Here is a 66560-nt window from a genome sequence, read left to right on the forward strand (position 1 = left end):
ATAAGGGTCGTCCTAACCATCCTAGGGGCGGGATGTGATCCAATGGTAAAGCGTTCGTTTGATGCGCGGTCGGTCTGGGATCGATCTCCGTCGGTTGACCCATTGGGCTATTTCTCGTTCCAGCCATTGCACCACGACTGGTATATCAAAGGTCATGGGATGTGCCATCCTGTATGTGGCATGGTGCATATAAAAGCTCCTTGCTGCTAATGGAAAAATGTAGCGGGTTTCCTCTATGACTGTGTCAAAATGACCACATGTTTGACATCAAATAGCTGATGATCAATAAATCAATGTGCTCTAGTGGTGTTGTTAAACAAAACAAACTTTAAACTCTAAATGTATTTAGTTACATGAGTGTAAATTCAGCCCAACTGTTTTCAGGAACCCGACCCTACCTTCAAAAATAAGCTGGCCCTAATTAAAAAATAATAATAATTAAAGGTCTAAATACAATATAACAATATCTGATATCACACTATGAAAAACATAATGCTATGTCACATATTATATTCTATGACAATATCACCTCGTTCCAGACAGTGCACATTGACTGGTATTTCAAAGTTCGTGGCATGTGTAAGCCTGTCTGTGGAATGATGCATAAAAAATCCCTTGCTACTGATGGAAAATGTAGCGGGTTTCTTTTCTAAGACTATATGTCAAACTTATCAAATGTGTAACATCCGATAGCCGATGATTAATACATCAATGTGCTCTAGTGGTGTCGTTAAACACAACAAAGTTTTACATTTTAATCATTATATACTCTTCAAAAGAAGAAACGCAAAACCACATTGTCATAACATTTGGAGAATTGATTTAATTATTGAATGGTGAGTCCCGATAATTACCAAATGTTGCAGGATTGTTCACAATTCACTCTAGTCCATTGTGAGTAAGTGATAGGACACACCACCAAGGTCAAGGTCATCTGGAGTCAATACCGGGTGTGGCCTCCGCGTGTGTTGACAACTGCCTGGCACCGCCTGCCCATTGAAGCAACCAGAGTACGGATGACGTCCCGGGGGATGGTGTCCCACTCGGCCTGCGAGGCTGCTGCCAGCTCGGGCAGGGTCTGGGGCTGTGGCTGTCGCTGTCGGAGGCGTCGGTCCAACTCGTCCCATAGATGCTCAATTGGGTTCAAATCCGGTGATATCGATGGCCAAGGAAGGACATTAATGTTGTTGTTCTGTAGGAAAGCCGTTGTGAGACGTGCTGTGTGAGGCCTGGCGTTGTCATGTTGGAACACTGCATTGGCGTTGGCCATAACTGGAACGATGTGTGGCCGGAGGATCTGGTCAATGTAGCCCTGTGCATTCAGGTTGCCCTGCACGTGGACCAGGTCAGTTCTGCCAGTGTGTGAGATGGCTGCCCACACCATGACACTACCCCCGCCGAATCTGTCCACTTCCTGCACGCAGTTTGCCGCATAACGTTCACCACGACGCCTATACACGCGACATCTTCCATCATGACGTCGGAGCAGAAATCGGGACTCGTCACTGAACCACACCTGTCTCCATCGCAGTTGAGGCCATTGTCGATGAATCTGGCACCACTGCAGTCGGAGTCGACGGTGTTGTGGTGTTAAGATGACACCTCGAACTGGACGTCTGGCACGAATTCCTACCTCACATAGGCGGTTCCGTACGGTCTGGTCGGATATCTTGCGCAAACCTGGTATTGCTGCGGCTGTGGAGGTGGCAGTAGTCAATCGTTCCCGAAGGTGGCGTACCCGGATGTAGCGGTCCTGCCCGGGGGTAGTGACCCGTGGTCGACCGGATCTAGGGAGGTCACGTGTTGATCCATGTTGCTGGTAACGGTCCCACAGTCTGGAGATGGTGCTTGGGGATACATGGAATGCCCTGGCAACGGCTGTTCTGGATTCGCCTGCGTCTAGTCGGCCGATGGCATTTTCTCTGCGGTTCACTGAGACGTGGCATGTCCTGGATTGTCAACTGTCGGCCAGATACAGAGGCCAGGCAAGCGAACACCCTGCACTTTTATACTGTCGGTGTTCATGTTGCACGTGCAGACAACGCACGTGCAGTGGTGACATGGTTTGCACGTGGCTGCGTTTTTGCGAATATTCACATTTTGGAACTTTATTGTACAGTAGCTGCGTTTTATCGAATGTAACCGTGGGAATGTGTTTGGGACATGCAATGACCTTATATTCACAAAGCATGAACCGGTAGGAAACATAAAATCGGAGTTATAACCCATTTGTACCCTTTTGCGTTTCTTTTTTTGAAGAGTATATATGACAATAAACATTATCGACATACTTATCACCTGATATGACACTGCATACAATTAACGGGAGAACCATCAGACGAAGCACGCGCAGAAACAGTTCTCCTGGCATACCTATAACAAAAAACAAAACCTACAAAAACAAAAACAACAACAACAAAAACAACAACAACAACAACAAATAACAACATTGTATATACATTTGTGTGTTTGTGTGTCCGTATGTGTTTGTGTCCGTGTGTGTGTGTCCGTGTGTGTGTGTGTGTGTGTATTTGTATGTGTGTATGTGTATGTGTGTGTGATTTTCCTGTATGTGTGTGTGTGTGTATTTGTGTGTATGCCCGTGTATGTGCGTGTGTGTCTTTGTGTGTGTGTGTGCGTGCGTGTGTGTGTGTGTTGTGTGTGTTTATGTGTGTTGTGTGTGTGTCCGTGTGTTTGGCTGTGTGTATACATGTGTGTGCGTGTGTGGGTGCGCGTGTGTGTGCGCGCGTGTACATATGTGTTTGTGCGTGCGTGTGCATGTGTGTGTGTGTGTGTGTGTGTGACAAGTGAGTCTAATCTAGACTCTAAAACTTATATAAGCACCAGACCTGGTCTGATAAACCTTACCAAGACATACACCCGTGGTGTATTTCACATGTGTGTGTTTTACCCGTGTTTACAAAACCACGCTTTTTACATGGGTTACCCGCAAATTTGGAAAGGGACATAAGCGAGGAATAGCTTACACTTCATCACTTCGTTAAAGTACATGACGTCAGTTTGTATGTTTGCCAAATCGCGTGATGTTATATCTAGTACCGACAAAGTCATTGGTTTGTAAGCGTCAAATCATCCAGTAATATTGTACGTCACAACACTGCATAATATTTCTCATTGAGAAAATACGGAAAATATTTTCCCTGTTATGAGTGGTCACTGGGGGTAATAAATATAGTTATTTATTAAATTAGTAAAAATAAACATTTTCTTCATGGTGTATGAACTGCACGAAAACAGGAAGTACTAGTGTGGAAGTATGTGGTATTTGTTTTAGTTAGGATTTGTATTTAATGTTTTATTTGTAGATATTGCCTGCTATCAGCTTTTGTAATTAATGTATGTTTTTATTTACAGCTTGCCTGCTGTCAGCTTATTGTGTAACTAATGTTTTATTTTATCCTTAGCCAGGTTATGTCAAACAATAGGCTGGTAACTTGTAATTGTGGTAATCGTTTCTTTCAGCTTACACTGTACTAACGCACGTTACTTGCCTTGCATGTTAACTATTGTTCTCAAACTCCTCTCCCAAGCCCATCAGGGAATAAAACAACTTGTCTCTAGTGTTCAGGTTTATTTCTCCTGCTAAGATTATATTGTCAGGCCAGATTTCATTTTTAAAGGTGGAACTGCAAGTATTATTTGAAAGTGGATATTATCTGAAAGGTTAGTCTGTATTTTGTTTTATTTAATATATGTATGTTTTGTATACATGCATTGTTAGTTAACACCCTTAGAAAGTACTGTGGCTAGTTATTGTTTAATTACTTTATGAATGTATAAAGTAATGAGTATTTATATTGGGTATATTGATTAAATTACATTGAATTAATATTTGTTCAAGATAGCTGGCTTAAAGAAAAACTACAATCTGAATGTCATGTTAATTGTGTATGTGTATTTGTATGTGTATGTGTTTTAGTTCATCGTGTTTAACGATATGTGATTGTCAATAGTTTCTTTTATATGTCTTGTATTTGAATTGTAGATTGTCCTGTTCTCTTTCTGTGTGCTGGAGAATCCAGTTTATCTTACACCCAGGTGTCATCTACCTGGTATGAGTTTTTATGTATTATGTTTACCAAATATCAGTTTTTCATGTATAATTGTGATATATGACCAGTTGTATTTGTCATGTTAATCAAGTGTACTTATTATATGTATTTGCTTTATGTTATCAAATGTTTTTATAGTTTGGCATTAAATACTTAGGATTTAAAGCAGGATAATTCAATTTACATTATTTTTACTTGGTGACATATACATGAATTCTATATGTATTCTATGATGTGATATGTATTGTTGTTTTATTGTTCTTGTAGGGTGTTTTTTCCTTGTCTTCAATTTGTGTGACATCGAATAAATTGTCTGGACCCACCCGTAGCTGTTTTCCTTTCTGTGTTTGAGAAATGTGAAACATCTGATACTGCTACACTAGTAATGAAAGTTGATCGGTTACCACCGGTATCAAAGCAATACACGTCTATCATAGACTGTGCACAGTCTTATAATGACATACTTTCGTGTTTGTCTCGTCTTAATAAAGGGGGAACAAGGCGGTACAGGCCCACAGTTTTGAAAATTTGACCATACGTTATCTCGGTGCCCTCAGGCGTACGCGACCCATCTTTTGTTTGTTTTAATATTATGTTAAAATTAAAGGGAAATGCCAATAACAAAACGTTTATTCATATTTGCATTATTACCAACAGCTCTATGTAGGGTTCTGTAAGCATTTTTGCATTATTACCATCAGCTATGTAGGGTTCTGTAAGCATTTGACATGGATTATAACTACTATTGTGAGTAAAATGATGGAAATACATGGTGAAATGTTTTCAGGCCAGCTCACTTTCCCAAATATGTCCATAATTTTTGACAGAATGTGAAGGTTTGCTCCACATTTGGGCGGGGGGGGGGGGGGGGGGGGGAATAGATAACTAATCCTCCATCTCGAACGCGAATGCTAATAATATACCGGTAACGAGTTTCAACTACAAAGTGATGAAGTGTAAGCAATTCCTCGCTTATGTCCCTTTCCAAATCTGAAGGTAACCCATGTAAAAAGCGTGGTTTTGTAAACACGGGTAAAACACACACATGTGTGTATGTCTTGGTCCGGTTTTTCAGCGTTTTACGTAAACCCAGTCATAAACCTAGGTTTTGATATAACCCGGTGTTTCGAAACCCAGACATATGAAATCGGCCCTAAAAGTGTTATAAGCACGAGCCTAGGCCTAGGACTTGGACTTGGAACTATTTTCTCGTGCCCCTATCCAGAAAGGTTCAGGCACGCCCACCATGGATCCGTGTTCTGGCATCGCCAGTCCAAGGTTCCATGGCGGGGGCCTAGGCCTAGGTTCCTCCCTAGTGTCACCCTATCCAAATATCGGGCATGGATATCGGGCATGGGCACGATTTAAAGCTGCAGTCCTTCGAATATTTTTATTATTTAAGCTTAGAATGGATGATCCAGTTCTGTTTGGTACATATAAGGTCCACCATATCGCTATAGTTTCGTAATGCTCGCTTATCTACATTATCTAGGTCAACTACAAACGACATGGTCAGCTTTGTTTTTTTATAATTTAGCGGGACGCCAGTAGAACTGGGATTTTACGTGATTTGCGCAGGCGCTGAGCTTCTCACGTGATTTTGAACAAATTTAACTGTCTTGATTGAGGGGTCGTCTCATATCTCCAAAACATATTTACATCCATAAAGGTATGGTATAACACCTTTCCAGGGGTCGGTGGGGGATTTGCTTGAAATTTTAACAGTGGCCATCGGTTGGCATACGTGTTACATGTAAGGGTGTGTCAATAATTATGTAAAGCTATAGGGGAAGAGGAAGAGAGTGGTGTATTCGATTTACGTAACATTTATCAAGACTATATGTTACTTCTATTTATTACTTAGACCTAAAAAAGTGGGGTTTTTTTTTTAATTGCGCGGTTGGTCTAGGATCGATCTCCATCGGCGGGCTCGTTCCAGCCAATGCGCCATGACTGGTATATAAAAGGCCATAGTCTGTGATATCCTGTCTGTGGGATGTGCATACAAACGATGCCTTGCTAAAATAATGTAGCGGGTTTCCAAGGCGCGAGTGCAGGGATTTTAGCGAGGTTGGGGGTTATAGACTGTGTTGAGCGAAGTTTATATGGGGTCATGCTCCTCAAGAAAATATATTTCAATTTTTAGGCAGGTAAGTGTTTCGACCCCCAATACCCCCCCCCCCCCTCACATATACACGTTTCCTGTCTAAGATTGTATGTCTAAATTGCCAAATGTTTGACATCCAATAGCCGATGATTAATAAATCAATATGCTCTAACATGGATAATATTTACGAAATAATATTTATTTGAATTTGTCGATTTTAACACTCGTAAAATTAAGAAGTGAAAACGTGCAATGTCTACTTTGGTATATTTTATGTAAAAAAATATACATGATCAATGTGTTATACAAACTATACTGTACTAGCACTTTATAAAATATTAATTCTGAGATAGGAAGGTTCGATTGTCGATAATACGTTGTCAAGATCAAACCGGTTTTATCGAAAGACTAGTACCCTATTCTCAACCGAACGTTCTTCGTACAGCACAAGATTTCTCATTTAATTTTTTGAGACGACCCCTACAATTTCAAATCCGCAAACGCACGTGTTAACTGAAAGTGACAACAGGCTGTCGCTTGTGCTTTGCCGAGCAATGGCGGCAAAAGCGACGAATCGAGCGTATACTTTTGACGATCTCCGTTCATAGCGAACACACACGAGTTTTTTTTTAAAGTGCATTTGAGCTTGTATTTTATATTTGTACATGATGTTATAATATGGTAACCAGAGACTAACTTTAAATAATGATGTTTTCTAATGCCCTTGTCACACTCTAATGCGATCACGCTGGCGCTCCTACTGCGATATGAAAAGTATAAAAGCGTGAGGCAAAGTGTAGTAAGGTCTGTGAGAACGATTTGGTGACGCAGTGCAAAGTGTCAAGGACGGGAGAGGGTTCCTATGAGCTACTTTGAATGCCAAACCTATGCGCTTGCACAAAACAAGAGCAGGTGGTCAGCGCTCTGATGATGCAGTACAGTCGCCATGGCAGCGCAAAGCGAACTACATAAGCGTATCGTAGGCGTAGCAATAACGCATAGAAGCGTCTTGAGGTCGCACAAATCGTCCACTGCAACTGGTGTGCGATTGCTGTACGCTTATTGGGCTCTCAATACGTGTCTCTCCCGTTCTTATTGCGCTGTTAGTGCGTTTGACTATGACGCTCGTTATACGTTCACGGCGTTGTTCTGACGTTTGCAATAGGTTCACAGTGCAATCCCACTTCCACTGAGCCCCCCCACCCCCCCCCCCCCCCCCATTTTGGTATCAATACAGCTTCATCATCTATACACAATCAGTGTTCATCTGTTCTTCACCATTGGCCGCAGACAGGCAGAATGTGTTAATTGTACAGTTGTTAGCACATAGGCAGGCACAACAGGCACAGGATGACCAGGCCCTTGTCAACATCTTGAGAAAGAGGAGGTGGGGAAGAAGGGAGAGGAGATGCTGGGTCCGATCCTGGTTAGACGTGGGGAGAAGAGTTCAGATCGGCCACTATCACCGCCTAATACCTGAGCTACAACACGAAGATCCTGCATCCTTCTTCAACTTCCTGAGAGTACCACAAGATATGTTTGATTAGCACCGAACTTTTGATAGAGAAGTTAACACCACAAGTCCTGTGATTGGTTATAAATGTGAGTGTGTTGGTTGTAAAATCAATTAGTTTCATCTGGGCTAAAAAAAAGTATACAATTTTAATTCATCTAGTACCACTGTGTCAAGTAGCCTTGTGCTTGGAACATGTATGGGGTACATGTAAAAAAAGTACTGAAATTTTGTGCGAAACTAGGGGTGTTGTAAAAACATCTGGTTATACCGAAAATGAGCCATGAAAGGTACCATTTTCTGCAGTTAATATTTTGAGGTAGGTGTTGTAGTACTGATATTTATGGGTCATAGTTTGGTTGATATAGTGCATATAGTGTTTTTAAACACAAACGTTAACATGGTCGCCTATGGGATTTTAATTGGTATAGTCCAACCTATACACGCGAGTTGCAAACATAGTGAGAGCGCAGCGAGAGCGACCTGGACGCATTGAGAGCGCACGGATCCAGTGGGAGCGCATTGAGAGCGCACAGAGCACAGTGGGAGCGCATTGAGAGCGCACAGAGCACAGTGGGAGCGCATTGAGAGCGCACAGAGCACAGTGGGAGCGCATTGAGAGCGCACAGAGCACAGTGGGAGCGCACTGAGAGCGCACAGAGCACAGTGGGAGCGCAGTGAGAGCGCACAGAGCACAGTGGGAGCGCATTGAGAGCGCACAGAGCACAGTGGGAGCGCATTGAGAGCGCCTTGAGCACAGTGGGAGCGCATTGAGAGCGCACAGAGCACAGTGGGAGCGCATTGAGAGCGCACAGAGCACAGTGGGAGCGCATTGAGAGCGCACAGAGCACAGTGGGAGCACACTGATGATCAAACTGGGAACGCATAGGGCCGCAGTGAGATGGTAATAATCGAATCAAGAGTGTACTTTAAGCTACTGTAAGCTGTCATGTCATGGGCGTACATGGGGGGGGGGGGTCGATTGGTTCGACCGAACCCCCCCTGAAATCGCTTTTTTTTATAATTTAATATATCTGACATTGATATCTGACATTATTATATTTACTCAACATAGAAATATATGCCCAATATCTCTGCAATCTATTTTGGAACCCCCCTTTTCAAAATCCTATGTATTGGAACCCCCCTTTTCAAAATCCTATGTACGCCCATGCATGTGTCATGGATTTCACAAGTTCAGCGATGTCACTGCGCTTTGTTGAAAACTTTCAAAGTCCGGGAGTGCAGTAGAGTGTGACAGGGACATTATATTTATAAGATGCGCTGGTCATTAACGTTCCCGTGCATGTGTACTAGGAAATTAAAATTAAATAAGGGTCGTCCTACCCATCCTAGAGGCGGGAGTGCAGTAGAGTGTAACAGGGACATTATATTTATAAGATGCGCTGGGCATTAACGTTCCCGTGCATGTGTACTAGGAAATTAAAATTAGATACGGGTCGTCCTACCCATCCTAGAGGCGGGAGGTGACCCAGTGGTAAATCACTCGTTTGATGCGCGGTCGGTTTGTGATCGATCCCCGTCGGTGGGCCCATTGGACTATTTCTCGTTCCAGCCAGTGGATCACGACTGGTATATTAAAGGCCGTGGTGTGTGCTATCCTGTCTGTGGGATGGTACATATAAATTAAAAAATGTAAGCGGGTTTCCTCTCCAAGATTAAATAATCAATGTGCTCAAGTGGTGTAGTTAAACAAAAAACAAAAAAAATCCTACCCATCCACATTATGGCATCCTTGGACGGGTGCAGCTCCCTGATCCCGAATCCCAGAGCAAATCCCAAAATGATCCCAGTCAATGTCAAAATCATCAGTACATCTTTTCGGAAGTAACCTTTGACCTTGACCCAAAATAGATGTCGCACGCTCATTTGTTCAATGATTATCTCTGGATCTTGTGAAAAATAAGTCCTTTCCATGGCTGGTAGATTATCTGAAAACAACAACAACTACAACATTAACAACACCCCTCCAAACAAACCCAACCAACCCCCCCCCCCCTAAAAAAAAAATCTCACACATACATACATACACACACACGTACGCACGCACACGCACACACACACATACACACAACACACACGCATAACACACACACGCACGCATAACATACACAACACACACAAACCACACACACACTCTCTCTCTCTCTCTCTCTCTCTCTCTCTCTCTCTTTCTCTCATACAAACACTCTCTCTCACACAGACACACACGCAGAAACACACACACACACACACACACACACACACACACACACAACACACATACGCGCACAACACACACAGACACACAACACACACATAAACACAACAGACACACACTTTCTCTCTCACACGCAGACACACTCACACACAAACATACACACACATACACAGACACACACGAACGCATAACACACAAAACACAACACATACCACACACGCGTGCGCGCAGCACACACACACACACACACACACACACACACACTCACACAGGTCAATGCGCCGTAGTTAAAGGACATACCCTAGTTTTTAAACACTAAGGTATATTTTTGACTATTATAGCCGTTTTTGATAACTGAAATCATACTCAACTTAGATTTTATTTTTTAGATTATCAATGTTCGTACATTCGAAGTGTCTTTGGTTATCCTGGTGTTTTTAATATCACAAAATGCATTTTTCATATTTGTAAAAACGCACGTGCGTCTTAGAAGTAACAGTTATGGAGTCGAGTTTTAGTCTATTTTTAAAGGGTATTTCACCATTTCAAAATCACAGACTCATGTTTCACTCAATTGTAACTTTATTCAAATGTGTTTCAGGTTTGTAGATTAACTAAACATAGTGTTAATTTTCACGGGTTGAAACTAGGGTATGTCCCTTTAATATTCAGATTTTTTTAAGGCCACGAGAGTTTGTTTAATCTAGATACTTGACATGATTCTTGTGCTTTCCTCACCGACTTCCCCCGAAGGCTACATATCAAAATTACGAAATGTTTGACACCCAAGCCAATGATTAATACATGAATGTACTCATAAAACTCAAGTGGAGTGTTTGACAACAGTTTGAGAATGTCGGTAGCCATCACAGAAGCTTTAACAAGTGCTCTGTGTATTATAGTAAAACAACTGATTATTTTACACTAGCCCAGACCAAAAATTCACTATTGGGACAGATATAGGCGTACGGGCTCCTATTTTTGCAGGAGGGCAGGCTGGGTTTTGCCCGAATTAAAATTAAAATGCCCGAAAGTGCATGACAAAATTTATTAATATTAGCATTACTGCCAAATAGCTAGGGGAGGGACATAGCCCAGTGGTACAGCGCTCGGTGTGGGATCAATTCCTGTCGGTGGACCCATTGGGCTATTTCTCGTTCCAGCAAGTACACCACGACTGGTATATCAAAGGCCGTGGTATGTACTACCCTGTCTGTGGTATGGTGCATATAAAATATCCCTTGCTGCTAATAAAAAAGAGTAGCCCATGAATTGGCGAGAACGGGTTTCCTCCCTCAATATATGTGTGGTCCTTAACCATATGTCTGACGCCATATAACCGTACATAAAATGTGTTGAGTGCGTCGTTAAAACCACCCATTTCCTTCCTTCCTTTGCCAAATAGCTATATAGGGATACAAACGCATTTTTACATGGGTAGACTGATGGAAATACATGCTAAAACGTTCTCAGGTTAGCACATTTTGCCCGAATATCTCTATCATAGTTGTTCGAATTTGAGGTTTGGCTCCAGCACTAAGGGGGAAGTTGGCCCCCTGTCACCCCCACCCCCCCTGTCTCGTACACTTATGTGGACCAAGGGCGAAAATATGTGTCAGATCTTGTGTATACAAAGCAAAACTTTGACCTTGAATCTCTCTGAACTGATAAACAACACATCGTTCGTACCTCGCCTTAACCTTGAATCTCTGTAGACTATATAATGTTTATTTACCAAAAACATACTGTTTCTAGGTATACTCCTTGCTCACGATATCGCGGGTTCCACGATATCACGGCATTTACATTTATACGGTTTAGCACGCGCAACGCCCCCTGATGGCACGTTTATTATTAGAGGGCTGCCTGTAGGAAATACACTCGTGGAATACAGAAATATAGTGTTTTGGCCAGTCTCTCTCTCTCTCTCTCTCTCTCTCTCTCTCTCTCTCTCTCTCTCTCTCTCTCTCTCTCTCTCTCTCTCTCTCTATCTATATATACTATATATATATATATATATATATATATATATATATATATATATATATATATATATATATATATATATATATATATATATATATATATATATAATGTTACTTACGAATCTTGTGACTCTGAGCTGCGATACTCTTCGAACTGAGCGTCTCACCTCTGTGATGGTTCACTGCATAAGACCCCGCACTTGGGTTCTTCTGTCCCAGCTCAAAGCCCTCAGCCAATAACCGGGCTTCACATCTTCCCAGGCCAATGTCACGATTCAGTGGTAAACATCGTGTGTATTGATGCATGCGGTCGCTGTCAACTCTGACACTTCCAGCCATAGAACTTTGCATTATGTAATCTACTGGGAAGACATTTTACAAGTCGGAGTCGTTATTGGGACTAAATAGTTTTTAATATGACAACACTGAATGTCTATACACGGCCACAGTAGCTTGAATTTTTCAGATACCGGGAGTCTCCCGCGGAATACGGGAGAGTTGACATGTCTGAGATCACCTTCAGAATTGACCTCTCCGTACAGCGTGATTGACAACCGCGCTGGACCAATCATATTTCGCCATTCAAAGACCACGGGGCCCAACGTTTGCTTGGACGCCATTAAGTTATACAACATAATTTGTTCGATGTGTAACATTTTAGTATAGTTAGCATTAAAATTACTTTAAAATAATTGTCTCCTCCAACCGAATCATAATCATAGTAAACATATACTTCTGCTGACATGTGTTAACAGCGATGCCAGCTATGCGGAGCGCACGATTGACGTAAACTCAGTGTTTGCCTGCGAAACACGTCACATGGTATTGAAAGTGAATTTTTTCCGAAATTCATCAAAATTCAACTGATATAAATTCTACGATGTGTATATTGTCGTTAAAATGCACACAGACGAATGGCCAAAATAAAAGTACATTCACACACGTGAACGATGATGAAACCCAAACTTAAAACAAGTCGAATAAAATGTGAAAGGACCTCTATATGTCCCCTCTTTTTTATAACTAAACTATTTTTAACCATGGTGCCTAGTATAACAAAAACATTTAAAACATTTTTTTTTGCATTATTTTCTATTTTCTTTGGGTGTGTGTAGGCGTGGGTGTTGGGGGTGATGGGGGATATATATATACACGCTTGTCAAAAATAAGCAAGGAAACTTACCGACAACAGAGAAGAATCAGGAAATGCGATGGACCGAACATTTCCAGGAAATACTAAACAGACCACCACCTGACGAAGAGTCCTTGAAGAACGGTAAAGCCCCTGTCCAAGATAACCTGAATGCCGAATTGTTTAAAGCAGAGCCAGAAACAGCCGCCTCCATCTTGACACATGTCCTCATAGCAGTATGGGAAGGAGGTAGAATACCAGAGGAGTGGAAGAAAGGTGTGATAATCAGGATCCCCAAGAAAGGAGCATTGAGTGATTGCAATAACTGGCGTGGAATTACCCTTCTCTTTGTACCAAGTAAGATCCTATGCAAAATAATTGTCCGATGAATTACAGATGCTATTGATGATGCTTTCAGGAAAGAACAAAGTGGATTCCGTAGAGTATACAGATGCACAGATCAAATGTTTGCGCTTCGCAAGATCATTGAACAGTGTTCAGAATGGCAAAGACAGCTATATATCTTTATTGACTTTGAAAAGGCATTTGATAGCATACACGGAAAGTCTATGGCGAATATTGAGGGCATACGGAATTCCGATTGAGAGTGTTAATATCATTCGAAACTTCTATTCAAATTTAACATGCAGCATTGACCAAAGTGACAGGTTTTTTTGTGTGAAAACTGGAGTCAGACAGGGGTATGTAATGTCGGCCATCCTCTTCAACATTGTCATTGAATGGGTACTACGACGTACAACAGAAGACAAACCAAAAGGTATCAGATGGACGCTGTTCTTCACTCTAGAGGACCTTGATTTTGCAGATGACCTTGCTCTCTTGTCGCACCCTCATTGTCATATACAAAAAAGACAACAATTAGGCTCAACACTTTCAGCCAACAAGTTTGAGTAAAAATTAGCCAAAAGAAAACAAAAGTGATGACTGTGAGCATCCCAAGTCCATCAGCAGTGAAGGTCGGGCAGTCTGAACTAACAAGTACTACCACCTAAGTGACCTTCATATACTTGGGTAGCGTCATTAGCCAGGATGGAGGTGCAAGCATGGACATTCACAGCAGATTAAATAAGGCCAGAGGTGTTTTCATGAGCATGAAGGCAGTATGGAAATCAACACAATATAGCATCCGCACGAAGCTAAGAATCTACCAGAGCTGTATACTTACCACCCTTCTCTATGGATCAGAGTGCTGGCGTATGACAGAGAAAGACCTGTCTAGGCTATCTTCCTTCCATACAAATAGTCTCCGGAGAATCCTAAGAATATTTTGGCCCAGAAAAATCTCCAATGAGCAAATACTGAAAAAGACCAATCAGGAAAGCATTCGAACCATCATCACCAGAAGACGGTGGAAGTGGATCGGTCACATTCTCCGAAAAGAAGACACATCTATCACCAGAACTGCAGTGCGCTGGATCCCTGAAGGAAAAAGAAAGAGAGGACGTCCGAAAACAACATGGCGCCGAACAGTGGAAATAGAGATGAAGGAGACAGGACACAGTTGAGGCACCATCGAGAGATTGGCAAGGGATAGACCGGCGTGGAGGAACTTCGTCACTGCCCTAAATGTCATTAGGAAATGATGATGATGATATACATGTGTGTGTGTTTCCGGTTCCCTCGATATACCCTAATTTTATGTAGGGACCCTGAAATTTATTTAAGCAAAAAGAAAACGATTCATGATTTTTTTGCAATCGGAACACCTCTGCCGGTTACGGTTTCTCAGTTTAATTCGAGTTAGGCCAGTACATCACGACTAGTATATCAAAGGCTGTGGTATGTGCTATCCTGTCTGTTGGGTGGTATATATAAAAGATACCATGCTACTAATGAGAAAATGTAGCAGGTTTGCACTCTAGACTATACAAAAGTACAAAATGTTTGACATCCAATAGCTGATAATTAATAAATCAATGTGCTCTAGTGGTGTTTTTAAACAAAACAAACTTTAACTTTAGCTGGTTTTGCATCCACTAGTCACCCTCCTCCCCCAATTAAAACAACAATTTTATCTTAAGATATATTAAAAGAATACCTCGTCTAACAGCAGATCAATGACCAATCTTGGGTAATTTATAATAAATACCTGCAAGACATTTTATTATTCCTTTATTATTTGTATTTGTACAGAATGGATTTTATTTTGAACAAGTTCTAAATATTTACATGCACCTTCTGTTTATTGTATACTATTAAGCTTAATGACATTTGTGTTTACTATGGTAAATAAACAGGTACTACATGTATTGGTGGGGAGGGGGGGGGGGGGGTTCTGTTTCAGTATATTGTCGCCAAGAGAGTCCCACACTAAGTCTTATTCTTTTAACATTAGCAAGGGAGCCCCACGTCAAAAGGACGAAAGTACATTTGGACATTCATGGGGAAGACTTGTTTTATGCAATCTGATTAAAATTAGCTCTACTGGTCTACCAGTAGATCTAACAGCATTGCGTGGACTCCCATGTCCAGGTGGACTCCAATTCAATTAGATTGCCGCTTAAGCAATAGGCGAACTTGTTGGCCTATTTCAACATTAACAAAACTGGGGGGAAAATGCAGTAATAAACTCTGGATTGTATACTAGTATAAACAGATTTTATGGCTATACCATCACGATTTTTTTTTTCGTCTTGAAACGAATTTTATATACAAATTTATATTGAAATTAGTTCCGGCATACTTCGTAATTCACCCGAATCATTTTGTATACCCTCAGCATAATCCCAAATGTTTTCACATTCTTTTCAAATCACTGGCATGATTTTGCAAGTAAGGTTTTGATTGGTCGAATGAAAGGTCAACTGGACATGAGCTCCAACGGGGTGCTGTTAGATCCACAGGTAATTAACCAGTGGGGCTAATTTTAATTAGACTTGTTTTATGCTCCTCTGTTATCACATTAGGTTCAAGTGTTTGTAATTTTTGACCAACCCTTTGATATTCTTTGAATTTTCCACTTAATGATTTCTGTCAGAGGATACCGAGGGTAATATGATGAAAATTAATGGATATATTTATTTTTTAAAGTTTAGATAACTGATAGTAAGAGAACTGATGTTTACAACTGGTCATGTACAGCCCTAATTTCAAAACATTTCAAACCCATAACCACCTAGATGGGGCACTTACGTCTTTTGTTTTTATTACCTACCTTAAATAGGATTTTCTTTTGGAGACAGTAGTTTTGTTTTTCATCATTATTTAATATCCAAAATTTTAGCATTTTTATTATGTAAATTTCAGCGGACCGTTTTCTACGGCCATTATACCATCCAATTCGAAATATGTACATGTTAGTTGCCAAAGTTTAAAAGTCTCCTACGAAGCTACTCAATTCGCCCATAACAACCTGTCTGTCACGCCCCCCAATTTGTAAATAGACTAGTTTCAGTCTATTTTGTCAAGGGACGTTACTCTTCGCGCGCATGCGCAATAGGAATGCGAAATACCTCTATTAGAGACATAGCCACGATTTTTTGTGACAATATGTAATCGGAGATGGCGATTCCGAATATACAAAAAAGACGTTTTAGGTCGTATCTGCCACTTACCTTTTAGCGCTCACGCGACGATATATAATTCACCCGACATTTGAATGCGACTTCGCTGTTACGGTTAGAGACGTAGTTTAGTAGCTTCTTTGGGTAGTTATGAATATGTATAATGTGTGACGTCACATCCGTCATCTCGTGCATTTTTAGATATGAAAAAATGGCTTGGACACGAGGATGTAATAAGAAATGTGAAGCTACGGGGGACATACAAAACGGTATGCATATAATTTGATAAGAACTCAGCAATTCACTGAGTATTAATTAATGTTGATGCAAAGTAAACAAAGTAGCACAAATTTATAAGTTAAAATATTTGTTTAAAAAACATGTGCTTGCACTGTACTATTTATAGGGCAGACGAGCATGGCTGAGAAAGCGTGTGCGTTGTCGACAGTTGGTAATGTTAAGATTTGTACAAGAAATAAGACTAAATATGTTTATATTTCATTACGAAAACATTTTAGAATAATTAGATACAAATCTTGATATTAAAAACTTTACTGACAAAGTTTATTAAAAAGAAAACAAAAAACAATGGTTTGGGTCTCATACAATAGTTTATTTTGACTCTTTATACAATATAAGTTTATTTATATATAGAACATTTACTTAACAAATATTTTTATATTTGTTACAGTCAATCTAATTCAAAATAAAGAATTGTATCAAGATGAAGATGAATTGATGTTGTGTCTCCGTACATTCATTGACGTTTTTTGAAACCATGGCTTCAAATTCAGATGAAAACAAGTCTCAAGTTAAACCAAGATGATCCTGTTGAGGGACAAGTTAAAGATGCTCAAGATAGTAGAGATTCAAGATACACTGCAGAAAGTGGAGTGATTAACGATAGTATTAGTGTAGATACTAAAGATTCAGACACTTATAAGAGATACAGAAAATTGACTGATGAAGGTTTATCATATTTCATGGATACTAAAGAGAAAGTATTACGTCGCACTGACAGAAAATTGAAAAACTTTGAAAGTGTAATAGAGAACTTATTGTCAAAAAAAGGTCCAAAGTACAGTTGTGTCAGAAGTGAATACAGTGGTTGGTTATTTATGAAGACTTTCTTAAAGAAGAAGATAATGTTTTGCTACATGGACATTCGGACTTTACAGATGAGTTAAGTGTGTTCGTTACGCGTATGTTAGTTTTTAAATCAAAAGTTGATGAGTGGCTACAAATTCAGGACAGACTTAGTTATCAAAGTGCAGACGGACATGATATGCGGATTAGTGTTTCTCATAAAACAAGATTATCAGTTGCAAGTTCTGTTATGTGTGAGAAAATTCGGCAGGAACAGAGAAAAAATTTAAACTACATTTAAAAGAACAAGAATTAGAATTGCAGACTGAGTTAGCTGTTACTGTTGCCAAAACAGAAGTGTTGGATCAATATGGTGATAAAGCTGTGTCGAGTACATGTTCAGATAAGTGTGTTGATATAGTTCAAAAACATATTACTAAAACTGTTTTGGAGACGCATTCAAATGTGGCGAGCGATGCTATTCATAAACAAAACATTACATGAGCATTGGTTGACAGTTATAATGCTAACTTTATGTTGAATCCTGAAGCTAATGTATTTGTACCTCCTGATGTTAAGTAACCCCCAGCCCATCATTGATAGTTGTGCTAATGCTAACATGGTTGACATAAGGGAATCTTATAGACAGAAGAATGGTGATGTAATTATGTCAGTTGTGCATTTGTTGAAAAAACCAACTCCTGAAATAATTAACTTTAGTGGTGATCCATTGACCTACAAACAGTCCATGTGTCAGTTTCGAACAAAAGTGGTTAACAACACTGATAGTGTAGATGAGAGAATGAACTATCTAGAACAATTCACATCAGGTGGTGCTAACAAAGTGGTAAAAGGTTATAGCTACTTGGATGCGGAACAGGGCTATCTGGCAGCTTTAAAAGAATTGGAGGAAAGATATGGTAATGAAGAGAAAATAGCACAAGCTTTTGTTAAAAGAGAAATGGACTGGCCTGACATAAAACCTGATAATGCCAAAGCATTGGATGATTTTGGGATTTTCTTAGCTGATTGTGAAAATGCAGTTAAATGTATAGAGAGTGTGAAAGTGCTTGAATACCCAGACAACATGAAAAAGTTGGTGATGAAGTTGCCTTTCTACCTTCATGATAAGTGGAGAAATATTGTGTGCCAAGCAAAACAAAGAATTACATTCCATGATCTAACTGTGTTCGTAAAGACTGAGGCTAAAAATGCTGTTCACCCGATTTCTGGTAAAGATGCAATGTACAAAGATGAAAAGGTACAGCCCAAGCATACGCAGTCTTTTAAAATAAAACTAATTTGTGTGATGGCAAAGATGTGCAGATAGAAATCAAATGTGATCGCTTGAATGAACCGATAAGCATTGTTAGAGAAATTAATGAAACAAAAATGGCTCCAGTAAAAGACATCAAATGCCTTATGTGTGATTCATTACATTTTCTAAGTGAATGTGACAAATTTGCTGCACTTACAATTGAGAACAAGTTGGGATTTCTAAAATCAAAAGGTGTGTGTTTTAGATGTTTCAAACGCGGCCACATGTGAAAATACTGTAAAGGTCATGTTGTGTGTTCAGTTTGTCAAGGAAGACATCAGACACTTCTTGATGTTGACATTAAAAGAAAGGAAGATTCAAAACCTAATATAATTACAAGTGCATGTTCTGGTTGTCTAACCAGTGATATGAGGGCCGGAGATGGAGAATGTACTATGCCCATTATTCCAGTGAAAATGAAGAATGGTTTAACGGCTATAGATACATACGCATTTTTAGATCCAGGTTCAAGTGTCTCCTTCTGTACCGAAGACATAATGAATAAACTGGGTGCCAGTGGTAAATAGATGAAAATTACTCTGGATACAATGGGTGAACCATACACAATGACCACTTATGCTATAAGTGGAATTGAGATTTGCAATCAGAATTGTGAAAATGTTGTCAGTTTGCCCAAGGTGTACACAAAAGATAAGATGCCTGTAACCACACGTCATATTCCTACAAAGAAAGATATTTCTTGTTGGGCGCATCTTCACGAAATTGAGCTGCCACAAATAGCTGGAGAGGTAGGTTTACTGATAGGTAATAATGTGCCAGATGCCTACTCACCGATCGAAGTAAAAACTGGACCCCAGAACAGTCCACATGCTATTAGGACACGACTTGGTTGGGTGTTGTCGAATGTTATTCGAGGTTCCAACTACAAGGTGAATGAAGAGCAGTTGCGCTGTCCCATGAAGGGAATTGATATCCTTGCTATAGAGGAAACGGAGCAGTTGAAGCGATTGGATGTAATGGTACGCCAATCAATAAAATTTGAATTTCCAGAAAAAAGGAAAGGTGATAAAAAGGAATATTCCCAAGAAGATAAGAAGTTTGTTCAAAAAGTGAACAAATCTATAAAATTGATTGATGGGCATTATGAAATAGATCTTCCCTTTAGAGATGAAAATGTAAAGCTACCTAACAATCACAATCAAGCCAAAGAGCGTATGATGGGTTTGAAAAAGAAAATGGAAAGAAATTCTAAGTTTCATGCGGATTATAAAGTCTTCATGGACAATATTCTGGATAAAGGTTATGCTGAGCAAGTTCCAGATGATGAGCTGTTTAAAGATGATGGACGGGTGTGGTATATACCTCATCACGGAATATACCACCCACGTAAACCTGAAAAGATACGAGTAGTGTTTGACTGTACTGCTAATTACAAAGGTGTATCACTGAATAGTTTGTTGTTGCCAGGACCAGATTTGACTAAAAATTTGATAGGTGTTCTGTTGAGATTCAGACAAGAGTCAGTTGCTATGATGGGCGACATAGAAGCCATGTTTTATCAAGTAAAAGTTCCCAAAAAGGACTCTGACTGTCTCCGTTTCTACTGGTGGCCGAATGGTGATTACACACAAGAACCAGTTACATACAGAATGCTAGTTCATCTGTTTGGCGCTGTATCGTCACCTAGTTGCTCAAATGCCGCACTACTTCAGACTGCTGTTGATAATGAAAACGAGTTTAACAAGGATATCATAGAAGTGGTTAGAAAGAACTTTTATGTTGACGATTGTTTAACTACTTCAGCCAACGAAGAAGATGTGATTGACAAAATTCAGAAAGTTACCGCGTTGTGTCAGAAGGGTGGATTTTATCTCACCAAATGGGTTGGTAATAGTCACAAGGTTTTAGAGAGAATTCCAATAGAAGAGAGAGCTAAGCCTGTTAAAGACTTGAATTTGGAATGTGAAAGTTTACCAAATGAGAGAGCTTTAGGTGTTTTTTGGACAGTAGAGTCTGATTTATTCAGTTTTAAGATTGGCATACGGGGAGAAAAGAATACTAGACGAGGAATTTTGTCTATAGTCAGTTCTGTGTATGATCCTTTGGGATTTGCCTGTCCATTGGTTCTCCTTGCCAAAATCATCTTGCAAGATTTATGTCGACAAGAACTGAGTTGGGATGAAGAGATTACAGGTAATAATCTTGTGAATTGGCAACATTGGCTTGAAGATCTTCCAAAGACTTGAGAATGTGAAATTCAATAGATGTTACAAACCAGACAACTTTGGTAAGGTCATTTCCTGTGAATTACATATGTTTTAAGATGCCAGTGATAAGGATTATGGTGTAACGGCTTATCTACGTTTAGTGAATGAACATGGTAGCGTTCATTGTTCTCTCGTCATGGCGAAGGCGCGAGTTGCACCTTTAAAAAGAGTAACTGTACCAAGAATGGAATTGACAGCCGCATGTGTGGCAGTTAACTTGAGTCAAATGATTGAAACAGAGCTAAAGTATACTTTCAGTGACATTGTTTTCTGGACAGATAGTATGGCAGTTATCAGTTACATTAAAAATGAACCGTCACGTTTTCATACTTTTGTTGCTAATCGAGTAGCTGTGATTCGTGATTTCACTGAGATAAACCAATGGAGGTATGTTCCGACAGAACTTAATCCGGCAGATGCAGCTTCAAGAGGAATGAAACTTGAAGCGCTCCTTCATGCACAATTTTGGTTTGAAGGGCCTGAGGAAAACTACCGATTGTTGGCCTACAATGGAAGAAAGTTCCTACAGTGTTCCTGAAAATTATCCGGAAGTGAAAAAGACTGTAAATGTATCTATGGTAAATCAATCATCAGACATTATAGATCGATTGATTAATCACTTTTCTTCATGGATGAGACTCAAAAAGATAATTGGTTGGTTACTAACAGCTAAAGACAATCTTAAATTTTGGGCAAACAAAAGAAAACAGTTCATGGAAGAAATAAAGCTGGCTGAACAAGATGATGTCAAACAAAAGACATTGGTTGACAAGAAAATCAAGAGTTTGAAACAAAGCAAAGACATTGAATTGAAAGTCTTAACGCCAAGGATTCTACAGAAAGCTGAAATTCTACTTGTACAATATGTTCAACGACAACACTTTTCTGATATTCTGAAGCCACTTGGTCAAAATCAAAATGCAACAAAACTACCTAGATCTGTACAGAAGTTGGATCCTTTTCTTGTGAAAGGTGTTATCCGTGTAGGGGGTCGTTTAGATAGAGCAGACATGCCATATGATGCTAAACATCCGGTTTTACTTAGTGACAGTCATAACATTGTGGGTCACATGGGAAAAAATGCGATGCTGGCAGATGTAAGACAAAGGTTTTGGATAATAGGTGGAGGAACATTAGCCAAGCAACTTGTTTCCAAATGTGTAGTGTGTCGGAAATATAGAGTTAAAGTTAAAGAACAGAAAATGGCAAATCTTCCTACTGATCGATTGACACTGTTCTATTTTCTCTAGGAATGTTAAACCATCTGCCAGTTTCGATTGGTAATCTTAAATTTGACGTACGCAATTTAGTTATCCAGCATCTATTTTGGTACGATAATCTCGACAAATAGGTTTCGAAATAAAATTCTGTTTTAAATAATGTATAAAATTGACCCCTAGAAGAGTTTGTAATAGCCGAGAATCACTGTTGTATAAATTGATTGCAGAGGTTTTGTTTCAATTCTTGTTTATACAATTTGAAATCATTATTTTGATTGGTATAGATGTACCCCACTCCCGTGTTATCGAAATACTTTTTATGAATTTCAACTATTTAAATTGATTTCTTTCACCACTGTTTAAAGAAAACATTAATTTACATAAGATGAACCACCATTCACTTGAGTGGGTGTAGACTATTTTGGACCTTTCATGATCAAACGAGGACGCAGTGTAGTAAAACGATATGGTGTTGTATTTACATGTTTATCTATTCGGGCTGTTCACTTGGAGGTTGCATGTTCTTTGGATACTGATTCTTGTATAAATGCCATTCGTCGGTTTATTGCCAGAAGGGGATGTCCAAAGATTCTACGATCTAATAATGGTTCTAATCTTGTTGGATGTAAAAATGAATTACAAGACTAGTTATTGAGATGGAATCAACAACAACTGCATGCAATATGCCTGCAAAAGAATATTCAGTGGCTATTTAATCCACCCAGTGGGTCCCACCATGGAGTTTTCTATGGATTACTTCAACAACAAGTAATACGACTTGACGATGAAGGTCTTCAGACACTTTTTTGTGAAGTAGAGAGTATATTGAATGGACGACCAATTACTGACATTTCGAGTAATCTGAGTGATTTGTCTCCTTTAAACGCGTGAGTCAATCGGACCATCTCGCCCAAGCTGGTTTTACGGAAATATGCGAGGTTGCCCGATTGATTTTTGTGTTACAGAAGCACCCGACAACAGCCGAATGCATGGTTTGAACTACCCGATGGGTCGAACAGACTTTGATGCACCGACAGTGTTCGAGCCAATGCGATTCTAATGTATTTCTTATCTGCATGTGCTTCTAGAACAGATAAATCTTTGTAAGGACATTTTGTGGTGACAGTAGGATAACTAATGGGGGGAGAGAGATTGGGCCAGAAGCTTCAAGTTTGATTCCCAACAGTTCTTGCCACAATACGAGTTTATAATTTACTTAAACACTGTATTGTACTCGCTGTCCAGTGATCCTACTTTTCCTACTTTTTCTTCAAAATACCTCTTTTTTTTTTTAAATGTGTTTTACTTTTTTGTTTGAAAATACCGCAAATTGATGTTAAAGTGTGCATATTCCTTGTGTTATTATAAAAATCAACAGTTATGGGAATTTTGTTTTTGACAGCAAGATATATCTCCCAATTTATTCCACCATATAATCTCTACATTAAAATTACACCCTGAAAGCCAACATATTTTCCAATGATTAACATGATTATAATGTACAATGTGTATGTATCACTTCAGAATCTATAATACATTATGGAAAACTTAAATTAATCATGTTAATCTGTTTTACTGTACATCAGCATTACTATGCATTTAACTATGTATATTGATTAATATAGTGTACAGTAATTTCAAATAACTGTATAACGTGACCGTTACATAAGATTCATATTATTTTGGATAGAACACAAAATACTGGTACAAACTGAGCACCACATAAAAAAGTGTTTTCTCAATAATACCACTTTTTGGATTCGTTTTCCCAGTATGAGCATGAATAATGTCGCTACGTACTGTTTCAGTCCTACTTTTGTCCTATGAATGAATGAATGAATGAATGAATGTTTAACGACACCCCAGCACGAAAAATACATCGGCTATTGGGTGTCAAACTATGGTAATGCAAACGAATAAAGTGATGATCAACATCAATATAACAATTCAAGATTTAAATAAAAACAGTGTAAAGAACTGTGCAAAAATACAAGTATCACAGATAGATACTGACTTTACTCAAAATTTTAATTGTATCTCGAAAACAAGGGGATTTGTGCTGTATTGGCCATTCTCAAAGAAAATATTACACCCCTGCACCACGGTGAGGTTACAGCACGCGCAGGGGACTTTTGTCCTACGTTTTCCTTCTGTTTTACTACATTTTCAATATTTTCATTCCTAATTGTGTCCTACGTTTGCATTAGGGTGTACTGGACAGCCTGATGTTATAAAGAGGGGATGGGGCACCGAAACGTACACAGCCCTAATAGGTCTTGGCAGAACGAAGACGAGGCAAAGATGTGATCCCCACCAACCCACCCTCTAGCAACGCCAATTGTGATTAAAAACAAATAATTTCGTGTATGGCTTTGGTTTCATATATAAGGCACGTGTTGGTTCAAGCCGTGCAGCTATGTAAGAATACACCTCTATTCTTGTCACTTCCAAGCTAACTTACGATGAGGACAGACGGCCTCAGATTACAGTTATCTTCCCATTTGGTTGTCCAAAATCCGGAAGTTTCACCGCGCAAGTAGTCTGCTGTTTGACTGTGATTATTTCATGGCAGACAGCTATGAAGTGGCAACTGTTTGACTGAAGTGACAGGGGATAGCATGTAGTTTGTAAACATGTGTAACTTGTTAACATTGAAGACTTGTTTGTGGTAATTCCGGCCCATGCAAAAGTAGTGCTTTTTGTGTAAAATGGGTGTACTCCGGCCTGGTTTAGAGGGTGTGTCTGTTTAAACCAATATGCTGGGAGAAAGAGCTGGACAACAGGGGTTGTCCTTTTCAGGGTATGTGTCCCCCATGCAGGCAAAGGTACATACAAAACATCACAGGCCTGCTGATATTAATAAAAATGTTATAGCCACTAAGAAACATATAGCGAAATTAATTGTGGTCTGAGGCCAGACGTCTCGCCATGTACTCTCGAGTTACCCCCCCCCCCCCCCACCACCTGGGGGGACTCTTACTGAGTTACGGGAAGCTACTTGAATATCGCGTCACTTACCCCGGGTCACGGGCTTCCGTGACTTTGGTGTACGGCGACGCGATCGTACAGAAGAAAAGGAGGAGATGGAGGAAGAGGAAAAGCGCGCCAGAAACGGCACGGGGGGGGGGGGGGGGGGGGGGTCCAAAAGTGGCGGCTCAACCGCCAGCGGCGGTCCCTTCTGCGACGCCGCCCCCAGCCCAGCCTGAGTCGAGGAAACCTGCTACGCCGGAACCGTCGACCACCGAGAGGGACAGACTCAACACCGCGGTGTGTGAGACGTCCCGTAAAGGCCCTCCATCGCCGACCACTACGTGGCCCAGACAGAACTGGCCGGTATCCCCGATACTGCCAGTCGTCAAGCCACCGGGCCGATCAGCCGCTGTTGGAAAGAGGAAGGCCGTCGCTCAGCCGAGCGACCAACCTGACAAGGCCCGGCCTCCACCTTCACAACCACCGTCCCCCTCCGACTCGGAAGCCGTCTGGAAAGTTCAGATCGGGAAAATCAGGTCCGGCTTCCTGAAGTTCGTGCAGGGGGACACCTCGGATCCGGCATCACTGATGGGCGGACTAGTGAAACCAGAACTGAAACAACTGCCTGATGGAAGCGCTTACGAGCTACACACCATCAAATCTACAGCCGGCAAGATGGGGTTGGTACTAACTCAGCGCCGAGAAGGAGTCTACCGACAAGCGGTCCTGGTTAGAGAGATGGATAGCCACACCATCCACAGCATCGTCAAGGCCCTTTTCGGCAACGACTACCGGAGTGTCATAACCATCCTCGCCGACCAGAGATGGAAGCACTTCATCCCCGCCTTTGCCGGTTCTCCGCTCATCGGTTCGCCGTAGGCCAACCTCCAACGGCCTTAACGAGGCCACTCACGTGGACATATATATCGGACTTTAAACATTTAGACCTTCGTTCAAAATTTTATGTCGAAATTACTTCTATTTTTTTTAAATATTATTAAATAGTCCGATCCTCTCTTCTTTTTCTTATTTATTTTTGGACTGTCCTAAAATGCTTCAAATTATATAAATATTCGGCCGAGCAGTCAATTCTTTTTATTTTTGGCTTGTAATTTTTATTTTTTATTTGTTTATTCTTTAACTTTTTACTAATTGCTATTTTATAATTTTACGCCCCCCCCCCCCCCCCCCCACACACACACACACACATCCCGAGGCCGGCCACCGATCTTATCGGAGGTCAGACTCGGGATGGGCGTGTTCGAAACCCTAGTGGTATATGGGCACGTTAAACTAGTTATCATCATCATCTATTCTTGTAATCCACATGTACACCGAAACAAAAATGTGTACAGAAGTATTATTAGCCCAAGTAAGAGTGTTAGACGGTTATTTGGACGTTTATTTAGGGCTAAATTTAGTCCAAATGTCCGTCTAGCCCTCTTGCAGTCAGAGTACTCGGGCTAAGGTATTATTACTCCAGGCGCGTGTTCACCCCCAGCCACCCACCCCGGCTCCAGCATATATATATATATATATATATATATATATATATATATATATATATATATATATATATATATATATATATATATATATATATATATTATATTTTTATTTAATTTATTCAAAATTTATATTCCGGGGCAAAATGGCTCTACTCCCTGCCACCATAAACTTCGCCACAATCTAAACCACTACCTGCATAATTCCTACACAGGCGACTGTATCCTGCCATATAGTGCTGTAACCTTTCCTGCATAAAATTATGGTACACTGATAGAATTCCAGACCTTGTATTTTAATGTTACTGCTCCCGCCCCATTTACTTAAACAAATAATTTAATGCAACCCGACGAAAAATATAGACGTCACGGTTTTAAACAAGTCGAGGGTCGTCGCCGCGCCTTCTATTCTCTTGCTCCTTGGCATATCGGGATTCCATTATAACAACAACAACAACACAACAACAACAACAACAACAACAAAATTAAGAAGAAGAAAAAAGAAACGAACAAGACATTTTAATTTATCAGTCCTGACAAGAAAAGTTAGCATAGGATGTTTTAAGTGTTGTGGTTGCATTCGACGTTCATCACTTCCGTGTTCTTGTACTGCGATTTACTGAATTAAAAATGGTTTCGTTGATTTAAATCACGTTGTCATCGTAAATGTACCCTGTAGTGAAACACTTGAATGTCTCCTCTTGTCTTTTTTTTTTTTTTTAAATTAAACAACGATATTTCTAAATAAATTAAGGCGAAAACTGAATCGACCTATATAGCGAATCGGCAGCCATTATTGAAATTTGTCTAACCTAGCATCACGCGTGACGGGCAAGGGGATAGGCCCAGATTCACCCGGGCCAGGATTCTTCTGGAACCCGTGAATAAACAGGCTCCTTCGAAACATCCATGGTTCCATATCTTCTTAAGTTAAAACTACCCCACAAAAAATAGAGTCAAGTCACATTGATGAATAATACTGGCCTAGAAAGGCACAGTTAAAGTCACACCCAGGAACATTATAAAATAGTTAAATAGTCGAATAGCTTTAAACTTTGCCTTTTGTATAAACGTTAATCAAGGCAACTATTTTACACTATTGTACGTAAAATTCTTTAAGGGGGGCGAGACGTAGACCAGTGGTAAAGCGCTCGCTTGATGCGCAGTCGGTTTGGGATCGATCCCCCTCGGTGGGCCTATTGGGCTATTTCTCGCTCCAGCCAGTGCACCACGACTGGTACATCAAAGGCCGTGGTATGTGCTATCCTGTCTATGGGATGGTGCATATAAAAGATCCGTTGCTGCCAATCGAAAAGAGTAGCCCATGAAGTGGCGACAGCGGTTTTCCTCCTTCAATATCTGTGTGATCCTTAACCATATGTCTGACGCCATATAGCCGTAAATAAAATGTGTTGAATGCGTCGTTAAATAAAACATTTCCTTCCTTCCTTTCCATGGTGGGCTGAGTTTTTTGTTTTCCCCTTTAACAACAGCTGTATCCAAGACATACACATAGTCCTCTTTGGAATACTTGTGTTCTGCTGTTCTCAGGTCATAGTCCCTTTTCAACTTATCCCTAGCCATTTCATGGTTGCCCCCCCCCCCCCCCCCCCCCTACCCCACATACTCATCATGTGCCGGTTGATGGTCCACCCACCCTCATCCCCAAGGGAGTGAGATCTGTAGAGGGTTCAGGGGCATGCTCCCCAAAACATTTTCAACTAAAGATGTTTAAAGACTTGTTTTGTAGTCGGGAAAATCTAAAGTTTAAAAAGGCCTAACCTAGAGCAAAGTGCAACAGAATTTATAGGTGGTGGAAAGTGACTTAATTATTATATATTATTAATAATATATAAGTTATTACAGACAAAATACAATGCAATTAAAACATCATTTACAAAATATATCTTGTTTCAGCACACATATATGTGTATACTATTGAAAACTATACACGTGGCGGCCATATTTAATTTATGCAAATTCAGTCACTTTCCACCACCTACATCAATGTACATTTTTGATATGTTGTCTAGGAAAAGTAAAAAAAGTAAAGTTTGTTTTATTTAACGACGCCACTAGAGCACATTGATTTTTAATCTTATCATCGGCTATTGTACGTCAAACATATGGTCATTCTGACACTGTTTGTTGTCTAGGATGGCTTTGAGTATACATTACAACAAAAATAAATTATGTTGCCCCCCCCCCCCCCCCCCCCCCCCCCCCCCCCGGCTCCTACGGGCCTGCAAAGGCTTCGAACATTGGTACAGCCAGTGCCTGATTTATAAGGGGGCAAAGGGGGTGGCAATTGGCCTGGGCCTCCTTACCAGAGGGACCCACCAGACTAAGGACTTCCTTTATATAATTTTTTTTTTTTTTTTATAAAATTAGTTAATTTTTTTTATTTATCATGCAATTTAATTTCTATGTTGAGGGACCCCCGAACCTAAAGTGCCCCGGGCCCCCCAAGGTCTAAATCCGGCCCGTTTTTGCCTTACTAATCAATAAAAAAGAAAAAGAAAACAGGTAGCCATGTTATGTGGTGGTAAATGGTTTGTTGTCTACTTCATTTCACAGGGGCGTAGGCTGGGGGGTTGGGGGGGGGGGGGGGGGGGTCGGACTTGGAGAAAATGGTCCGCTTTCAGAACTAAAGCATACAGCTTTATACATATGGAGTTTTTGGTGGTGAAAAAAGAAAAAAGAAAAAGGGTCCATTTGTTTCATATTCGAACCCCCCAGGTCCAGACCATGCTACGCCCCTGATTTCACCAAGTATCGTAATTATCACGTCGGACTGTACTGACATCTTCGAATCATTGATTAAACAATGTCAGTGGAAATATGTAATACAGGAGTTATTCCCCGTACAACAGTATAAAAATTTCGTTCCATACACCAATTGGCGCAAAAGACCGAGTCTCTAACGAGGCTCACGAACAAACCCTTTAGGTTCTAATAGACCAAATTAATTCCTATTGCCGATAATGTTAATGTTTATTAATAAAGCTGATATAAGCAGCGTATCAACACACTAATGAAGTACATCAATAAAAAGTGTGGAACCTGACATTTATAGCGGCCATTTTAATTTATGTAAATTAGTCACTTTCCCCAACATACATAAATCTGATCTACCTGCATGATAATGGGAAATCACATACCATTTAAGAGATTTAATTAATGTTTTGATTAGCAACCGTCATTTTTGCTGAAAATTGCACTTCCATTTTTGGGGGTACCCTGCATTATTTTCAACCTTTGGTATATACTGCATAACAACTGTATAACAAATAAAAGTGTTTTTATTTATTGTCAATGGATAATAGTGTTCGCACAAATAATCAATGTCACATATTACTACCAATCACAGCAACAGCTGTTTTTACTCCGTACACCTCGAACTTTGACACGGAACTCACGTTGGTACCATACAACCTTAAACCTTTTTTCTCCTCTGTATTAATCCCTAGTGATCCTGCCGGACTAACGAGCTACTCTCGGCATACTAAGTTCATAAATAACATGTAGCTCCTCTTTTACCTTTCGGTCAACCGTTAAAAAATGCGTCAAAATTCCTTCAAGAAATATTGCGCAATATTTTTCTTTTTGACTTAAAGGCATACTGTCACAGATTTAAGGACCTTATTTCTCTAAAAAAAAAAAAATAATAATAAATCAAACTTACATTAATTTTTATAGAACAGACCTAGCTATTGCATCACTTTAATTACACCATGTCAACCCACTCAGCAATGTTAGTTTTTGAATTATGGACCATTGCCATAATTCATTTTTTTGTTTTGTTTTTACAAAATATCATTAATAAGTGGAGTATGGTTGTTACGTAGATGGTTGAATAAAGTACATTTAGGGACAAATCAAATATATATATTTTTAAGTAATACTTTGTTAGGCCATGTAATAGGTCAGTGGTCTGTGACAATATGCCTTTAATCGTACGGGATATTCAAAATTCAATAGCACCGAACTTGTCTCCGCCCGCTACCGACCTCGATCTGGCTGCTAGGGCTCCCTTTGCACCTGCCAGCACCGGCGGTCCCCTCTCCCTCCCACCCGCCCCAACCCTTCTCCTGTCCTGGATTGTAGAGAAATGGATAATCTAAGCAATAAAATCTAAGTAAAGTATGATTTCAGTTATAAAAAAACCGGCTCTAATAGTCAAAACTATGCCTTAGTGTTTAAAAACTAGGGTATGTCCCTTTAAATGAAAATTGCTGATTTGCGGTAAAAATAGAAAGTATTCAGGTCAAACACCTTATAAATGGTGACGGACTTAAAATGCTAGAAAGCCGAATCAAGTTTGACATACGGTTGGTAGGTACAGGGTTCGCAGCCCGGTACCGACTCCCACCCAGAGTGAGTTTTAACGACTCAATGGATAGGTGTAAGGCCAGAATACCGAATTTTCTCTCTCACTAGAGGCGGGACATAGCACAGTGTTAAAGCGCTCGCTTGTTGCGCGGTCGGTCCAGGATCGGTCCCCGTCAGTGGGCCTATTGGGCTATTTCTCGTTCCTGCCAGTGCACCACGACTGGTATATCAAAAGCCGTGGTATGTGCTATCATATCTGTGTGATAGTGCATATAAAAGACCCATTGCTACAAATGGAAAAATGTAGAGGGTTTCCTCTCTAAAATTATGTCAGAATTACCTAATGTTTGACATTCAATAGCCGATGATTAATAAATGTCTGTGCTCTAGTAGTGTCCCTAAACTTTAACTTTACATGTTGATCCAGTGCGGTTAATCTGGGCGATCGTCATTACCAATATTTGATTCTTTCTGACCTTATTCACACCAGTGCAAGAACTTGCTCAGTCGTAGAGCAGTATTATGCATCTCTCTTTGATGTGCACGATTTGTACTGTGATGTCTCAGAATGTACACGTCAAAGTAAGCAATGCATTAAAGGGACTGTCATGAATTTGTTGCCATTGTATAAAATATCAGTGGCTGCATATTAAATGTGTTTACTCGTATTAATCGTCTTAGTCGTTGTACTAGATCAAACTTCACTGTATTTCATCTTCGTTGTTTTTTGTATGTGCGAAATTAAAGACGCAAACCGTAGTTTTAACCCGTAAAAACATTGACACTAAGTTTTGTTAATGTAGCGGGTTTCCTCTCTAAGATTATATGTCAGAATAACCAAATGTTTGACATCCAATAGCCGGTGATTAATTAATCAATGTGCTCTAGTGGTGTCGTTAAACAAACAAGTCCTTGCTCTCCTCTTCTATACAGGGGCCGGGATGTAGCCCTGTGGTAAAGCGTTCGCTTGATGCGCGGTCGATCTAGGATCGATCCCCATCGGTGGACCCGTTGGGCTATTTCTCGTTCCAGCCAGTGCACCACAACTGGTGTAAGAAAGGCTGTAGTATGTACTATCCTGTCTGTGGGATTTTGCATATAAAAGATCCCTTGCTGCTAATTGAAAAGAGTAGCCCATGAAGTGGCGACAGCGCATTTTCTCCCTCAGTATCTGTGTGGTCCTTAACCATATGTCTGACGCCATATAACCGTAAATGAAATGTGTTGAGTGCGTCGTTAAATATAACATTTCCTTCCTCTTCTATATTGACACATACCTTTTATGACGCCCAATAACAGATGTGTATTTTTGTGCTGGGGTGTCGTTAAACATTCATTCATTTGTTCATTCATTCATTCATTCATCTTCAAATATATTTCCAAGCTCTACAACCACACCCACAAGGTGACATCTTTACAAACGCTTTTTGTACACTAGATCCTAAGCGTACAAGACATGGGGCAACTCCCCCCCCCCCCCCCCCCCCCCCCCCCCCCCCCCCCCCCCCCCCCCCCAGTGCTGGAGCAAATCGTTAAATTCAGGCAAAAACTATAAAGATATTGGGGCAAAATGAGCTGGCTTAAAACCTTTTCTCCATGTATTTCAATCATTCTACCCACAATGTCAGTTGTAATCCATACAAAAATACATAGTGCTTTGTTTTCAACCCTACATAGCTGTTTGGTAATAATACTAATATAAATAAATGTTTGTTATCCAGATTCGGGGTTTTTTTTTCAATTAGGGCAAAAATCAGCCTGACCTCTTACAAATTGTAAATTGTTAAAATTCTGTCATAACGCGGGCGACCTCTAATCCTGTAATCATCCATCGTCAAAGGACATTTGGGTTTTAATAAATCTGTACGACAAGACCGTTATCCTCATATCAAGACCGTTATCCTCATATCAAGACCGTTATCCTCATATCAAGACCGTATCTCGGCACAATACAGAGTCGAATGGGAATTTGGAAAAACAATGGTTTATTCCATGAATTTCTATCTAGTACCTTATTTATAGGAGGGCAGCCACTTCTAAGTAGACCCTTTACTAAACAATACAACATCATCCTTCCTGCACCGCTCAAAAGAGGACTGCCATTCCCAAAACAAACTGAACTCCCGTCTCCCGTGATGGATACATTATTTTGTCCACGTGCTTGTTCAGTCTGGGCAAACGAGAACACGTGTTTTGTTCTCTACATCGAGTAGTGAGCATATCCTTTAAGGCAGACTAGGATTCAGTAAGCACAGTTGGCGTCATCTGATGCAATAAATCTTGGAGATAATTATGTATTGAAAAGTTGGTCAGCCGTAGCGAATTCACATAGTCAGAAATACACAATTCCAAATCTATTACAATTGCTCAGTTCTGAAACTGAGGACAGTTTTGTCATTTTACATCACACCAAGTTTCAAATCCCATCAAAGGTTGTTCATTGATAATTCTAACACAAATAATAGTCTTTAGGTAAAATGTATTTTGTTTAAAGGGACATTCCTGAATTTGCTGCATTTTTAAAGATGTTATCGACTAACAGAGACTTTTTAACGATTGTAATTACATAGCAAATTTATTTTTCTGCATGCAATATTAGTCGCTATATATTAAGCGTGTTTCTGATTGTTCTAATATTTGTACTAGGTTAAATTTCATTTTATTTCCTAAAACGATTTTGTTTTCGTACGTACGAAATTATTTCAAGACAAAATCCAGTTTGGGCATCTTACAAATATTAAGACGACCAGAAACACATTGAATATACAGACACTGATATTCTAAACAAGAAAATATATTTAATATGTAAGTCTAATCGTAGAACTATTTTATTAGTCGAAAACATCTTACAATGCAGAAAACTCAGGAATGTCCCTTTAAAATTGCTTTTGTTTAACGATACCTTTAGATCACATTCGTTAATTAATCATTGGCTATTGGATGTCGAACATTTGGTAATTCTGACATATTATGGTCTTGGAGAGAAACCCGCTACAGTTTTAATAAAGGAACTTCAAAAGGTACCCGCAATGGGATTTTTCCATTAGAAACAATGCACTTTCTTACAGACATAGCACTGTATTTGGTGTACCATTCGTAATGTATTAAGTGCCATAAAGTTAAAATAAATAAGCAAATAAATTAATAAATAATAAAGAAGAATATTATGTGATACGTTATATCGTACAAGCAGTGCCGCATTTCAGAAAAAATATTTTAAAAATCCCCCACACCCCAATGGATTTTTGTTTCGTTTCATCCTAATTTACCAATTACACTTTTCGTTAAACTGTTTACACTACTCATAACCCGCCACGCTACTCTGTGTGATCCGGGAAATGATTAAGTTAAAATTCGCCTCTTCCTCACTTCTGTCACTGATTCGAAACACACAGTCTTTTGACGGCAGACTTTATTAAACGTAATTTGAAGAGTCTTCAATTCACGAAAGAATCGTCAGTTTTTTCCTGCGTTTAGCCGCAAGGCAACGAAATGACAAAGAGACCAAAAATATGATTTTCCTCGATTTACACTTGTGCAAAACCGTCTTTTATGTCGGCCTGACTAGAAAGGTGCACTTGTTCCGCGCGTCAATCGAACGCGCCCAAACCAAACACTTGTCTATTTCATACATCTGTTCTCGCGAGATTTCTCAATTATCGCTGGATCGAGATTTTACGAGAGTCCCATAGGAGCAGAGCTCTTTTTTATGATGAGGAGAGAAAATTTGAAATAATAGATTGACAAATCTTTCAGATGAAAGTGGATGAAATCATTTGGCTCCTTTTTTTTTTCCTGATTTTTTTTCTTTTTCTACAGATTTAATTCAATGTGATCGTTTCATTCAATCTGGACAAATTCTGGGAACAAAACGGCAATCTGTTCAATCGCGGTACCACTTGCCCAAATCTCCGCCCCTTGCTTAATTCCCAATTGTACGAAGTTCAAATATTTAGCTTAAAGCGTTTTGTGCGAATTTTAAAAAATATGATTTCTGTTACTCTGTCAACATCCAGCATAGAAAATCGAAAACTCTTGAAGAAAAACACTGTAAAAAAAAATGAAATGAAACACTTTTAATAATTTCTCCAATCGAAACACGAATGTTTGTTTAATATTAAAAGATCATTCTAAACACTTTGGATGAGATGTGAGCCATAGGCCAAATGAATTTCGGAGCCAAAAATAATTAATTTTATATAATAATATGCCATTAAGATACGTGTATAGTAATTATTATTGTGTTAAAATGCCACTCGTTTAACTTTAATATATAATAAGATGTGAGACATAGGCCAAATGAATTTCGTAGCCAAAAATTATTAATTTTATATAATAATATGCCTTTAAGATACATGTGTAATAATTATCATTGTGTTAAAATGTCACTCGTTTAATATATGATATAATTATTAATAACTTGATTAGTTAGTGATTTAAAATGTAGACGAAATGCTATTTTCTCTCTCTTTTTTTAACTCGATTTAACTGTTCTTACCAGTTGTATACTTTTATGAATACTATTCAGTTCTTCTTCTTTTCGTTCGCTGATTTAAAACATCTCGATGCCAGCAGTGGTAATGAAAGATACCATCATCTGCCTCTTATCTCTGATCCCATACAATTTCTTCTCTAGTGTTGTTGTCGTTGTCCTTGTAGTGTCGCAGCTCACCCTTAAAGTAAATCGGAAAGGATTGGGGGTGGTGCTGCTCATTTCAGAGATAACGGGTAGCTTCTATGACTACCCTAGTTCAGCACACAATTTGAAACTTTTTTTGCAGGTACACCATACATGTTTCAAGCACAAGGCTGCTTGACACAGTGGTACTAAATGTATTAAAATTGCATACATGTTTTGGCTAGATGAAACTAAAATTATTTACAACACACACACTCACATGTATTACCAAAGACAAGACTGGTGGTATTAACTGCTCTATCAAAATGTGTCATATGTTGAGGGTGTACCTCGAACTTTGACCCAGCCGGAAGTTATTTGGTTTAGTACTACCTGCAGGTTTCAACAGTCATGGATGTTCTGTTGATTATTTATTGTTTATAACTTCTTTTTTTTTCTTTAAAAAATAAATAAATATATTTATTGTCCCAGATATTTATATATTGATAATGTCAGGGTTAGGGCCCTGAAATCATTATCTTACAATAAATACATAAAGATAAAGTGCATTCAATAAAATTACTAGTTAATTGAAACAGTCAAATTTGGAGCACAAAATTAATGACAGACTAAATATATAATAAAAAAGAAATTAAACAGATAGACAGAAGAGAAAAGAAGAAAAGAAAAATCCATATTTCCAAATATAGAAAACAAACGTTATTGGTTTTTAGGTTGCAAAACCCCCACACAAAAAACCCACCATCAACAGTATGTGTCTTATATTGGAGTTATTTTTAACTATTAAGGCTAAGTTTAATTTTCTAGACATCTTTGCCAAGGTGCCCAGTTTTCATCAAACTCTTTATGTGAACAGTTTTTATAGTGTTTATAACTTTTTAATATAATTTTTAAAATAGTACTTTTGTATTGTTATGACATAAGTGTGGTGTAATACTTTACGCAATAAACGTGTATTGTAAACTTGATTTTCGTGCGTATATTTAATTAATGCTCAAGCACGATCTCGTGGGCAATCACCTGAGCTAACTGCCCACAACAGGGATTAATACATGTTAGGTCTCACTACACAGTTCACTTCCGGGTAAGAGTTCATTCATCACTATAGTTCCTGATTCTGACACAGGTTACAGTTCACATATTCACTTGTAGGAAATGGTGAAGAATTAAAACAATACGTATGTTTAGTGGTAAGCCTTCTGGCTGTATTTTGTTCACGTTGTTAGTAAGAAAAAGTCAATATAATGGTGCTTCATCTTCCAAATGTTCCGTTAAAACTCACTCTGGACGAGAGCCGGTTCCGAGATGCGACCCCAGTACCTACCAATCTTAACGACAATGGCTTATCCACAAAGCCATTTTTGTTTGTTTGTTTGTTTATTTATTTATGTGTTTGTTTGATTGTTGGTTGGTTGGTTTTTATTTTATTTTATTATATTCTTTTTGGTTTGTTTGTTTGTGTTTGTGTTTGTTTTTGTTTTTGTTTTTGTTTTTGTTAATATACTGCAGCTATCTACAAACCGTAGAGGGACAGTAAAATCCCACTGTACATCAGAAAGAGACGGATTGCATCCCGTTGTCATGTTTCCTTGAAATGTTCTTCCACAGAAACCCGATACGGCTCCTTCACTTGCATGGGCAAATACAGAAATTCGGGCAAAATTAGCTAGACTGAACACTTTTCACCATGTAATTTAATTATTCTACCCTATCTTAGTTGTAACCCATGTCAAAATGAGTGGCAATTCGTTTGCAACCCTATATAGCTGTTTGGCAGTAATGCTAATAGGAATAAACGTTGTAATCCAAATTCTGGCACTTTTGTTTAATTCGGGCAAAAATCAGCCTGCCCCCCCCCCCCCCCCCCCCCCCCCCCCACACACACACACACAAAAATGGGAGCCTGTGTTCACTTGTAGACTTCGGCCAATAGTCCCTTTATTTAAAAGTACTATTTTTGTCTAACTAGGAACCCACTCTCAATTGCTGTGCACTATTTTCTTTACCCCCCTCCCCTCATTGTTTTGGCCTAGGTACAGCTATGTACCTGCTTCAAAACACAGGTACAACCCCCTCCCCCAACAACAACAACAACAACCCTGGAGTAATGCTATGGTTATATCGGATGGTCCCCCAAAACGATAACCCCACTAAATATGGGATTCGATAAAATGTATGGGGACTGTAATTTTAAAGGGACATTCCTGAGTTTGCTGCATTGTAATATGTGACGGAACATGCTCTTAATTTTCTTTTCGCCTGTGGCGATATTAATTGTTTTAGAGGGCCATGTTCAGTCTCAATATGCACTTAAGACCAGGTGGGCACTTTGTTACGTAATACCTCCGCGCGACCGTGGTCGAGCTGTGCCTAATACACACTCAGCCCAGGTGCGGAGGCCATGTGGCCAGTAGTTACGTAATACCTTCGCTAGTTCGGTACGTTCGGGGTATTGCTGGCGAACTAGGCGTCAGCAAGTGTGGCTATCTAAGGAAAATTCCCGTCTTGGTCGCTGTGGAAATATCACTTGTAGCTATTCGGTTCCGCGATGTACCCCCAGGCGATATTCGGAATTTATGATAAATAGCTAGGGTTTTAGAGATATCAGGGAGAAACAAAAGGAAGGCTCCAGGGGATCGTTGTCCGTCCGGACTGGTAAATATTTTATTTCTGCTCTGTGTATAACCTTGATGTGATTGATGTGACTTTAAATATTTTAATACTGTATTATACCAATATATTTAGACGGTGCTGCCGGTCATCTGACGCAGTAAACTGTAGGCTCACTGTTCTAATATATATAAAAAGCTTAACCAGTCATCCTAGAGGACCTAGGTAAACTGTAGGTTATTGTCTTTATTGTGATAGGTACCAGTATTAATTCTGTATTACAAGGTTACTGAATGAGTAGTTAAGGGTTAATTAAAAATTAACCAGTTAGGAATAGAGTTGTAATTCCTTTACTAATTAAGTTCCCCTGGAAGCGTTTCTCAATTATCACACGTGTGGGTGGTGTCACAGTGAAGAGATTAGAATATTGTGTAAACTAGACACCTAGAGATTAACTAATTAAGTGATCAGTTCTGGGTTGTTATTATTTGTTGTTGATAATTAACTACTGCGGCAGTACATTTGTCAGCGTAGGTTAATACAGATTCCAAAGTGTATTGTGTTTTTGTTGTATTTTCTAGTGAACTAAACGTGCTATATTATACATACTTTATATAAGATCGTATCTCTGATCATACCTAGAGACGAGCCACGCGGGTATAATCGCCCGTTACAGAGAGATCTAATAGATATACAGCTAGGAGAGATATTTGGATAATCGTGTTTTATTCAGTTACGGGTATTATAGGATCCCCGTGACAGGAGTAAAAATTGGGGCGCTCCTCCCGGATCTGAAACGGGACATGCATATTTAAAAAAGTATTGTTTGTAAATGGGGGCTTTATAAATTATTTTTACAAATTAACTAGAAGTAGCAACGTTGTTCACTAGAAAATTAATTAATAATAAGTGCGTCATATCTAAACATGGATAAGAATTTGCTGGATAGGCCTACGCTCAGTGTAGTGGAGATTAAGCGAGCACGTAAGGCCGAGTTAGTTGAAATCGCGGGTGAGCGAGAAATTGATTTAACATCAGCTAAAACCTTAGGTGATATAAAGACAATTATTATCCAGGACGTTTTTGGTGATAGGCCTGTTATGGAAGACAGTGAGATTGTTCCAGAGATAGAGATAAATGAGTTAAGTGTGTAACAACAATTAGCTTTTAAAAAGCTTGAGTACGAAAGAGAAGAACGTGCATTAGATAGAGAGAGAGATAGAGAAGATAGAGAGAGAGAGAGATAGGGAGAGAGAGAGAGGAAGAGAAGAGAGGGATAGAGAAAAAAAGAGATAGAGAGAGAGAGAGAGAGAGAGAGAGAGAGAGAGAGAGAGAGAGAGAGAGAGAGAGAGAGAGAGAGAGAGAGAGAGAGAGAGAAGAGAGGGATAGAGAAGATAGAGATAGAGAAGATAGAGAGAGGGATAGAGAGAGAGAGAAAGAGAAGATAGGGATAGAGAATTCCTGTTAGCAAAAATTAAAAGTGGAACATGAGTTAAAGTTGAATACTGAAGAAGTTAGACGGGAAGCCGGAAATGGGTTTAACATGTCGGAGGCTTATAGATCAGTGCCTGGATTTGACGAGCAGGAGGTAGATATGTTCTTCCAACTTTTTGAACGGGCCGCTAAGCAGCTAAATTGGCCGCAGTCTAAGTGGACATTGTTAGCCGTGTCTACGTTTAAGGGGAAGGCTAGCGTAGCTTATAATTCAATGAGTGATGAGCGAGCAAGTCAGTACGACCTAGTTAAGGCGGCAGTGTTGAGGGCTTATGAATTACGACCTGAGGATTATCGTTTACGGTATAGCGAGTTGAGAAAAACGCAGGGTCAGTCTTATAGTGAGTTTGTGGCTAAGAAGGCAGGGATGTTTGATAAATGGGTGGTGTCTCATCAGGTAGAGTCATATACCGAGTTACGGGAGTTGTTGATCTTACAGAACATTAAAAATGGATTACCAGTTAGCTTACGTATTCATTTAGAGGATCGTGATGTCAAAAAGATAGAGGAGGCAGGCATAGTGGCAGATGATTACGTGTTAATACACAAAGCTCAGGCAGTACAGGGTAGCTCTTTACAACAGGGTGATAAGAAGAAATTTCAGCCAGGTTTTTCCCGGGAAAGTAACTATCGGGGAGAGTCATCTAGTTGGTCAGCTAGTCAGGCAAGGAATGCACCTGGTGGGCAAAGTAAGGATAAACCTGCATTATCAGCCAATGCACGAACTTTTCGTCCACATTGCAGTTACTGTAAAAAGGATAACTACCTTGTAGGGGACTGTTTTAAAAGGAAACACGATAATGCGCAAGTGGTCGGTTTAGTGAGGTCAGCTCCGTTAGCGAGAGAGTTAATGGTTAGTCCCATGGCAGAGAAAGTAAACCCATATGTGTCCACTGGTATGGTTTGTGATGTGAAACAAGAATTGAGTCCTAAGGCAATATCAATCTATCGAGATACCGGCTGTAGCCAGTCACTGATCACGTCGGAGTGTTTAGCTGGTATTAAGAATTCAGATACAGGACATAGTTTGGCTTTAACCTCGGTTACTGGAGAACATATGGTTGTCCGGTTACATAACGTTTTCTTGTGTTCGAAGTTTGTGACGGGACCAGTCATTATGGGTGTTGTGAAGGACTTGCCTTTTGAAAACATAGGAGTTTTGTTGGGTAATCATTTGACTAGTCAATGTTGTCAGCCGCATTGTGACCAATTGTTAATTGAAGACAGCCCTTTACCCATAGAAGAGTGTGAGGTTGATGAGACTAGATATGATGCGTGTGTAATGACTAGGGCTATGGCCAGAAGGGTAACACGAGACCCAGAGGATATTTGTGATTTGTCTGATACGTGTGTTAGCCATGAAATTGGAGTGGATGAGGTTATCAGTAAAATGGTAGATAAGTCAACTGAGGAATTAAATGTGGTGAAACCTGTTGATCTCCCGCAGAGGGGAATTGAACCAGTTGTGTTTGATAGAGGGGACTTACCTTGTAATAGACAAGAGTTAGTTCTAGAGCAGGGGGCTGATCCACATTTGTTGGCAGCTCGCACTACCTTGTTAACTGAGGGTGAGATGGAGGATCAGAGGTCAGGTTATGATATGGACAAGGAAGTATTAATGAATAAGACAGTTAGAGATAGGAAAGCTAGGAAGCAAAATAAAATCAGTGTTTGATAGGAAGGCTAGGAGTCGGGAATTTAAACCAGGGGATAAGGTGCTGCTGTACCTTCCCATTAAACGGGGTTCTGTGCAGAACAGGTATTTCGGGCCCTATGTTGTGCGCAAACGGGTTAATGAGACATGGTATGTGATAAACACTCCTGATAGGGTTAGAAAAAGTAGGTATTGTCACATCAATTTGCTAAAAGGTTATTTTGACAGACTGCCGATAGTTCCAGAGTTACCGGTCCAAATTGAGAGTCACTCAATTTCCTGTGATGACATCAAGACTGCAGAGATCAAATTAACCAACAGCCAGATTCTAGCAGACTTGAGCCCCCAGCGAGCAAAGCTGACTACATTGATACAAGACAATGTTTCCATTTGTCAGGACCTTCCAACGGTTACCAATACCTTAAGCCAGGATGTGCGCTTGGAACCCAACGCTACACCGATTCGACAGCATGTCTATCGGAGAAAACCTGGAAAACGTGCGACACTGAAAAAGAAGGAAACGAAGTTCCCGTGGTCAGATGAATGCGAGAAGTCATTCAACCGTCTCAAGCAGATGCGCTCCTCGTCTCCCGTGATGTCAGCACCAGACTACCGAATGCCTTTCAAGCTGGCTGTGGATGCCAGTGACGTGGGAGCTGGAGCTGTGCTGTTCCAAGAAGACGAAAATGGACGGGACCATCCTGTAAGTTTCTTCTCCAAAAGGTTTGACAAACACCAGGTGAACTATTTCACTATAGAGAAGGAAGCTTTGGCCATGGTACAAGCTCTGAAGCATTTTCAGATCTACGTGAAATCGGCAGTGCATCAAGTGGTTGTCTTTACGGACCATAATCCGCTCACTTTCATTCACAGAATGAAAGCCATCAACCAGAGAGTTTTGAGATGGAGTCTTCTTCTGCAGGAATTCCCAATTACCATGGAACATATCAAAGGCACATCCAATGTAATCGCTGATGCCCTGTCCCGAAGTTGAACGTTATGATAATGTGTTGACATTCTTGATTTCTGTTTTGTATTTATATATTTTATTGTATACCAGGGACTCAGAGACTCAGTGTGATTACTGGTAGTCACCTTATTACATGTGTTATAAATGTCCGGATGCGTCGGTTAACGCACTTTTTGTTTTAATGTAGTATATTTCCCTATTCCTAGAGTAGAGGAAATATCCTTTTGAGGTGGGGGGGTGTGACGGAACATGCTCTTAATTTTCTTTTCGCCTGTGGCGATATTAATTGTTTTAGAGGGCCGTATGCAGTCTCAATATGCACTTAAGCCCAGGTGGGCACTTTGTTACGTAATACCTCCGCGCGACCGTGGTCGAGCTGTGCCTAATACACACTCAGCCCAGGTGCGGAGGCCATGTGGCCAGTAGTTACGTAATACCTCCGCTAGTTCGGTACGTTCGGGGTATTGCTGGCGAACTAGGCGTCAGCAAGTGTGGCCATCTAAGGAAAATTCCCGTCTTGGTCGCTGTGGAAATATCAGTTGTAGGTACTCGGTGCCGCGATGTACCCCCAGGCGATATTCGGTTTTTAAGATAAATAGCTAGGGTTTTAGAGATATCAGGGAAAAACAAAAGGAAGGCTCCAGGGGATCGTTGTCCGTCCGGACTGGTAAATATTTTATTTCTGCTCTGTGTATAACCTTGATGTGATTGATGTGACTTTAAATATTTTAATACTGTATTATACCAATATTATTTAGACGGTGCTGCCGGTCATCTGACGCAGTAAACTGTAGGCTCACTGTTCTAATATATATAAAAAGCTTAACCGTCATCCTAGAGGACCTAGGTAAACTGTAGGTTATTGTCTTTATTGTGATACGTACCAGTATTAATTCTGTATTACAAGGTTACTGAACGAGTAGTTAAGGGTTAATTAGAAATTAACCAGTTAGGAATAGAGTTGTAATTCCTTTACTAATTAAGTTCCCCTGGAAGCGTTTCTCAATTATCACACGTGTGGGTGTTGTGTCACGGTGAAGTGATTAGAATATTGTGTAAACTAGACACCTAGAGATTAACTAATTAAGTGATCAGTTCTGGGTTGTTATTATTTGTTGTTGTTAATTAACTACTGCGGCAGTACATTTGTCAGCGTAGGTTAATACAGATTCCAAAGTGTATTGTGTTTTTGTTGTGTTTTCTAGTGAACTAAACGTGCTATATTATACATACTTTATATAAGATCGTATCTCTGATCATACCTAGAGACGAGCCACGCGGGTATAACCGCCCGTTACAGAGAGATCTAATAGATATACAGTTAGGAGAGATATTTGGATAATCGTGTTTTATTCAGTTACGGGTATTATAGGATCCCCGTGACATAATATGTTTGCGACTAATAAAATATTTCTACGATTAAACTTACATATTATATATATTTTCTTATTTAGAATATCAGTGTCTGTATATTCAATGTGTTTCTGGTCGTGTTAATATTTGTAAGAAGCCCAAACTGGATTTTGTCTTCAAATGATTTCGTATGTACGAAAATATATATTTTAGGAAATAAAATAAAATTTAACCTAGTATAAATATTAGAACGATCAGAAACACGTTTAACCAGACACTAATATTTTATTCAGAAAAATATATTTGATAGGTAATTACAATCATTAAAAAGTCTCTGTTAGTCGATAACATCTTAAAAATTGCAGCAAACTCAGGAATGTCCCTTTAATATTTCATATACATATTTTAATATTTGCCACTTTTAGTTAAAATTGTACGCCCTTAAGTCAATTATCGTTAAAATAGCAACAGATTCAAAATTGTAAGTAAAACAATTACGACGCCAAAAGCGCAGTGGAATTGTATCTACATTTGTTTACGGCACGACAGTATTCACGGAGAATGAACTAAAGGACAAAATAAGAGCGACATGGGAAGAAATCACACTGGAAGAAATCAGAAAATCGATTTTCTCATGGAGATTTTGTTGTTGTTGAGGGCAGTCTACGGTGGACGCACTGACCACATTTTCCAGTAAACAAAAGCAGATAAAGTTTCGCTTAGCTTTTGGCGTCGCATGTGTTTTACTTACGAGGGTGGAACGTAGCCCAGCGGTACAGCGCTCGCTTGATGCGCGGTCGGTTTGGGATCGATCCCTGTCGGTGGGCCCATTGGGTTATTTCTCGTTCCAGCCAGTGCACCACGACTGGTGTATCAAAGGCCGTGGTATGTGCTATTCTGTCCCGTGGGATGGTGCATATAAAAGATCCCTTGCTGCATTAGGAAAAATGTAGCGGGTTTCCTCTGATGACTACGAACCGGCCTCGGTGGCGTCGTGGCAGGCCATCGGTCTACAGGCTGGTAGGTACTGGGTTCGGATCCCAGTCGAGGCATGGGATTTTTAATCCAGATACCGACTCCAAACCCTGAATGAGTGCTCCGCAAGGCTCAATGGGTAGGTGTAAACCACTTGCACCGACCAGTGATCCATAACTGGTTCAACAAAGGCCATGGTTTGTGCTATCCTGCCCGTGGGAAGCGCAAATAAAAGATCCCTTGCTGCCAATCGGAAGAGTAGCCCATGCAATGGCGACAGCGGGTTTCCTCTCAAAATCTGTGTGGTCCTTAACCATATGTCTGACGCCATATAACCGTCAATAAAATGTGTTGAGTGCGTCGTTAAATAAAACATTTCTTTCTGATGACTACGTGTCAGAATTACCAAATGTTTGACAGCCTATAACCGATGATTAATTAATCAATGTGCTCTAGTGGTGTCGTTAAACAAAACAAACTGGGGGTGGGGAGGAGCACTTAGCTTTTAGTGTCGCATTTGTTTACTGACAGTTTTGAAACTGTTGCTATTTTAACAATATTTAACCCATGGTCATAACATTTCCACCGAAGATGGCATTTATCCATATAGCAAAGGGTGTGAAATATAGTCCCCATACTTTTAAAAGAATTCTAAATTAAGTAGGGTTATTGGGATGTTTTTTGGCCACCCGATATATAACCATAATATTATTACTCCCGGGGTTATTGTTTATTGTTGTTCACATGAGTTCCTTGCTCATTTCTATACTGGAAAGTAAACCAGGATGTAAATCCGGACTGGTATGGCTGTCTCACAGGTGAGTAAGTTGTCATGTATCAAATGTGTCATATGTCGAGGTGCATCAAACCATTAATAATGCAGTAACAGCAATTGCTGATCCGATTGGTGATAATATGTGACAGTGATTACACATGTGAATACTATTATCCGCTATCAATAAATGAATGTATCTTTTATTTAGAGCATTGCACCATGTTGGTAGAAACTACCATAGGGCACACTGGAGACACAAACACGAACGCACACACACAAACACACGCGCACACACGCACACACACAGAGAGATAGACACCACTAGAGCACATTGATTAATTATCATGGAGTAGTCAATAGTCGCGCAAAGAACAAACAGTAAAGTATACACGTGTAGCCAAAAAGAAATAAAACAAATATTATTTATTTAAATAGTTGGTCCTTTGCTGTATATAACATACTATTTGTTATTAATGTTTACTGCTGAATTCATTTGCCAACCTTAACCATATTTCTGACGCCATATAACCGTAAATAAAATGTGTTGAGCGTGTCGTTAAATAAAACATTTCCTTCCTTCCTTCCTTCTTTTGCCAAAGCATGTTTTTAAATAGAACCTACTTTTGGCGTACTACGTAAAACGTAACGAATAATCGTGCACTGCATTCTTGTTTTTATGTTCGGCGATTTCCGTCTCTGGTCCCTTATATTTGATATTAGAGAAAATCGACTTTTCACTGATGACAAAACAAATGATGTAAATAACTTATGAATTTTTTTTTCATTTTGGATATATTCTGTTAACGGACCAGGAAGTTTTATTTTATCATTTGATGCTAATTGTGACGTCACTGGTTCGCTCGTGCTCGCGAACTTCAGAAACATGTGACGTGCGCAACTATTGATTACTCTACGATAATCATCGGCTATTGAATGTAAAACATTTAATAATGTTTACATATAGTCTTTGAGAGAAAACCCGCTACATTTTTCCATTAGTAGCAAGAGATTTTTTTTAAGAGAGAGAGAGAGAGAGAGAGAGAGAGAGAGAGAGAGAGAGAGAGAGAGAGAGAGAGAGAGAGAGAGAGAGAGAGAGGGTGGGGGTGGGGTTGATTGTGAGAGAGTCATATTGAGAGAGAAAGAGAGAGATTGAGAGAGAGAGATTGAGAGAGAGAGAGCGAGAGAGAGAGAGAGAGAGAGAGAGAGAGAGAGAGAGAGAGAGAGAGAGAGAGAGAGAGAGAGAGATTGAGAGAGAGAGATTGAGAGAGAGAGAGCGAGAGAGAGAGAGAGAGAGAGAGAGAGAGAGAGAGAGAGAGAGAGAGAGAGAGAGAGAGAGAGAGAGAGAGAGAGAGAGAGAGAGAGAGAGATTGAGAGAGAGCGAGAGCGAGGCAGAGAGAGAGAGAGAGAGCGAGGCAGAGAGAGAGAGAGAGAGAGAGAGAGAGAGAGAGAGAGAGAGAGAGAGAGAGAGAGAGAGAGAGAGAGAGAGAGAGAGAGAGAGAGAGAGAGAGATTGATTGAGAGAGAGATTGAGAGAGAGCGAGAGCGAGGCAGAGAGAGAGAGAGAGAGAGAGAGAGAGAGAGAGAGACAGAGAGACAGACAGAGAGAGACAGAGAGAGACATCGACGTAGTCGACCTTTGTTGATTTGTTTTGTAAGTTACGTGTTAGGCGAGAACACTTCCTAAAACTAGTAGTCACATGATCCTCTCGATAGTGTTGTATTTTCACAGAATACATTCTGACATATAAATTGTATTGAACTGCATGGAATAATTAATGGTTGTGTGCAACCTAAAGTGATTTCCGCTTTCTACAGACACGTCTCTGGATTGTTTCACTAATATTTTCTTTTCCTTCCTTATCTTATTTTCGTGCTTAGATCCAATTAATGTTCAAGTATGCTGTCCTGGGCACATACCTCAGCTATCTGAGCTGTGTCCAGGATATTTGGTTAGTTATTAGTTGTTAGTTGTTAGTGAGAGAGAAGAGAGAGTGTAGTCGTCTTACACCTACCCATCGAGTCGTTAAAACTCACTCTGGGTCGGAGCCGGTACCGGGCTGCGAACCCTGTACCTTCCAGCCTTATTTCCGATGGCTCAACCACAACGCCACCGAAGTAATATTTTACCTAATATCCATTGAATTCGCTTTTATGTTGACGTTTTAATAACAGACGTGGATTGATTCTAATATGACTAAAAATATTTAGGCAAAATTCCATTATTAAATACATACATTAATAATATTTTCACAAGTAGTGAAACTGTAATAAATACTAAAAATAAAACCAAGATTAAAGGAACCTTTCTATACTAATAAAGTATTGTACACCTGTGGACAATATGATTTTAACAAGGAGACCTAAAAGTCTGCAGAATTAAAATTTCAATAAACATTTGGAACCTAAAATATATTCCTCCAACATTTTTTTTATTATTATAAGGCATTACAAGCGGTAGTGGTAGTGGTGGTGATAATGATGATAATGATGATGATGTGATGATGATGATGACGATAATGATGATGATGACGATCATGATGATGATCAAGGAAGCTTGAAAATATATCAGTTATGTTACTTCTGGTTTCCTATTTTGGGTTAAACTTTGCTCTTTGCGAACACTTTGAAATTAACCAACAACATTCTTTTTGCTGAAAAAAAACGTAAATATTTTTTTCCAAACTTATATCCACAGTTTGCTCAGGTGTTTCTTCTCCTCGGTGTCTTACATCCTCTAAGAGAAATAAAATTCAGTTCCGTTTGTTAAAACATTCCAGCACTCTACCAGTTAATTGGAACCTCGGGAAGGCACGGCGAAGTCTACGTGAAGCGTGTACGTGGTGCACAACCACTAATAATACAACAATACCTTTTAGCGAAACACGCTGCGGCAGCACAACCAGAAATGCTTGCATCTTGTCTTTGCGTCCTTATATCAAAATATATTCGTAAAAATACACCACTATCAAAGCGATTTTGTTACATTTCATTTGGCCAAGATATCTTCCAGTGTCAAATTGTTGTTGGTATTCTTAGTTGGACAGCATTCTGGCACGGAGGAAACATCAACAAACGAATGAAGGGAGAGAATCTAGCGCATGCGCAGCGCGCACAGTCCGGGTCCCCCAAGGCGGAGGCATGCTTTTTTAGCGGAGAAGTCTCGCCAGTTCTCGCGAGTTGGTTATTAGTGAAACAAAAGAAAATTATTGCAGCCGAATGTCAAAACATGCCAAGCGAGAGAATTTTCACGTTGGATGGATTCGCATGGAATGTGAAGATATCGTTTTGCTGCAGACACAGACACACACATACACATATATGTCAGCGTATACAATTTTTAAAATGTCAAAGTTTAAAATTCCAAATATGTCATTGGATACACCGTGTTGTTGTTTCATGAAAGGGAAATAATATCATATTAATATCAAAGTCTGTTGTCAAAAAAGCCACACTAAGAATGAATTTCTGTTTCGTGTGAAATGAACGTTCTTCGCATGTTTTTCATAGCTTTGTGCGTAATTTTATCATCCTGAAATATATGATACAGAAGAAAATAAAATAGTTGAAAATCTAGATTCAGTCTGAACGACAAATCCGTAATACCTAAGCAAGGCCGTATTTCCACAATACAGAGTCGACCGGCCTCGGTGGTGTCGTAGTTAAGCCATCGGACATAAGGCTGGTAGGTACTGGGTTCGCAGCCCGGTACCGGCTCCCGTCCAAAGCGAGATTTAACGACTCAGTGAGTAGGTGTACGACCACTACACCCTCTTGTCTCTCACTAACCACTAACAGCTAACAACTAACCCACTGTCCTGAACAGACAGGTCTAATAGTAGAGGTGTGTGCCCAGGACAGCATGCTTGAACCTTAATTGAATATAAGCACGAAACTAAGATGGAATAAAATGTAATACAGAGTCGAATGGGTATCTGGCAAAATAGAGGTTGATTCCATGACAATACATCATTCCTGCACCGCCACAAAGAGGACTGTCACTCATAGACTAGTTTAATAAATCAAAACTAGCACCGGACAGAGTTCATTAGAATCAGTACAGCCGTCGTAGCGTGCACTCATGAATCACTGCCTCCCACACAATCGATTTTGGAGTTTTATAATAATCGATTATCGCATCGGTAGAGCGAAACCGATCAATTTTCGATTACAATCTGTCACCTGCACAGCTCTAGTGACGGCAACACATTTTCTATTACTGTAGACAGCCTAGTTCCACAGTACCTGACTCTCTCTGCTCACACCCATCGCATTTCGCCACTCGAATCATCTGAAAATAAATCCGATATCTGAAGACAATAATAGGTGTTATATATATATATAATTAAAGCAATGATTTAAGGCCCCAGTCTTGACCTGTCTTATGTTTCTCAGTATAATACAGAATCCACACAAACAACAAAACAAACGAACAAACAAAAAACTCCAAAACAAAACAAAGATAGATATATAATAAATAGATAGATAGACGATAGGCAATAGTTAGACAATATATAGATATATAGATATAGATATATATAGATAGATAGATATATAGATAGATATATAAATAGATAATAAATAAATAAGTAAATAGATAATAAATAAACAGATAGATGGATAGATAGATAGACAGACAGATAGATAGGCAGCTAGATAATAAATAAATAGATAAATAGATAAATAAATAATAAATATATAATAAATAAATAGATAATGGATAAATAGATAATAAAAATAGATAAATATATAATAGATAAATACATAGATAATAAATAAATAGATAATATATAAGGAGATAAAAGCAGATAAAATAGATAATAAATAAATAAGTAATAGATGAATAGATAATAGACAAATAGATAAATAGATAAATAGATAAATGGATAAATAGATAAATAGATAATAAATAAATATATAATAATGCTTTTAAACCTGGCGGGAACACAACCCAGATTAGTCTAGGAGTTCGCCCACCCCGGCGTGCTTGAACGGTAATTGGTTGAAGAAACCCCTGAACATAAATGATTTTGTTTTTAACTAAGGGCTCTACTTGAAGCAATCACATGGAAGAGATGCGCCGGAGGCAATTTAATTTTTAGTTTTCTGCTTGACGGCTCAGCTGAATTGTTGTTTGACGCATGGCTGACTTTGACAGAATTACTCTTTTTACGTGGTGGGGGTATAGAGTCGGAGTATTCAGCAACGAGATCACGATGTCAGAAAGGATGAGTATTTAAATATTATTTGCTGAATGAATGCAGATATTGTTTTCAGTGGGTGGCGGATAGTAAAAAAATAGACGTCCCAGACATGTATGTAGTATTATTGTATACACGTGGCGTGCTTTGACTTTTATTGTTGTTTATGTGATGTTGTTTGTTCTTTGTTTGACTGTTTTTCGTGCTGAGCTCGAATTTAACGACGGCACAGACAACAATTGCCGTCGTTGTGATATACATTGCCGTAGGTAGAGAGCATCACCAGTGCCGTCGGTAAAGCTCCTCAAAATTTTTGTTTTAAATTTCCGCGGGAGACAAATTCTTAAGTTCGAACCCTGCGTGTATGTTGTGTGGAAAATATACCTGCATTAAAAAAAACAAAAAAAACAAATGGTGAATAAAATGACCACCTAATAATATATATGATGGGTTGCGGTGACGTACGTACACACCTACGTCACATCCCCAAATATTTCTCAGCTTTTAAGTCCAAAAAATATTTTAATGGTTAAAAATTAAAGTTTTTTTTGTTTAAAATTTTAATTTCTGCACTTCCGATTTGTTTTCGCTGTCTCATGCATGTACGAGCCTGGAACATATTTAATTTTTAACGTCTGTATAGTTTTTTGGTGTAAAGCGATAGTTTTATTTTAAATACATGTTGTATGTGTCTAACAAACAAGATGTAGATGTCGATATATTTTATATCAGCAACGATGATTGAGGGTGAGTCTCAAATTAAAGTTGCATTATGACCAAGACTATTTGTAAATGTTTCTTGTAAAATGTATTAGATTATACACCGAATCAAAAACAGATTTGTATTGTTTAACGACACCACTAGAGCACATTGATTTATTAATAATCAGCTATTGGATGTCAAACATATGGTAATTTTGACACAGTCATAGAGATGAAACCCGCTACGTTTTTCCATTAGTAGCAAGGGATCTTTTATATGCACCATCCCACAGACAGGATAGCACATACCACGGCCTTTGATATACCAGTCGTGGTGCACTGGCTAGAGCGAGAAATAGCCCAAATGGGCCCACCGACCGGGATTGATCCTAGACCGGCCGCGCATCAAGCGAGCGCTCTACCACTGGGCTACGTCCCGCCCTTACACCGAATCACATGTTTGCAAAGTAACAAACCTATAATTCCATTTACATGTATTTATCAATTTATAAAATCAATGTGCTCTAGTGGTGTTGTTAAACAAAACAAACCTATAATTCCATTTACATGTATTTATCAATTTATAAAATCAATGTGCTCTAGTGGTGTTGTTAAACAAAACAAACCTATAATTCCATTTACATGTATTTATCAATTTATAAAATCAATGTGCTCTAGTGGTGTTGTTAAACAAAACAAACCTATAATTCCATTTACATGTATTTATCAATTTATAAAATCAATGTGCTCTAGTGGTGTTGTTAAACAAAACAAACCTATAATTCCATTTACATGTATTTATCAATTTATAAAATCAATGTGCTCTAGTGGTGTTGTTAAACAAAACAAACCTATAATTCCATTTACATGTATTTATCAATTTATAAAATCAATGTGCTCTAGTGGTGTTGTTAAACAAAACAAACCTATAATTCCATTTACATGTATTTATCAATTTATAAAATCAATGTGCTCTAGTGGTGTTGTTAAACAAAACAAACCTATAATTCCATTTACATGTATTTATCAATTTATAAAATCAATGTGCTCTAGTGGTGTTGTTAAACAAAACAAACCTATAATTCCATTTACATGTATTTATCAATTTATAAAATCAATGTGCTCTAGTGGTGTTGTTAAACAAAACAAACCTATAATTCCATTTACATGTATTTATCAATTTATAAAATCAATGTGCTCTAGTGGTGTTGTTAAACAAAACAAACCTATAATTCCATTTACATGTATTTATCAATTTATAAAATCAATGTGCTCTAGTGGTGTTGTTAAACAAAACAAACCCATTTACCTATAAACAAAACCATTTACATGTATTTATCAATTTATAAAATCAATGTGCTCTAGTGGTGTTGTTAAACAAAACAAACCTATAATTCCATTTACATGTATTTATCAATTTATAAAATCGATGTGCTCTAGTGGTGTTGTTAAACAAAACAAACCTATAATTCCATTTACATGTATTTATCAATTTATAAAATCGATGTGCTCTAGTGGTGTTTAAAATGTTTTTGGTGAGGTCTGAGGCAATAAAAGAAATAGATAAATCAAATAAAATAACATTTTTCTTTGTGTACACATGAAAACAAACACCATCCTCGACATATTTACGTAAACCGAAGACACAATTACAATAAAATTCAATACGGTTAACACGTGACGTCATATTTTAATGGATGATATATTTTAATGGCTATGTGATGAAAAGTAATTATATTTTCAGCAGTTGATCCTCAAGCAAACTATACTGTTTACGCCAAATGGAAACACATTACAATTTTGATAATCATGAATTAATTATTCAAAGATTTATGTGTGGGATCATTTATTTGTATCAGGCCCAACATATTGAGAGAGAGAAAGAGAGAGAGAGAGAGAGAGAGAGAGAGAGAGAGAGAGAGAGAGAGAGAGAGAGAGAGAGAGAGAGAGAGAGAGAGACAGAGAGATTTTAATGAATATGTGATGAAGATTTGTTTAAATCTCTCTCTCTCTCTCTCTCTCTCTCTCTCTCTCTCTCTCTCTCTCTCTCTCTCTCTCTCTCTCTCTCTCTCTCTCTCTCTCTCTCTCTCTCTCTCTCTCTCTCTCTCTCTGTGTGTGTGTGTGGGTGTGGGTGTGTGTGTATGTATGCTAACATGCTTTGTAATTTTCTAAATCTCAATCCTGACATTACTAAATGTTCTGGGACACTACTACTACTACTACTACTACCTACTACTACTACTACTACTACTACTACTACTACTACTATTATTATTCGCAAATAAATGCAAAATCAGCAAAATATGTCACATGCAACTGCAATACCGCACCTTTAAGTAGGGATGTTATTTAATGAATCGGCCAGGTTATGTAGCGAACAATTTTATTATTTTTAACGTTTAGCCTCAACTCGCGGGGGTTTGGGGCACCACCGACCGATACACGAGCGATCCAGCGCGCTACACATTGTCCAGAGAATGCGACAATAAAAATTCTTTACAAATACATAATTTACAAATCAAGTGACTTCAAAGGAATTAATGCCTTCCCACAACATATAAAATGAAATAAACCCATTTCAATTAATTCCAATTTATCCAACATTGTTAAAAATATATATACAGTATACAACCTCTACGGGAACTCAATTTAACGTTCAACAGGAACTATTATGCTTGTCAGTTGCGGATCTTTTCATTCTTTCATAAGGTAGATTTCAGGGAAATTGACTACCAATCGAGGCGTGTTTATTTCACTAACAACTGCATAGACTGGCGCCGCTCTTGCACGCAGGTTAGCGAATCTTTTTGTGGCTCAGACTCCGATTTTACGCCGTCTAGCAAAGCAAAGAAAATCGTCAAGTGACTTTTACACAATGGCCACAGTGGCGGCAGTTCAGTCATTTCATTGAAAAACACGAATGTGTTTCCAACAGGCTATCCTCTTTCTTTCTCCTTTGCGCAAAAAGCTCGATTGGTTATGCTCAGCGTGTTACCGCGACAATTAAGACACCATTTTCTTTTTTTCATTTTTAAATATATTTGAAAAAAAAAGAGTATATATAGCCTACATGTACTTGTAAGCATGCCATCTCTTTATAAATTAAACTAATTTAAACTAAATTTATATAATTTTTTATTTGAATAATTAACGATAATCATTGTGAAACAAAAATATTTTTATTCATTAATTTTCATTTGATTCCATAATAGTTTAAGCACGCTGTTCTGGCCACACACCTCGAAAATCTGGGCGGTCTATCACAGTGAAATTAATGCTTAATGGTTCGTGAGAAAAGAAGTTTGTATAATGGGACGTGTGTATGAAATTGTGCGTGGGAGGATGGGGGGGGGGGGGGAGGCCTACATTTTGACAAGCGAAGTTTTTAGGAAGATCAGGACATACTCTTCCAGAAAATACATTAAAATATAATATTTTCTTGGTGCAGGGTTTTTTCGCTCGCTCCCCCCACCCCCCTCCCCGCACACACGCCTGGTCCTTCAAACTTTCCGCCAAGCGGAGCGGGATGTTGCCCAGTAGTAGACCGCTCGCCTTATGCGCGATTGGTCTGGGATCGATTCTCGTCGGTGGGCCTATTGGGCTATTTCTAATTCCAGCTAGTGCACCACGACCGATATATCAAAGGCCGTGGTGTGTGCTATCCTGTTTGCGAGATGGTGTATATAAGAGAGCTCTTGCTACTATAATATTATCAAATGTTTAGCATCCAGTAGCAATGTGCTCTAGTGGTGTCGTTAAACAAAACACACTTTAACAAAACAAACTTTAATCCACTCTGGGTGATTCGATCCCAGTACCTACGAGACTAAAGTTCAACATGTTAACCACTTGACTAGGTATTTAACGTGTCCATATACCTCTATGGTCTCGAACACGCCTATCCCGAGTCGGCTTCCAATAAGATCGGGGGTCTGACTCGGGACAGGAATCACCTAACTAAAGGGTCAATTTGGAAATTTTGAAAATCAAGGCCAGAAAAATATAGATAAGTGGAAAGTGGAGGTTAATAAATTTTGATCGCGTCCTTAAATCAGAAAATAATCTATAACTAATTAAAATAAAATAATACGACGCAATTTTTGATGGGGTGATCTAAATATATTATAAATTAATAATTATACCAAAATATTTTATACCCCATGTTAGGAGGGAGGGTCAGAAGGTTGGCCCAAGCCCACAGAAAAGTTGTTTAATACATTTTGAAGAGTAGAAATTACCAGTGATATTTCGACCATTGGTGTGACCCAATGGAGGCCGGGGGCAAGGGGAGGCCAGATCCTACACAGAAACCTACGGCCAAACCGCCTACGCCTTATGGCCCTGTTAACCACTACATCAACGAAAACACCGAAACCAGTTTCACGTGTAGTGTTTTAAATATTTTCACTTCTATAGTTTCATACGGGAACGTTTAATGACATACTCCGACATTACAAAGCTAATATGGCTGTCACACGCAAAGACCTTTTATCAACATTATATGCTATAATTATCAGCTAGTTTGTTATTTTCCGCCGAGTTAAAGAACTCGCCTTGAGATGCGCTTTGTAATTCCTAGCGGGTAGCGCACCTGACCATCATATTTCCACCTCATCCATCGAAGAGGCCTTCATTAGGTGCTAACTTTCTGCGTGTTTTTTATTATTTGTAAAGAAAACAAGAGAGAGAGAGAGAGAGAGAGAGAGAGAGAGAGAGAGAGAGAGAGAGAGAGAGAGAGAGAGAGAGAGAGAGAAGAGAGAGAGAGAGAGAGAGAGAGAGAGAGAGAAAACAAAGAAGGAAAAAAAAAAGAGGAAAAAAGAAACATTTCTTCATAAGAAAATGCACCGAAATGGATCGAAATATAACGATTGTTATCGAAATGTATAATATACTATTATTATAGTCATGCACCGAAATGGAACGAAATAAAACGAAAGACCAGCCTCGGTAGTGTCGTGGTTAAGCCATCGGACATAAGGCTGGTAGGTACTAGGTTCGCAACTCGATACCGGCTCCCACCCAGAGCCAGTTTTAACGAATCAGTGGGTAGGTGTACGACTACTACACCCTCTTCTCTCTCACTAACCGCTAATCAACTAACAAATAACCCACTGTCCTAGACAAACAGCCCAGGCAGCTGAGGTGTGTGCCCAGAACAGCGTACTTGAACCTTAATTGGCTAGAAGCACAAGAATAAGTTGAAATGAAAATGAAATAACGAAAGGTATTGAAATGTATACAGTCATGTACCGATGTATGGATCCCCCTTCCCTCTAAGAAGAGTAAAGTTTGTTTTGTTTAGCTGGGGAAAAAACTCAAGAGAATGGGTCCACTGAGGGGGTTCGACCCTGCGAACAAAGCACCTCAGGCGATTGCTCTACCGACTGAGTTACATACCACCCCCGCACGTGTCAATAGCTCTATAACAATATTGCATCTTAATTAAATACAATATTTAACTTTTAATCATGCATTTATTATTATTATTATTATTATTATTATTATTATTATTATTATCATCATCATTATTAAAATGCCTTACAAAGTACTACTACTACTGCTACTTAGGCCTACTACTACTACTACTACTACTACTACTACTACTACTACTACTACTACTACTACTATTATTACTACTACTACTACTATTACTACCACTAATACAAATACTACTACTACTACTACTACTACTACTATTACTACTACAAATACTACTACTATTACTACCACTACTATTATTACTACCACTAATATAAATACTAGTACTATTTAATATTTATTTATTTATTATTATTATTAATTTATTTATTTATTTATTTATTTATTTATTTATTTATTTATTTATTTATTTATTTATTTATATTTATTTATTTATTTATTTATTTATTTATCTATCGCTTCTATTCAGGGCCCCATCTATGTTTCAAGTTTTCCAAATATGGAAATGAAATATGTCCCTCTTAAAAATCCATTGCCAACCAACATCACCGTTCTGCAATTAATGGCACAAAATAGCTCGCTTAGCGATGTCATTATCTACAATGGAAGACACTGAAATAATGGCTTCTTCTACAACTAGGAAATTCGGAGATTTCTTTCGTGGTGGGCGTGGCAGAGTCTTTAGTCTGTGGGACTCTGATTTCGGTTCGCACCTGGACACGAGCGCAATATTCCCGGTGATAAATGGATTGCGGGTCTAGCGACGAAACGTAAAACCGACGTTTTCTCGGCAAATCGACAGAAAGACGAAAAGCCAATCCCCGCCCATGTTGCTTTTGTGTATGTCCCCGCGAGCGTTTATTTTGATAAATATAGACGAACGTGTTGAGGGTAAAAACACTGCACCTGGAATTAACGAGAATGTCACGCAAAGACAGTAAACTATATTTGTTTGCAACTGTAAAATGGGGGTAGTGGTGGAAGTTGGAGTGTGAAATTGTTTTGTATAGGTTGGTGGGCCCATTTGCTATTTCTCGTTCCAGCCAGTGCACCACTATGTATGTACTACCCTGTATGTGGGATGGTGCAGATAAAAGATCCCTTGCTGCTAATCGAAAAGAGTAGCCCATGAAGTAGCGACAGCGGGTTTCCTGTCTCAATATCTGTGTGGTCCTTAACCATATGTCTGACGCCATGTAACCGTAAATAAAAAATGTGTTGAGTGCGTCGTTAAATAAAACATTTCTTTCTTTCTTTGTTTTGTATATATTTATTTTAAAAAGTGCGTTTTTTAAAGTTATAAAAACAACAACAGCAACAACAATAACAACAATAAGAGAGGCCAATAATCATAATGATTTATTTGTGTGTTTTTTTATATTTAAAGTGACAGACTCTAGTTTCTAAAACATTTCCTTCCTTGTAGAAGTTACAACTTTAAGGTATCCATTTGTTTCAAAACGACACAAATAAATTTATTTCCATTTTTTTTCGACAACAAAAAGCGCATTAACTAAGATCACTCCTAGGTATTATTCTGTTTTATATTAAATAATATTTAGCTTACATGTGAATATTCTGTTACACATTTTACTTTGAGAAAAACATGTATTATTACCTAAAGTGTGATAACCCAACATTAGAAGCGTTTACGTTCAAAGTTTGTTTTGTTTAACGACACCACTAAAGCACAATAATCGACTAATGGATGTCAAACATTTGGTAATTTTGACATATAGTTTTTAGAGAGGAAACCCGTTACATTTTTTCCAGCCGCAAGGGATCTTTTATGTGCACCATAACACAGACAGGATAGCACATACCACGGCCTTTTATACACCAGTCATGGTGCCCTGGCTGGAACGAGAAATAGCCTAATGGGCCCAATGCCGAGGATCAATGTCTGACCGACTGCGCATCAAGCAAGTGCTTTACCACTAGACTACACCCCGTCCTCATTTTAGCTCTAAAAGAGAAAGAAAGAAATATTTTATTTAACGACGCACTCAACACATTTTATTTACGGTTATATGGCGTCAGACATATGGTTAAGGACCACACAGATTTTGAGAGGAAACCCGCTGTCGCCACTACATGGGCTACTCTTTCCGATTAGCAGCAAGGGATATTTTATTTGGGCTTCCCACAGGCAGGATAGCACAAACCATGGCCTTTGTTGAACCAGTTATGGATCACTGGTCGGTGCAAGTGGTTTACACCTACCCATTGAGCCTTGCGAAGCACTAACTCAGGGTTTAGAGTCGGTATCTGGATTAAAAATCCCATGCCTCGACTGGGATCCGAACCCAGTACCTACCAGCCTGTAGACCGATGGCCTAACCACGACGCCACCGAGGCCGGTCTCTCTAAAAGAGAGCATTGGTCAAATGTATTTATAGATATATCTATGAGCAAAATATTAAGCACCATGAAGGATTCTCGCACCTTCCATAAACCGACCTCCTCCCCCCCCCCCCCCCCCCCCCCCCCCCCAGGGACGGGACCCGGGACAGACATGCTCAAACCTTAGTGGTATATGAGCATGTAAAAAAGAGTTCCACTCCGCTCCACTACCAAAAAAAAAAAAAAAAAAAAAGAAAGAAAGAAAAAAGAAGAAGAAAGGCCCCAGCCCATCTTTGACAAATCTGACGCTATCTTGTGTAGATGACTGGTAACCGACCGTTCGCTACTCGTTCTTCACCTAACACCTTGTAAAAACCATTTGGCGCAACTGACAAGAAACACTGGTTCTGACAATTATTCCCATGGCCTGAATTAAAAACACCATTGTGATGGCAACACAATAAACTCTCATCCGGGATTTAATCACGCCCCCTGGCGAGAGACAACACGAACCTTCTCCTCCCACTTGAGCAAATAAGTATCGCTGGCTCGACAGAAACGTGGCATCAACAATCAAGAGTTTCTGCGACATGTTTAGACTCAATACAAACACATGGGTGGCACTTTATTATTGCCGGGGTATTCCACCAACCCCCAACCCCCTCCGCCTCTCTTCGCGCAGATTCCGCTGTCGCTGGCAACCAGAGAGAGATCGGTTACGTCATCAATCTGTCCGGAGCCAAGGGGAGCTAACGCAGCCAGCCTCTCAATACTTTCCGTTGGGTGTCGCTTTTGTTTGCACTAGACTGGTAATAACAGCAGGTGTGTGTAAACGGTGCATTGCGGCGGAGCTATGTCAACAGTGTAAAACTAGACATGCGCAAAAACATCCAGTTAGAAGACTATGGTTATTTGTGTTGTGTGTTTTTCCACCCTGCATTAAATGACGATACCATTTTTTTTCTTTCTGCTGATATGACCAGACCATTGGTGTCATTGATGTTGTATGTGCACCTTACCGTGCCTTGGGGGTAGCATATCCACAAAAAGGAACACCACTGTTCGCGATGTGTACATATTTTAACATTGCCAGTGTAAACAAACAGACGTAATGATGAAAATAATTGGAATGGAAAAAAACTTGGCTTACTCCAATACTATTGCATTAAAAAAGAAAGAAAAGGGGCGGAATTTAGCTTAGTCGTTTGAGTGCTCGCCTGAGGTGCTTTTGTTGCTGGATCGAACCACCTCAGTGGACCCATTCAACTGATTATGTTTTTTCTTGTTCCAACCAGTGCACCACAACTGGTCAAAAAAAGAGAATTTTTTTTGTATTTAACGACACATTCAGCACATTTTATTTACGGTTATATGACGTCAGACATATTGTTACGGACCTCACAGATATTGAGAGAGTAAACCCGCTGTCGCCACTTCATGGTGTACTCTTTTCTATTAGCAGCAAGGGATCTTTTATATGCACCATCCCACAGACAGTGTAGTACATATAGCAGTCGTGGTGCACTGGCCACAACTGGTCAAAGACCGTGGTATGTGCTTTCCTGTCTGTGGGAAAGTGAATATAAAAGATCCATTGCTTATAATCGAAAAATATAGCGGGTTTCCTCTGAAGACCACGAGTCAGAATTACCAAATGTTTGACATCCAATAGCCGATGATTAATTAATCAATGTGCTCTAGTGGTGTCGTTAAGCAAAACAAACTGTTAAAAAGAATTAGACTACTGTATTTCTCCTTTAAACTAGAACTTTTTGTTTTACAAATGTTTACTCCCATGTTCCTAATCTGCACTTGATGTATTTTTATTTTCTGTTTCTCTTTTTTCTTGTCCCCAGATAGCAAACGAACGTCTTTATTTTGCCTGTATAATATATGTATTACTAGTATATGCATATCCTTCACGTTATTTTCATGCTTACATCCCAATTAAGGTTCAAGCACGCTGTCCCGGGAATACACTTCAGCTATGTAGACTGTCTATCCATGACATTGGGTTAGCGATTAGTTGTTAGTGGTTAGTGAGAGAGAAATCGGTGAAGTGGCCTTACAACGTCGTAAAACTCGCTCTGGGTTCGAGACGGTACAGGGAGGTGAACCCAGAACCTACCAGTCTTAAGTCTGATGACGTAAGCACTACACCACCGAGGCATTAGCAGCATGTCACTTTATTAACCAACCGATTGGTGAACCAACCAGTCAGTTGCCCATCCATCAATGAACCATCTATCATGTCAAGCAACCAAGCAACCATCCAACCATCCAACCAACCAACCAACCAACCAACCATCCATCCAACCAACCAACCAACCATCCAACCAACCATCCAACCAACCAACCAACCAACCAACCAACGAACCAACCAACCAACCATCCAACCAACGAACCAACCAACCAACCAACCAACCAACCAAACAAACCAACGAACCAACCATCCAACGAACCAATGAACCAACCAACCAACAAACAAACAAACAAACAAGCCAACCACCCACTCAACCAAGCTCATTAGTCAACCACCCACCGTGACAACAACCATGCCAAACAACTATCCAGTCAAACAACCACCCACCAACAAAGTTACAAGTTTACAAGTTTATCTATTACAACTGATCAAAATTAATATTCTAAATAATAAAATGTAAATACCTCTAATTTTAAATTATCAAAAAAAGGTTTTAATAGTGAAAAATACGTCGTAGTGTTTAAAAACCAGGTTCTGTCACTTTAACAATTTCTAATTGATTTACTTTGTAAAACCATACTTCATTATTTCGTATTTTTCCTCCGTTTCGAAAAATAACAATCTTCGTTTTATCCGTATTAACAGTTAAATCCCATTTTAAGGTAAATTTTTACAAAAAAGTGAGCATTGTTTGTAACTCCTCTGGCGTTTCTGCTAAATAATACATGTACCATAGGCATATATTAATACAAATATATTTAGCATCTGTATTTCAATATATGGACAATTATCAGATATGAAATGCATTTCGCAGTCATTTACAAACATAGAATCAATCAATACATCAACCAACCGACTAATCAATCATTCAAAAAACCCAACTGTTTTTAAGTTATTACATTCTTTACGACCATTATTTTTCATTTCAACTTATTTTCGTGCTTATATCCAATTTAGGTTCAAGCACGCTGTCCTGGGCACACATCTCATCTATCTGTCCAGGATATTGGATTAGTTGTTATTTGTGAGTGGTTAGTGAGAGAGAAGAGGGTGTAGTGGCCTTACACCTACCTACCTATTGAGTCGTTAAAACTCCGCTCTGGGTGGGATCCGGTACCGCGGATGCGAACCCTGTACCTACCAGCCTTATGTCCGGTGGCTTAACCACACCACCGCCGATTAACGATTAAGGTTTAAACACGCTGTCCTGGGCACACATCTCATCTCTCTTGGCTGTTTGTCCAGGTTATCGGGTTAGTTGTTATTTGTGAGTGGTTAGTGAGAGACCGAAGGGGGGGGGGGGGGGGGGGGGGGGGGGGGAGAGAGAGAGAGAGATGAGAAAGGAGGGTGTAATGGTCTTACACCTACCCATTAAGTCGTTAAAATTCCGGACTGGGTGGAAGCCGATATACCGGGCTGCGAATGAATGAATGAATGAATGAATGAATGAATGAATGAATGAATGAATGAATGAATGAATGAATGTTTAACGACACCCCAGCACGAAAAATACCTCGGCTATTGGGAGTCAACCTATGGTAAATGCAAAAATAAAGTGATAAAATATATAAATTCAATAGTACCGGACTGCGAACACTGTACCTACCAGCCTTATGTCCGATGGCTTAACCACGACACCACCAGCGAGGCCGGTATATTACATTCTTTACAACCATCATCCTTGGTGTATAACTAGTTCGAGCGGGAGGGATTTACATTGCCAGCATGCGGTAAACGAACACAAAAAAGACAAACTTGAAAAGTGCGCAGCCCTGACAAGTGCGGGCGGTTTATATATCAAAAACGTAACGTGATTCACAATTTGTGATGTTTTGTCAATCGATGGCAATTATTTTGTAACGCGCAACACACTTGAAACAGAAAGAGCGAGCGATGTCTGGCACGTGCAAGCTATTTCACGCGTCAACACCGAGACGTCAGGAGAAGCGGAACTTCTTGCGCGGGTGTTAGTTTTGTGGATCACCGGTTTGGCCGTCACACGTAAACGATGTAAAACGCACGTGAAGTCTTCGGTAAATTAGTAACAGGTTTGAATTTTTCTCCACTTGTTCATTTCAAAAAGGAAAATAAGAAGAAAATTCAAGTCTATTTTGTTTAACCCCACCACACACAGGCGTACGGGCTCCCATTTGTGAGTGTTTTGCGTGTAGAATGATGGAAATAAATGGTAAAAAGGTCTCAGATTAACACATTTCCCCCCGAATATCTCTATAATCTTTGCCCGAATTTGCAGTATTGCTCCAGCACTGGGGGGGGGGGGGGGGGGGGGGGGGGCCCAACCCCCACCTGCCCCCTGCACCGTACGCTTATGTCATCACTAGAGTATGCTGATTTATTTTAATCATCGGCTACTGGATGTCAAACATTTGATAATTCCCAAAACCAGTCTTGGAGGAAGCCCGCTACTTTTCTTTTCATTAGCATCAAGGGATCATTTATATACATTTTTCCACACACGGGACAGGACATAGTACGACATTTGATATACCAGTCGTGGGCCACTGGTTAGGACGGAACAAAAACCGTCAGAGAATGGGTCCACCGACGGGTTTCGATCTCACGAGCAAAACACTTATCTAGATCCCAGCCATGAAGAAAAGTCATAAGTAAAAAAAAAAAAGAAAAAAGAAAAAAGGAATTGAGAAAAAGAAGACAATAAATACATGTAGACAGATGGACCGACCGACCGACCCGACCGACCGACCGACAGATAGATAGACAGATAGATAAATAAATACATACATAATGCCATTTCTCAGGACGATGCACCATGCCTTGTTCGTACGAGATTAGATATTTAGCATAAATGTTCATTGCAAATTGAAAAAGGAAAATATTTTTTTCATTCCAATCTATGCCATAAAGGTCTTTGATATTTTTTTTTACATTACATGTATGTTTGTTATTCTCATTCGTAAATAAGAATAAAATTTTTTTTAACTAGGCAAACGTTGCGTGTAACATCTTTCAATGTTCAGTTCATGATTGAGACAGAAATGCTCTTTTTACCACAATATAACAAATTTCATGAATTAAAAAACATATATTTAAAAGACACATTAAAGGAACATTCCTGAGTTTGCTGCACATTTTAAGATGTTATCGACTAACAGAGACATTTTATCGATTGTAATTACATAACAAATACATTTTTCTCAATAAAATATTAGTGGCTGTATATTAAACGTGTTTCTGATCGTTCTAATATCTGTACTAGGTTAAATTTCATTTTATTTCCTAACATATGTTTTTTTTCGTACGTACGAAATTATTTAAAGATAAAATCAAGTTGGACTTCTTACAAATATTAAGACGACCAGAAACACATTGAATATACAGACACTGATATTCTAAACTAGAACATATATTTAATATGTATGGTGCATCCCCCTGGGGAAATTTTGAAATCTAGAGGCTCTGAAATACAATTTTGCAGCCATTTCAGGGACGTTCCATACTTAAAACGTCAATCTCAATAACCAGTAATTTAGGTGTTTGTTTTTTGTTTTTGTTTTTTTTTTTGGGGGGGGCCCTTGGTAGGGCTGCCTGTGCTACCTTGCACCTGCCAGTAGTGTGTATATATCTCGCCTTTTCAATTCCCCAACTCTTTGCCTGTTCAATTCCTCAACTCTGCCTGTTACTCTCCTTACGGAGGAGCTGGCAATGGTCAGAATCTGCGCATACGACAGGCGCGCGCTATAACAGCTTTCAACAACTGGACCCTGCATCCTGCCCTATTAACCATTCTTCATACAGCAATTCTATAATAATATATAATTAATAAAAATATACACATTTCTTGAAAGTTTTATATTTCTAAATTTTAATAAATAGTTCAGGGTCGCTTAAGATTGTTTTAAACATGGGGTGTAGACAGAGAATTAATACAAACAAACATTCGGAGAGTACTGCTAAAGTAATACATGCCCCCAATCGGGTCCAACAAAGTTTTGTATCTTCCAAGTTCAAGGGCCGTAACTCTGTCAAAAATAGGTAAATCGCGATGAAAGTCAAACTTGATCTGTAAGAGTACATGACAAAGCTATATACAATATTTCAGCTCAATAGCCTCAGACATTGCAAACAAAAGTTCGAAAAAGAATTTTTTATATCTCTTAAGTTCAACGGTCATAACTCTGTGAAACATGCGTAAATTGAAAGTCAAACTTATTAATCTGTAATGGTAGATGATAAAGATATACACACAATTTCAGCTCAGTTTCACGAGGCATATGTAAAGAAATCCACCCGGATATCTATATCTGGGACAGTTGAAGAGTGACAGACAGACAGAGAAACAGACAGACAGACAGAGGGAGGGAGGGAGACAAAACCTATAGTCCCTTCCAGTTGGATTGGTAGGAGATTAATAATTATTAACGTCGATAACCAAAACCCAAAAGCTGCTGTTTTGGGTCTGTGATTTTTGAATTAGATGCACCAGGGGACATTTTAACTAAATCTGTGATGTGTTACTTTGATGTAATGATGTAAATAGATTAACCTTGGAATTAAAAACAGCAATAATATTAAATATTTATACAAGATGTCATAGGAGTTTAAGTGCCAAACCTTCAAAATTTGAAATTAAATTGTGTATCCCATTTAAGGAAATCTTGAATCCGATCATGCGTTTGCCATTCATAAAGAATGTCTTTAAAGATCAAAATTGTTTAAACTATTTAATCATTAACCCCGTCTTTTGAAACATTTTCATGAAACAAGCATATCCTTAAAATCCCGCGAGAGGGCAGCATATGCGCGATTAAGCCAATCAAACAGCGTCTTACACATGTTCTCGGCGTGACACGAAATCGGTCGTCAGGTCCGCTGAAAAGTTCATTAAAAAATCTTCATCAACTTTGTATCGTCTTTCCTGCACTGAGCATTATTCCGTTAGACGTCCGGACACCGTGGCGTTTTACGTCACGATCGTGGCGCGAGGCACGTGCAAAGAAAACTCTCTGATCC

General features: G+C 39.2%; 1 protein-coding gene and 1 long non-coding RNA gene across 2 annotated transcripts in view; both read right to left on the bottom strand.

Moving 5' to 3' along the window:
- LOC121391796 (excitatory amino acid transporter 1-like) overlaps window positions 1-12065 on the bottom strand; it is a 30946-nt gene extending 18881 nt beyond the window's left edge. Inside the window, exons 1-3 of the mRNA XM_041523317.1 lie at window positions 12019-12065; window positions 9430-9645; window positions 2299-2373 (exon numbers count right to left, since the gene is read on the bottom strand). Coding sequence (XP_041379251.1) covers window positions 2299-2373; window positions 9430-9631 — 277 coding nt within the window. The 5' untranslated portion in view covers window positions 9632-9645; window positions 12019-12065. The remainder of the gene's footprint in view (window positions 1-2298; window positions 2374-9429; window positions 9646-12018) is intronic.
- A 23065-nt stretch (window positions 12066-35130) lies between these two features.
- On the bottom strand, window positions 35131-60287 carry LOC121391904. The gene is made up of 4 exons (XR_005960397.1): window positions 59879-60287; window positions 49926-49971; window positions 35713-35887; window positions 35131-35262 (listed from the first exon to the last, which is right to left on the bottom strand). It is a non-coding gene; the product is annotated as an uncharacterized LOC121391904 (long non-coding RNA).
- Window positions 60288-66560: the final 6273 nt, after the last annotated feature.

Source organism: Gigantopelta aegis, chromosome 1 (genome assembly GCF_016097555.1).
Source record: "Gigantopelta aegis isolate Gae_Host chromosome 1, Gae_host_genome, whole genome shotgun sequence".
Taxonomy (NCBI): Eukaryota; Metazoa; Mollusca; class Gastropoda; order Neomphalida; family Peltospiridae; genus Gigantopelta; species Gigantopelta aegis.